Here is a 69,667-nt window from a genome sequence, read left to right as displayed (position 1 = left end):
AGACCAACTCTCAAAAACATCCACCTCATGTGATCAAAAAACACCCGACAAGGACAAACAGACATCAGCAAGTGCTTTAGGACACAGCTGAATGTTCCATGCTGTTGAATCACAAGATGTTCAAGGAGGCCTGGAGTTATTCACTATGCTCTGTGTCAGTGGGGATGCTGGTAAAAAAAAGGGTGAGTGTACAGAATGCATAACAAAACAAGCGATTCTGCTTTCTGGTGGTTTTTTTCTGTACTGTATTGTGAGAAGCTGCCAGTACCATACATTTGTCAGTGTTTCACCAGTGTTTCCATCAGCGTTGGGGGGTGGTGCCAAGATTGATTTTTTAAAATGTTTTTTGTTTGTTGATTATTATTATTTGAATTCACTCACAGTGCCATTTTTAACTCCTCTAGACAAAGTGCTTGTATTTATTGTTCTATCTTAAATCACAATTATATCCTTTTGTCACTATGGTTAGTGATGCTGTCCAGCTACTGTAGCAGAGCGGTGCTTCGCAGTGTGAAGCAGAGGAAGGACTAACTTGTGAGTTTTCACGTCTTTTCATTGTGTTTTAGCTGCACTGATTAGTTAACAACAACTGTGACTTTATGCTTTGTGTCGTGCCTTTGATTGCAACACAAGAGTTGCCGTCTGAGCATCAACTAACCTTTATACAACCCGTCTGTTCCTTCAGTGGTTGCTGGTGTGGTGCTTTATTTTGGTGCTCAACAACCATAATCACCGACACAAACCTCATGTTCAAGAGTGCTCTACGTAGAAATGTAACAGCAGACTTTGATCTCCTTATCATTCTGATTGTAATCAATCATTTCTGTATTGTAGTGAATGTAGGCGACTCAGCAGTAATGTACTACAGCTAGAATCACTTCTGTTCTCTGTCCAGAGTCTGTGCTCCACATGAATGAGTCCTGCTAACTGCAGTGAAGGAATGACGTTCGGTCCTGAGGTCTTAAAGGATTTCTCGACTACAAAATAAGATACCTGCTCTTACAAGGTGAATGTTGGTGCAAGTAAAGTCACTGTCAGACATTTGATGAAGTTGTCTCAGAATATATATTCATAACAATAACATAAACATACGGATTCAGAAACAATGGGCATTCAGCTTTTATTTTGAAAGGGATCAAGTTGTTTTTTAAAAAAAGGCAACGAGTCATCCTTATGAACAGTATTCACTCAGCATGAAAGTATCCAGTGAATGATTTGCCACTACATCCCATCCTTGATTGTATTTTTCCATCATGAGGTAATTTTTTCAACTCTTTTCTACTTAATGTATTTCTAGCTTTGCATTCTTTTTACGTCTGAGACTGCTGAGGAAGGTGCGCTAGCAGTTTGTATGTAAAGGATTTATTTATACTTTTTTCATAGAGAAATCATGAGACTACCACTGACATGCGGAACTTTGTAACGTTTACCACTTTAACGTCTAGCATTTCAGGGCATCACAGGTCAAGGCGCCTTTCTCTGATGTGTGTTTTCTTATGATCCAATGTGCAACTGACAAAAAAAGGGAAAAAAAAACATCTGTAACTTAAATGTTCATGGGAACAGAATCTGATGTTTGTCTTCTCTCAGTTTGTACATAGGATGTGTTCATTGAAATGTATGTACAGTCTTTTTGTAATAAACAGCTCATTGAAATTTAAAAACAGTGTTTTGTCTTTAAGCCAAAACATCAAATAAATATCCTTACAGACTTCTGAATAAATAGCTTCTAATATTTTGCATAATATGCATGAAACACTGTTATTGTGTATTTGTGCATTACGTCATGTAAAGCTAAATAGGCTAGGCTTGCTGAGGTTATCCCTCATGTGCAGAGGGAGGTGGCACTGTGTCTCACATGTGTCCAGGAGGAGGAGAAGGGATGAAGTCAGGTGGTGGCTCATGTGGGTATTCTTCAACATTTGTGGTTTTGGGTGGATTTGGATTTGTTTGTGGACTGACCTGAGTGGTGAGTCCATTGTATTGGTCTACAAAAGATGATCAAATGAGAGTTAGACCCTGAGGTGTAGGTTTAGACAGTATAGGTCTGCCACCTCTGTGTGTAGTATAGACTTACCTGTGTGTAGAGCAGAGTCAACACCTTGCAGAGTGGATGCCCTCTTCACCGCCTCCTGGTAGTTTTTATAAAGGACAGCGCCATACTGAACACAAGCAGAGGACACACAGCTAAAGTCTACAGTGTGTTTGTGATTAAACGGCTTAGTTTCAGTGAGCAGTGTTACAGACTTTGCTGAATCTAACCTTGGCTATTCTGATGGAGTTGACCCAAAGCAGCAGCGTGTGTTCATTGTCACAGCACAGGAACTTGATGTAGTGAGACTCCTTCTGGATGCAGGGATGCTGGGGGACAAAGGAAGACACAAACTGTTCTGTTTCAGAGATTTTATATTACAGCTCATGAAGACCAGGCCTGAAAATGTCCTTGGTTTTAGTCATCCTATACACAACATCCTATGCAAAATGCATTGCTGTGTGTATTTTTGGCAGTCTATAAACTGCCTTTAACACAGACAACATGACTGTGGGGTCACTTTCTTTCTTCTCCCAGTCCATCGCAGGTCAGCATACACAGACAAATAACTAATCACACTCAGACTCACAACTATAGGCAATTTAGAGTAACAAATGAACCTAACAGGATCTTTAGAATGTGGGAGGAAGTCGGAGTACTTGGAGAAAACCCACACAGGCAAAGGGAGACCATGCAAACCCCACACAGAAAGGCCACAGCCAGAATCTAATCAGGAACCTTCACCATGCCGTCCTTCTTTCAGAGCCACTGATGATTTAATCCATTTTTTTGTAGTACATAAAAGTGCCAGCAGAGGGCAGATCAGACCAAGCTGTCACCATGAATCATGACGCTTCAGTAAAACTAGTAAAAATGATAAAACAGAGTCTCTGTTAAACACATATACCTTTTTACACTCTTATTGGTGCATTTTGCCTTTATTTGATGGCAAAGGGACCTGAAGCAAAGGACACAGTACTTGGTTATGTGCTCGCAGGACATCCCATTGGACATTCTTTACGGCACATATACTATATTTGTCACACACACTTTGCACCTACAGGTCAGTATGGAAAAGGTCTTGTTTTTTCTTTACCTGTCTCACAAAAGTGCAAATTCCACCACATAGAGTGTATGTAGCATCATTTAAATAGTTAATGTGTATGTTTTCTGTTCATGTGGTGTCTCAAATACCACACAGTGTTAACCATATGAGCAGTTATAATAGCAGAATGGGTAACATCTTCAGCACTAGTGAGAGCCCCAGAGCCTTTCGAACACCATGACCATCAGTGTGCACTTTGCTACACTTTGTTTTAAGCCTGAGTTAAATGTGCACGGATTGTATGTTGCAATCAGCTTCTATACGTTAAAAAGTCCATGTCAGAACAGAAAACCTCTAAGCTGACTAAAAAAAGCTATCACACGTGTTCTTTAATATCTTCACCACCTCAAATGTGAGCTGACCTTCAGTATGAAGCAGAAGTTGGTGGGAGCTCTGTATTTCTCTTTGTAGTTGCTGGTGGTGTAGATGTTGACTTTTTCAAAATGCACAAAGCAGGCGAGGTCACTGCAAGACTGCAAGAGAGGAAAACGGCATGCTGTCTCACTAACACAGCACAGTTTCACAGCATTATTAAGAACACACAGTGTAAATGACAACAGAATAATAGTGGCCAGTCGTATCTTCTCTCACTGTTGTCTGGTCGGTATTAAAACTCTCCAAAGAACATAACTTAATTTGAGGCCGTTTTTCAAAGAATGTTCAGTGGAGCTTTGTCTTCCTCTTTAAAGCATTCCTTCCATGTTTAATTCTAAGCGGAGACACATCATTCACACATTCAACCACACTGTCAGTGGTGTAGTTGATCAGCAGAAGTCTAACTTCCTAAGTGGTGCTGACCAGCAGACGACGACTCCTTCCTTTTTCTGCTCTTTCTTTTTTTCACATTTACTGATTCTTCTCCGGCTCTGCCTGCGTGGTGACACTCGTCTCCTTTCCTCATATGACACTGGCTTTTGTGCAGCTACTTGTTAAGGCGACTGCAGTAGAACCTCGGTTAATGCTTCCTGTCTGCTTTACCCATGTGTCCTTGGCCCCAGATGATTCCTGCAGCTCTCTTATGTTTGTGATTTGCACATCTGCCTCACACAGTTTCCCTCGCATCTATTTCTCCCTCTCGGATGATTTTATTTTTTGGAGTTGGCCTACAGGGGCGGTGTTTTGCTGCTCTGTCTCAGTGTCAGAACTACATGTTTTATAGCGGCAAGGCCTCAATTCACACTGTCTATCTTCATTTCTGTGCTTTTCTGCCTCTGTTAGGCTTCAGAAAGAAGCTGTCACTGAGAAACTAACATCCCTCAGCTCTTTGAGGACAGATTTGAATAATCTGCATAAACAACAATGCAGACATATAGACGTCTTTATAGCAACAACACAGTGCTCTTACGTCTGTACTTTCAATATAACTGACTCAGCAGCTTATCATATTACACAGCCAATAGACACTACTGTACTTAAAAAAGTGTACAGGCAGCAGGTTGTGGATGTAGATTAAATGAACATCCTACAGCTGTATGATGCAGGGTTTTAATCAAATGATCCCAACAGCAAGAGCTCTACTGTCTGCTTCAGGCTTCTGATAAGATACATCAAGCACTGAAATGCTGCCTGATGTTTCATTTATCCTACCTTTGTTTTTCCTTTGGGTACTGTCGGGGTGAAAATCCCCTTGTTTCCTTCTGATCACCCCCTGAATTAGTTTGTAAGGAAGGAGCGGATAAATTCTGGTCTCAAAATTATAATTTATTAAACAATGAGGCAAATTCTGAGTCGCAGAGCTCTGGGTTGTTGCACACACAGAACCAAACAAGAACAACACAAGAACAGGACAACCAACAAGAACAAACAACCACACAGCAACAACGAACAATGCAACAACAACTGGACATGGAATTCACACATTGATATACCACATGGGCGTTTCTGCCTGCCGGCCCACAGGGGCATCTACCGCCCCCCTGCAGACCCTGGTTCATACAGCAACTAGACCATTAGTGTTTACTGCCAAATAAGGTAAAACTCCAATTCCTTAAATCTCATAGGTTGTGAGTCCGATCTGGGGGTGACCATAAAACTGGGCACTCAGGAGAAAAACACATTCCTTTAGAATCTGGCTTTATCAGGTCAAAGGTGCTGCTGTCCTTAGTCTGAATTTATGACCATCTCGTACCAACCGGAGCTCTCTCCAGAGAGCAGAAAAACAACTGATCTCATCTGCCACAGCCTGAACTGCAGAAAACAACGTTATATGACATACTATGAAATTACTTATTAATACATTCAGTATCCGCAAATTACTTTGATTTTCTATAAAACTTCCTAACACATAAACACTTATGAAAATCACATTATTAAGCGATAAACACATATAAACATGAATACTTATATATCTGAACACACTGCATGTTAACACCATGCAGAATAAATTCTTTCACCCAACAATTCCCTCTTTTGAGCTCTTATAAGAGCTCACAACAAATCTTCCTCGTCGGCACCTGGCACGGGCACCTCTGCTGCCAGCAGAGGCATCTGATATGAAGGAGAATGAAAACCTGAATCGTGCTTTTCAATTGCTGACACAATTAACCTGTAACCTAAACAGTGCACACAGGGAATATAACAACAACAACCACATGTAGTCAAAATACCCAAGAATGCTGCAAAAGAAGTGATTAGTGACATACCATACTACCACCTTCCAGGGTCCCAGCACCCTAATCAGCCAGTCGTCCAGGGGGTTATCTATCCCTGAGTGCTCATGCAACGTACTGGAAAGAGTTCTCAAACCTTCTAAAGCTTTAGTGACCTTACCGTCGGGAGCAGTGTTATTGGGAATGAAAGTACAACACATTTCATCAAACATAGCACATACACCTCCTTTCTCTGCCAATAACATATCCAAAGTCATCTGAAATCAAATCCCCATGCATCGTCTGGATATAATGGGGCAGGTTCAGTGTACAGGTGGGGCCTCGCTGATGCACAGGCAACACAACCTGACATATTTTGCTCCCTCACCTGTTTTACCATCCATCTGAACCAAATATTACCATCCTCATAACCAGTAGATAACGCTAATACATCGAACGGGGTGAGCTTATGGACTACAATGTCGGGTTTGGAGTCCCAACATTGGCCAGGCACTCCGGAAGATTTAACATAAGGGTTGTGGTCCAGGCCAGTAATTGATAACATAATAGGATTCTGCATGCAGCTCCAATCTCTTTGTATATGGAAATACCCACTTAACAAGATCTGCCCACATGAGGTGGTTTTAGCTTTTTTAGGTGCCCAATTTGTGTGCTACCACCGTAATCCACAAACATAGACGCCATACTGTCTCCACGACGCATTATATCCCCCGCAGTTGATTACTGCGCACAAATCAAAGATAAAAGAGAACTCTGAACCCTTATAGTAGTCTAACTCTATACCTCCCCTGTTTCTCACACATACATCTCCTCCTGTCCCTGGTGCTCTCCTCACCCTGCGTGTGCTGGGCCCTGGATTTGACTTACCATTGGATCCTGGAAAACTGACAAAATAAGTACACATGAAATTATGTTACACAGAAAAAGTCAAAGATACACTAACTACAGACATGAAAACACAAGCTCCCAACACCCTCCAGTTACCCCACAGTCCCATCTTGTCAGCTGGAGTCTTCTTGGTAACAGGACCTCAAACCTCTGCTCCTGAAACTTTAGACCTTCCTTTCGACAGCTGACCTTACTGATGACTGTGGTTCGTCTCCTGGTGGGGTGATGCGCTTAACTTCGCCTATCACCCTTAGTTGGAGTGATGCGCTTAACTTCGCCTATCACTCTTAGTCCCACGCTGATCCTGATGATTGCTCATGTATGTGTATTCACCGTCTCATCCTCTTCAACCAAGTAGGGTAGACTACCTACTGGTCACACTCCTGGTTTCAGGGGATTATTCTGCCCCTCATTTTCTCCTCCTCCTGCTCCTTCTAATGTCGCTCAGTCTCCTTTGCCTTTCAGCCACACCGCGTGGGAGGTGCGCTCCACCACCTGGTAAGGACCTGTCCACCGTGGCTCCGACCACTTTCTCTTTATCACCTTCAGGAGGACCCACTCAGCTGTGTGTGGCTCCTTCTGGACTCTCCATCTCTCCTTTCTCCTGTAATACAAATACTAACACCAAAGCTTTAAATTCATTATATTATGGTTTATATTAATACCATAATGCATACTTCTTCAGTCTCGGCCGGCCAGCTGGTCCAGGAAACTGTCGACCTGTAAGAAGCTCATAGGGTGTAGATTATATGGCGTTATTAACAGAACATCAATACAATAGACAATACTTGAACCCATATAAATTTGGTCTGTGCACAGATTTTAGCCAATTTTTGTTTTAGGTTGTAGTTTCATCCTTTCCACTTTTCCCTGTGACTATGATTGATATACTGCACCATACCTATGTTTTAGGCCTAAAGTCTGCTCCACCTTTTCCAAGTCTAAACTCTTAAAATGAGATCCATTCTGGGAATCCATGCTGTGGAATGTAATAGTTAATCAAACAGTTTATCATCCGGTTTAAAACTCAAATACATTAATCCTGTCTCACCCTCTTTTTTCTGAAACAGAACACCATTCACAGCTCCACCTGTTTCAGAAACATCAAGATAAAATGGGACTAAGTGATCTAGGAGAACCAGATCGTTATAGAAGTTGAGACAATGAAAGAGACAAGAGTACAGGAGGCACAAAACCTACATCAGTAAATGATGAAGACCAGATGTTATGTGGTAGTGTGGCTAACATCTCCTGAGCCTTATTATGCCTCTACTGTATGAATGGCAACCTAATAAGCTTTAAAGGATGAAGAATTCTAAACACCTATCCTCTGTGCCTATTCATTAGAAATAGCTTTACATTTCTTAACCATGGAGCTTAATTCTATAATATTATGTGTGGTACAATGACTAAGCAAACAAGTGGCACACTATCATCTGCCATTTTGAGCCATTTAAAACTGTTCTGGTGTTAACTATACGTCAGCAGCTACTCCCTCCTCAGTCACAAACAATTTATCTGCTGTGATGGACCAATGTAGTCCCTCTCATTAGGAGGTAGAACCTCTCCTGATAGAAGAGATCCTCACACCTGTCATAGAAGAGAATAACCTACAGGGATCAGTGGACAGCCTATAGAGTCAGAAAGACATTATCCAGGGTTACCACAGCTGGAATAGACTGAGGAGACCGCCCCCTTAAGGAGACTCAGGTAAAAACGAGTCCAGCAGATATCTTCACAAGACATCTGTATCATAGTGGTTCTCATCAGCCACTGTCCAGTTACTCCAACACTCTGGGAGCATAAAAAGTCTGTCCAGTAAGAAAAGTCACTATTAATCCATCTGGGGAGCACATAATGGAGGTTCCAGTTTTGATCAACAAGTCTCTGCCCATCAAATTCACTGGTGATGAGCTGGAGCAAATGAAACAATGTCTGTGGTGCTGCTAACACAGTTTCACAAGTTCTGTGAATGGCAAAGGTTTCCCAAAAGAAGCCAACCGACGAAATGATTTGAGATGCCGGTGTGATCTTTGACAGCCATTTCCCTGGGGAGGATACCAGGGAGCCCCTTGTGGTCACTGACGGGGCTGCTTGTAGTGACAGTCTCTTTCCCAGTGGCCAGGTTTTCCACAATAGAAGCAGTCACCTCCACTCAAACCGCTGTATCCACCCTTTCCATGCCCCCCTCCCCCACGGCCACCCTCTTTTCCCCTCCAGTTACCTCCTCTATGATATTGACCCCACCCACCTTGATAGTGGGGGCGGGTGACCCAAGATGGGGTTAAATACATATCAAGATTTCCCACAACTGGGGACTGTGGCTGAGGTGGGGGAGCAGGCTGAGGCTGGACCACCCTCTGTGATGCAGGGGTGTATTTCTTCATTTTCCTCTGATATGCTGCTTCCTTTCTAGCTTGAGCTAACTGCAGCTTTAATAATTGTGTCTGCAGCCTTTTCATCTCCATGGTCTCTGTGTCTGTGTGTAGATTCATATGGTGTACAACATGTCTCTCCCAAGCAATAGAGTCACTTCCTGGTAAATCAGGGTCATTTTTCTGGGCCTGCTGAAGCAACAGGGGAAGCCCCTCCTCTGTTGCCTGTCTGTACCAGTGCTGCTGGGCACCAGGTTGACTAGAGTTCACTCCTGTCTGTCTGTCTGTTACTCGCCCCCTCCCATCAGGGACAGTCATGATGGGGTACATCCCAGGAAGTGGGGTCTGAGGCGAAGCAGAAGCTACAGCAGAGGCTGGTGAATAGGGAGGACGGTATCTCCGCCCCCTGAGTTCCCTCGCTCTCTACTTCCTGTTTAATGTCAGTGGTACTACCAGACTCCTCACAATCATCATCTATGCAGCACAGATATGCCTGAATAGAATCTTACGTCTCTCCTCATCAGCCTGCACTGCCTCCTTCAACTCAACTGTCTCTAACACTAATAATCTAATAATCTCCTCCTTTCTCTCTCTCTCTAGTTTAACTCTATTCTCCACTGTTGCAATCACACTTTTTAGTGGCTTTTTATCATCTCCTTTCACTCCCTGCTCTGTCATTGCTGTACACACTGCTGCTTCCATCTTAGCTGCAGCCTTCTGTTGTCCCTCTGGTCCTGCCTGTCCGCAGCAATGGCTCAACATCTTACTCATCTGTTCATCAATTGTCTTCCACGTAGACATGATTACCACTCACCAAATCCTTCTTGCGTACCTGCTGTATGTTAAAAATGTACCTTCTATATGTGCCTTATTCTATCCCTCACTGTGACTCTGGCAACAGAGTCACACACCTTCACTTAAACACACTTTCACACACACAGACACTCATTCAACCTGCAACACACACACTTAGGCCTACACACACACACTCACTTCTCCGACGGCACGGAGTAAACACCTTTCCTCGACGGCGCGAGGTCAAAACAATTAAACACAATTTTCAATACATAAAACACAACTTAAACAATAGGCTATATATTTTCTTCTCTTTTCTCTTTTCTCTTTTCTCGTGATCCTTTTTTTTGTCTTTATTATTTTGTGATCACTGTGACACTTTTCCTCTGTGTGACCCTTTTTTTTTTATTTTTTAAGCTTTAGGCGGTCATCACTGTCGTTTCAGGGGTCATCAAATCCCACGGGCTTTCAACCGAGCTTTATCTATATTTGCGTCCAAATATAGCGGGGGATGCCACTCCCAATGACATAACGCTCATTCACGTTATTGTATTAACCCTTTTTTTATTCTTTTTATTTTTAATTGGTTAATATCTCTCTCAGTGTCACTTTTCCTTTTTCTCTTTTACTTCATCTCATTTTCTCTTTTACTTCATCTCATTTTCTCTTTTACTTCATCTCATTTTCTTTTACTTCACTTATTAAGACTTACAATCTGCCTCTTACAATTTGAACTCTAAAACACCGTACCCATCCCAGTGACTACTTAATTTAGATTGTCCAATGTGCAGAATTTTGATTAAACAGGTATCTGCTTACCTTGTTATTATTGGCCAGCCAGTAGTCACTCCGTCAGGCAAGATGTCATTTGACCCACACTCCTTTCGTGTCCCTGTTCGGGCGCCAAATTGTCGGGGTGAAAATCCCCTTGTTTCCTTCTGATCACCCCCTGAATTAGTTTGTAAGGAAGGAGCGGATAAATTCTGGTCTCAAAATTATAATTTATTAAACAATGAGGCAAATTCTGAGTCGCAGAGCTCTGGGTTGTTGCACACACAGAACCAAACAAGAACAACACAAGAACAGGACAACCAACAAGAACAAACAACCACACAGCAACAACGAACAATGCAACAACAACTGGACATGGAATTCACACATTGATATACCACATGGGCGTTTCTGCCTGCCGGCCCACAGGGGCATCTACCGCCCCCCTGCAGACCCTGGTTCATACAGCAACTAGACCATTAGTGTTTACTGCCAAATAAGGTAAAACTCCAATTCCTTAAATCTCATAGGTTGTGAGTCCGATCTGGGGGTGACCATAAAACTGGGCACTCAGGAGAAAAACACATTCCTTTAGAATCTGGCTTTTATCAGGTCAAAGGTGCTGCTGTCCTTAGTCTGAATTTATGACCATCTCGTACCAACCGGAGCTCTCTCCAGAGAGCAGAAAAACAACTGATCTCATCTGCCACAGCCTGAACTGCAGAAAACAACGTTATATGACATACTATGAAATTACTTATTAATACATTCAGTATCCGCAAATTACTTTGATTTTCTATAAAACTTCCTAACACATAAACACTTATGAAAATCACATTATTAAGCGATAAACACATATAAACATGAATACTTATATATCTGAACACACTGCATGTTAACACCATGCAGAATAAATTCTTTCACCCAACAGTACATAGTAGATTCCAGAGGCCCTGAGAACAAAGTAGCGAGACTTCCAAACCTTCTTCCCGTCTTCTTTTAGGTACAGCGTGCCTTCAAGATCAGGAACTATCAGAGTTGAACCTCCAAAATGTTCCTGCAGCATCAGACAGACACACACACACAAAGTATTAAAAAAGACAGGCATCCTCTCCAGTGTGAGCTTGGAAACATCACTGACCTTGATGAGGAGTTCTTTGGCCTGTTGGTTAACCCCACTCAAAACTGTTTTGCTCTTTTTCCACATGTAAAACAGCTTTAGGAGGAGGAAAACACATTTTAATTGACTCACTGTCTTCCATCATCATGTGATCACAGCTACGCCCTCCTTCTCACCTGAGGGTCTGTGAACATCACATACTTCTGGGGCCTTAACACGAAATAGATTTTGTTTTCACTGTGACGAGTCCAGGCACACAGCAGCTCCACTAAATACTCATGGTCCTCAAAGCCTCTCTCTGAAATGATGAAAAACATTCTGCTTCCTATAGTCAGACTCAATGTGTGTGTGTGTGTGTTACAGTGATCTCACCGTTCTGCAGCTCAGGGTTGGTCTCACACACGCTCCAGTCGATGCTGCTGTCACAGTGTGTCTTCTCAAGCAGCTTGTCCAAAACCTGTCGGACCGTCTGCCTCTCATTCACCATCAGAGTCTTGGAGCTGCCATCACCCATCAGCACCTTCACTATCAACTAGGAGAGACCTCACAATCAGCTACTGCCCAGGGAAGAAGAACACGCAGACGCCTGCTGACCTTACCTTCCTCACTTTGGCTTCTTTCAGCTTCTCCAGAGCCAGTTTGATCTTTTCTGCTTTAGTCTGAGGTTTGCTCTGCACACAAGAAAACTTCCATTAACTTTCGACAACATGTTAACTTTCATAATCCAAGGTCTGAGTAACCGTCTGCATCACCTGGGATGATTCAGCAGTGTTTGATGATGGAGTCATGGCAGGTGGTGGGGGGGTCCGATCATCTGGAAGGCTGCTGCTCTGTGGAGGAGTGGAGAGTTCTGGCTGGGATGACTTGCATCCCAGGTCAGCCACCAGAGCATCCAGGTCATGGTCCTCCAGCTCATTAAGAGACTCTGTGAGGAGGTACGGAGAGTTAGAGGGGCAACAGTGTAAAGGGCATCAGCTCAGATACACTCTGGGCTGCGTCTGGTAGTTATAACATAATGGGTTATATATCCTGTCCAGCTGCATCACTGTGTGGTACGGAGCCTGCACCGTCACCTGCAGGAAGACGCTTCATCGCATAGTGAGAGCAGCTGAGAGGATCACCGGCGTCCCTCTCCCCTCCCTCCAAGACCTCTACGACAGCCGTCTCACCCGAAAGGCCCTCCGCATCACAGGAGACCCCACCCACCCTTCAATTCAATTCAATTCAATTCAGTTTTATTTATATAGCGCATATTACAATCAGACATTGTCTCAAAGCGCTTCACAGGAACCCCCCTAAGAGCACTGTGGCAAGGAAAAACTCCCTTTAAGAGGAAGAAACCTTGGGCAGGACCCGTCAACTTAAGGGGGAACCAGTCCTGCCGCTAGTCAGAGAGGATGAGGGAGAGAGAGAGAGAGGGGATGAAGGAGAGAGAGAGAGGAGAGAGAGGATGAAGGAGAGAGAGAGAGAGAGAGAGAGAGGAGCAAACATGATACAAACATGATACAGTACAGAGCAAACATGACAGCAAGATGAGACAGTGATTATATTGTAATAGATGTATATATATATCGTCAGTCCATAAGTAGGAATAGTAATTTGATAGCAAGGATGAGCAGCAGGGGCTTCACACCGCTTCTTCAGTCTGCTGCCATCAGGAAAGAGACTGCGCAGCCTCCGGGCCAGGACCAGCAGACTGAGGGACAGCTTCATCCACCAGGCTGTCAGGAAGCGGAACTCTCTCCCTGCTGTGCCCCACTTTCTCCCCCTTCCCTGACACCACCCCGCACCCCTAATTTAAAATATTTAAAATATTTGACAGAAGCTACAGTTCATAGTTTAGGATAACTCTTGTAATGGAAGTAAGATGCGTCCTTGATGTGTTCGCAGTGACTGTGCATCCCTGTACTGTATCATGCTCTGTTTTCAAGCTGTAACAGAAAACACATGGTGAGGCACAGATATATAAATCACAGGTCAGTTCATTAAGATAAAGGGATTCACCACAGCATAATGTTGCTGGCTTACAGCTTCTGAATCAAGGTAATGGCTTTGTCCCCATTATAGAATTTGTATGTCATCATGACAAAGAAATACAGTTTAATCATTAACAGTCAGCAGGACCAGTCATATTCCATAAACAAGCTGGGCTGATAGCTGCCGGATTTTAGTTCAAAACTGTGTCTGGGAACATGTCCTCATGCTGGAGCTGCTGCTTAAATGACACCTTCAAGCCCCTTCAGACCGGGATAAAAAACCTTTGTGGCTCTGAGGCAGAGAAGCAGAGAGAATGGACCCAATCAAAGGCGATAAGTGGAATCATTTAAATCCCTTTGCTTCTCAGGCTCTGAGAGGATCAGAGCTTTTAATCAAAAAGCTTTTCCTTAAAACTCTTGTAATAGTCTGTTTGTCACTGTGATGACTTTTCCCAAGAGGATGCATGCCAACATGACATGTATGGTATGTATGATGTAATGCTGAGCAGAGATTGATCCCACTCTTAGAGCTGAACTCATTTACAGCTGACACGCAGGCTGGAAATTGACGATCGCTCTGTACGCCTCAGGCTGCGTGTGCATCAGTTAGATGTGTGTAATGTTTTACTTGGCATGCCGCACATGTATGATGAGCAGCTTATGTATGCTTAAGGGAATCTGCAGTGATCGCCCACAGCCAGCTCCAGCTGCAGTGACTTCACATCACAGTGTCACTTTATGCTTTTTGTGGTACTCGGTTTCAAAACAAGTCAAAGTCAAAGTCAGCTTTATTGTCAAATCAGCTATATGTGCTGGACATACAGAGAATCGAAATTGCGTTACTCTTCACTCCGCAACATATAACATAACTAAAAACCTAAGATAAATATAAAGTGTAAAAAAAGTACCTACAATGAGGCACACACAAAATACAAGGCACAAAATGAAGGCGCAATGCAGTAAGAGTGCAAAAGATGTACAGTGCAAGACAGTGCAGTTGGCATAATGTAAACAGGAATGGTTTAACTTATAACAGCTTATTGAGACTGGTATGAGAGTGCAAAAGATGTAATGGTGCAAGACAGTTGGCATAATGTACAGTCCATGATTGGTTTAAGTTATAGCAGCTTATATGAGACTGGATGACATGACTAAGGTGCAAGTGAATACACAGGGTAAAGTGGCTGGTGCAAAGAGTTCCTTTTTGTTAAAGTGGCTGGTACAAAGAGTTCCTATGTTGGTGGGGGGTCAGGGAAGGGGGGTCAGGGAAGGGGGAGAAAGTGGGGCACAGCAGGGAGAGAGTTCAGCTTCCTGACAGCCTGGTGGATGAAGCTGTCCCTCAGTCTGCTGGTCCTGGCCCGGAGGCTGCGCAGTCTCTTTCCTGATGGCAGCAGACTGAAGAAGCGGTGTGAAGGGTGGGTGGGGTCTCCTGTGATACGGAGGGCCTTTCGGGTGAGACGGCTGTCGTAGAGGTCTTGGAGGGAGGGGAGAGGGACGCCGGTGATCCTCTCAGCTGCTCTCACTATGCGATGAAGCGTCTTCCTGCAGGTGGCGGTGAAGGCTCCGTACCACACAGTGATGCAGCTGGACAGGATGCTCTGAACAGCCCCTCTGTAGAAGGTGCACAGGATGGAGGGAGGGGCTCTGGCTCTTTTGAGCTTGCGGAGGAAGTAGAGGCGCTGCTGTGCCTTCTTGGTCAGGGATGCAGTGTTGTTAGTCCAGGAGAGGTCCTCAGTGATGTGCACACCCAGGAACTTGGTGCTGCTCACCTGCTCCACAGCAGCACCGTCGATGGTCAGAGGGGTGTGCTGACTGTGTGCTCTCCTGTAGTCCACAACCATCTCCTTTGTCTTCTCCACATTCAGGGAGAGGTTGTGGTCTCTGCACCACTCGGCCAGAAGGTGCACCTCATTCCTGTAGTTTGTTTCATCTCCACCGGAGATGAGACCCACCACAGTTGTGTCGTCCGCAAACTTCACAAAGATGTTGTTGTTGTGTGTTGGCGTGCAGTCATGGGTCAGCAGAGTGAAGAGGAGGGGGCTCAGCGCACATCCTTGGGGAGCCCCGGTGTTCATTGTGATGGTGCTGGATGTGTTTCTGCCGACCCGCACTGTCTGAGGTCTCCCGGTGAGGAAGTCCAGCAGCCAGTTGCACAGCAAGGAGTTCAGCCCCAGCTGGTCCAGTTTGTTGATGAGCTGCTGTGGGATGATGGTGTTGAATGCTGAGCTGAAGTCTATGAACAGCATTCGAACATATGAGTCTTTATTTTCCAGGTGGGTGAGGGCTGTGTGGAGTGCTGTGGAAACAGCATCATCGGTTGACCGGTTGGGCCGATATGCAAACTGGAATGGGTCCAGGGAGGGAGGGAGGGCCGTCTTGATGTGTTTCATGACTAACCGTTCAAAGCACTTCATGATGATGGGTGTGAGTGCTACTGGACGGTAGTCATTGAAGCAGGCGGGGGTGGACTTCTTTGGCACAGGGATGATCGTGGTGGCTTTGAAGCAGGTGGGGACAACAGCCTGGCTCAGCGAGATGTTGAAGATGTCTGTAAACACCTCAGCGAGCTCCTCAGCACAGTCTCTGAGCACACGGCCAGGTATGTTGTCAGGACCAGGAGCTTTGCGTGCGTTGATCTGGCTGAGAGATGTCCTCACGCTGGCTCGGGACAGGGAAAATACCTGGTCAGTGGGAGAGGGTGTGATCTTTTGTGCAGGGGTGCTGTTGAGTGCTTCAAAGCGTCCAAAGAAGTCATTCAGCTGGTTCAGCAGAGAGCTGTTGCTGTCACAGGTCCGTGGAGAGGGCTTGTAGTCCGTGATGGTCTGTATCCCCCGCCACAGGCTCCGGGTGTCTCTGCTGTCGCTGAAGTGGTGGGCAACCCTCCTGGAGTACTGCCTCTTCGCCTTCCTGATGCCACGGGACAGGTCAGCTCTGGCTAACCTTAGGCTGGTCTCGTTGCCTCTTCTGAAGGCAGCGTTCCTGGCCCTCAGCAGCCTGTAGACCTCCCCTGTCAGCCATGGTTTCTGACTGGCTCGAATGCTGACTGTCCTGGTTTCAGTTACATCATCAATACATTTGGTGATGTATGCAGTGACAGTCTCTGAGTACTCCTGGAGGTCAGTGCAGTTTTTGTGGGTTGCAGCCTGCTTAAACACATCCCAGTCTGTTGTGCTGAAACAGTCCTGTAAAGCTCCTGTGGCTCCCTCCGGCCACACTCTCACTTCTTTTCGGACTGGTTTGGCAACTTTTACCAGTGGTCTGTATGCTGGCATTAACATAACAGTAATGTGATCAGAGGCTCCGAGGTGGGGGAGGGGGAGGGCTTTGTAAGCGCCTCTCTGGGTGGTGTAAACATTGTCCAGTGTGTTGTTACCACAGGTTGGAAAGTCTATGTGTTTGTGAATTTTTGGAAACACAGTCTTGGGGTCTGCATGGTTGAAATCACCCGCCAGGATGAGAAAAGCATCAGGGTGGGCTGTCTGCTGCTCACTGACCTGCAGGTAGAGCTCATTCAGTGCGTCGCTCCTGTTGTTGTTGCTGGAGCTCGGCGGGATGTACGCAGCTACAAGCAGTATAGCTGTAAACTCCCGTGGCAGGTAAAACGGCCGGCACTTTATAATCATAAGCTCCGCAAGTGGCGAGCAGTGTTTGTCATTGATGTAAACACAGAGCCCGCCGCCGCGGGTCTTACCTCCTTCAACCAGGGCTCTGTCCGCTCTGAAACATGTTAGGCGGTCGAGCTGGATGGCGGAGTCATTTGTAACCAGATAGTGTTCAGATCAGCCAAGAAAGCAGAGTTATTTGTCCTGATTACTTTTTTTTTCTAAAACGTTTCTGCTTCAAAGCACTGATGGTCATGTTTTGAGAGAGATTGTGGCGGTTCTTAGGAGCCTTACGAAACATGTTGTCTGCTGTATTTTTAGCCAGATGCAGGAAGTCAGTCCGAGCTGGGGGTGGAGGCATTAGTGACGTCATATTAAACTGTTCATCCTTCAGACTTGCTTTCTTTCACAGCAATAAACACAAATATATCTTGGCTGAAATAACACAAATATTTTTTTATACTATACAGATTATATACTATATTCTCTCTCCCGTCCTGTCCTCAGCTTCTTCCTTTGCCGTCTTCTCTTGAAGCCTGGAGAGTGTGTGCTTCATCCTTCAGTGTGAACATGCCGCTCCGCTCCCATGTTAAAATGGCCGACTTCACAGCACAAAAGAACATGTTTACAGCCTCCCATCTCCTCTCTGTTTACAAAGATCAGCTAGTAAAGATGAACACAGCATGCTACAGGTTCCTCTTTGTGCTGCTGCCGCTCTTTGTGCTGCTCCCTGAGCTGGAACGTCTGGAGGTGGTGAGAGGAGAGGAGGTCACAGGCAGATTCAAGTCCAGTCCCACCATCTTCACTGTGGGGGGCTGTGGAGCAGAGGCTCCACGGCTGCTGGCTGAGGATGCAGGAGGTCTACAATACAGGCAGAGCACAATAAATACACAGAGGAAGAGTGGTGTACTAAAATATCCACCTCACTCGTTATACTCTGTTTATAGTCGTATTCATCTTGTGCATTTTTATCACCAACACCTTGCTGCTGTGGAGCTGACTGACTGTTAAAGGTGAACTGTTATCAGTGTAGTATTCTAGTGTGACCCATTTCAGGGTAAGTCTGACCTGGAAGTGGTCGAGCTGCGGGCAGAGTTTGTCCTGTAGCTCCGCTGGGAGGAAGGAGTTGAAGGAAGAGGTGGAAGAGACAGATTGTCCTGTGAGGGGTAATAGAGAGGAGCATTAAAGGGTAAGCTGCTGTGGCTGCATTAGTCCTGCTGTTTGAGCTGCAGGTCATGCAGGACAGCACGCCGTCTGCCTTGTTGTACAGCAGATCCCTCATACGCTCCACCTCTAGCTTCATAAACTTGTGCTCCACCATGCTGTCCTGATAGGTAACCCATGTGTTTAAAATCACAGTGCATACAGCCTTTCTGTCAGGTCGATTCTTAGCTTTGAGGAAAAACTACTTCAGTTTGTTTGCATTCATTTAAGTTGCTATAGGATGTATTGACCTTCCACAGTGACACATGATGGTGATCACAGGTACCTGTTTCCTCTGTCGGACGTTCTTCAGGTTCAAGTCCAGTCCCACCATCTTCACTGTGGGGGGCTGTGGAGCAGAGGCTCCACGGCTGCTGGCTGAGGATGCAGGAGGTCTACAATACAGGCAGAGCACAATAAATATACAGAGGAAGAGTGGTGTACTAAAATATCCACCTCACTCGTTATACTCTGTTTATAGTCGTATTCATCTTGTGCATTTTTATCACCAACACCTTGCAGCTGTGGAGCTGACTGACTGTTAAAGGTGAACTGTTATCAGTGTAGTATTCTAGTGTGACCCATTTCAGGGTAAGTCTGACCTGGAAGTGGTTGAGCTGCGGGCAGAGTTTGTCCTGTAGCTCCGCTGGGAGGAAGGAGTTGAAGGAAGAGGTGGAAGAGACAGATTGTCCTGTGAGGGGTAATAGAGAGGAGCATTAAAGGGTAAGCTGCTGTGGCTGCATTAGTCCTGCTGTTTGAGCTGCAGGTCATGCAGGACAGCACGCCGTCTGCCTTGTTGTACAGCAGATCCCTCATACGCTCCACCTCTAGCTTCATAAACTTGTGCTCCACCATGCTGTCCTGATAGGTAACCCATGAGTTTAAAATCACAGTGCATACAGCCTTTCTGTCAGGTCGATTCTCAGCTTTGAGGAAAAACTACCTTAGTTTGTTTGCATTCATTTAAGTTGCTATAGGATGTATTGACCTTCCACAGTGACACATGATGGTGATCACAGGTACCTGTTTCCTCTGTCGGACGTTCTTCAGGTTCAAGTCCAGTCCCACCATCTTCACTGTGGGGGGCTGTGGAGCAGAGGCTCCACGGCTGCTGGCTGAGGATGCAGGAGGTCTACAATACAGGCAGAGCACAATAAATATACAGAGGAAGAGTGGTGTACTAAAATATCCACCTCACTCGTTATACTCTGTTTATAGTCGTATTCATCTTGTGCATTTTTATCACCAACACCTTGCAGCTGTGGAGCTGACTGACTGTTAAAGGTGAACTGTTATCAGTGTAGTATTCTAGTGTGACCCATTTCAGGGTAAGTCTGACCTGGAAGTGGTCGAGCTGCGGGCAGAGTTTGTCCTGAAGCTCCGCTGGGTGGAAGGAGTTGAAGGAGGAGGTGGAAGAGACAGATTGTCCTGTGAGGGGTAATAGAGAGGAGCATTAAAGGGTAAGCTGCTGTGGCTGCATTAGTCCTGCTGTTTGAGCTGTTTGAGCCGTTCTGCACCTGCAGGAAGTATTTCTCCAGCGCCGGTCTGACGTCTGGGTTTTTCTCCATGGCCTCATTCAGCATCTTGTCAATAACCTTGTTAAATTCCTTCATCTCTGTCACTTTAATGTCCTTCTCTTCCAAAGTCTCACTCTTGGTTTTTTTGGCTGAGCGGATCTGTTTGGTCAGCTTGGAGCACTGGAAAACAGCAGGACATTACAGAATTAAACATGACTGAGGCAATAGCCAGGGTTCTGTATACACACACACACACACACACACACACAACACCCCCTGTGTTTACTGCCGCGTCATGAAATGACTTTAGAATAAGCGGTTGATTTTAAACCTGTTTTGTGGCTCTGTCGATTTTCTCCTTCTGAACAGTGATGTCTTTGTTCAGTTTCTCCAGGAGTGTCTGATTTATTCTCATCTTTTCTCCCTCCTCTTGCTCCTCTTGTTGCAGGTTCTGCAGAGTCTTGTTCCTTTCCTGGAAACAGACACACACCCATGAATACACTAAAGCTGAACATGCACATACACAGAGATTCATACAAGATCAATGTCAGGCAGATAGTTTAAACAAGTTTATTTTTGGCTTTCACAGGGGCGCTACATAATACACCCTCTGTATTTCCTGTAGTCTGTAGTATTGTGCAGTGATGGCTGCACAAAAGAGATGCACCTTTAGGCCACATGGTCTGTGGGCGACTTCTACAAAGAAGGGATCTGTGTGCTCCATGGGTGCTGGACTAAGTGTGTAAATGATTGATTCTCTAACTTGGCCCAAAGCATATCCATCACTGTGTTGCAGTGATAATAACTGACTTCCTGGTTACAAACATAATATCTTATCTGATGATTTTGAATGAATTACTATTTACATGACTAAAGTTCTTTTACCTGTCTGTAACAAAATTGTAATTTAACTATTACTGCCTGCTGAATGTTGACCATTATGCTAATGATATATGAGCTAACAAAGTATTTGCATGGTTAAGATCCAGTTAATCCAGAATCAGTCTGAATGTAACCTGAGCCGTCGAAGACTAATTGCTTCGTTCTCAGTGATCTGCTCTACACTGGCTATAAATAACAATAACCTGCATGTCCTGTTGGAGCTCCTGGATCTGTCGTTTGTTATCCTTCAGCTTCACTTCAGCAGCTCTCAGCTGCTCCTCCAGCTTCAACTTCTCCTGATAGTCCGGACCTAAAACGAAAACAAATTACATTGTGGCCAATGACAGCTGCCGCCATCATTTAACAATCAATCAATCAACAAGTATACAGTTGAAGAGGGCTGTCGCTGGTTTACATACTGGATTCTTCAGCTTTGTTGAAAGATTTGCGGTATACAGAGTTAGAGTTGCTGAACAGCTGGTTGGTGTTCTCCAGAGCGCTGTTTTCCAGCTCCAGCTTGTGGATTTTAGCATCCAGCTCATCACCCTTCTGCTTAAGTTCCCCTTTCTCTTGTGCAACCTGGTGAAAAGCACACACAGGTGATGCAAAGGTCTGGAACCATGGTGTGTGCTTCAGTAGACTATGTGTGAAGAGCTCCGACCTTAGTGATGTAGTAAGCCTGTGAGTGCTCCCCCTCCGCCTCAGGACCTGCCTTGGTCAGGGTCACAACCTCAAAACGTTTCTTCAAAGTTTCAATCTTGGACAGTTTCTCATTGAGTTCAGCACTGAGATACAATGATTGACATTAAGTGATGTGACAAACCTTTGAGAACTGAGTGATTTGTTTTTTTTTTTACCTGAGTCTCTGCCTCTCCTGTTCACCGAGCTTCAGCTGCTGGCTGAGCATTTCTTTGTACACTTTGATCTCATCCTCCCTCTCTTTCATAGCTTTCTGCAGGTTCAGCTTCCTCTTCTCCAAAGACAGCACGCCATCTGCCTTGTTGTACAGCAGATCCCTCATACGCTCCACCTCTAGCTTCATAAACTTGTGCTCCACCATGCTGTCCTGATAGGGAACCCATGAGTTTAAAATCACAGTGCATACAGCCTTTCTGTCAGGTCGATTCTCAGCTTTGAGGAAAAACTACTTCAGTTTGTTTGCATTCATTTAAGTTGCTATAGGATGTATTGACCTTCCACAGTGACACATGATGGTGATCACAGGTACCTGTTTCCTCTGTCGGACTTTCTTCAGGTCCTTCTCACAGGTACTACAGAACAAGTTGAGCTCCTCCACTTTGTCGGTCAAATCTTTCTTCTGAGCTGCTGACTTCTCCATCTCCTTCTTCTGGCAGCGAATATGAGTCTGCCAGACACCAAGATTTATCTCAGTATATGTCAGAGGTTTATAGAAAAAAAAAGCCAAGTATATTATCAGACTGACCTCAGACTCTTTGAGCATGTCAGTGAGCATCTTAGCTGTGGTTTTTTTCTCCTCTAGGTGTTTGGTCAGCTCAGCAATCTTCACATCCAGCATTTGTTTTGCATCTGATGGAATGTCATCTCCTCGCAGGCGTTCCAGTTTTTTATTCAGTGCATTGTTCCGACTGTCCTGCACAATGAAGGGGACAAACAAATACTGTCAGCATTTGTGTTGCAGAGTGGAGCATAAGACATAGGGAGGCTGGGTAGTGTTTTGCTAAACGTGCCACTTGTCTCAAGATGGTCTGCTGCCTTGTAATTTCCTCCTCCTGTTTTTTGAGCTGGTTATGCAGGCGCACAATGGTGGATTTACTCCTTGAAACTTGCGCAGCAGAAGCCTCCTTTTTCATCCTGACAGCCTGCAGGTGCTCTCTATGGTGAGACAGCTCTGAGTTGTAGTCACGCAGCTGGATGTCCAACTCCTGGAGTGAAACACAGGCATGGAGTTACAGAGAGGAAATAAGTTTCTGCCACCGTGTGACCAAATGTAGCAAACCATAAAAAACAGATGACCAAAGAGAGGGGCTGCAAAAATACCCAGTGATAAAGAACTGAAAGGGTCCGACAGGCCATCAATGCTCACCTTACTGGCCTGCTCCTCATCTCTGAGGAACTGCTCCATCTGTGCTGCTCTCTCCTCCTCACTGAGGGCAGTCTGAGTCACAACCTTCAGTTTCTCCTCCAGCGCAGCATTGTGGATCTTGGCTTCCTTCAGTCTAAAATACACAGAAACATAAAACAGACATTGTGTAGTACATTACAACAGCTCCAGTCAATACACACAGAGCCCTGCTGTGATACACTGACTTGTCATTGTAGTCCTGGATGTCCTTCTTCATCGTGGATATGTGGGACGTCAGCATCTTCACATCAGAGGTTTTTCTCTCTAGGTTGCCTTTGCAGCTTTTCAGCTGCGGGACACACAAGAGTCAGTTCACTCGCACTTATAATAATATCAATATGAAGGCAGTTTATTATTAGTCCACATTCAGCACCTCATCCTGCAGCCTGCCACTGTCACTCTCCTGCCCCTTCAGCTCCTGCCGCAGTTTTACTGCCTGTTTGTTGGCCACCGCTGACTTCCTCTCGGTTTCTTTCCTGTTGTCCCTCTGGATCTCCATCAGGTGCTTCTTCTCTGCAATGGCGGCCTTCTTTTCCCTCAGCTTCTGGTTGGCTTGGGCAAGTTGCTGTAATAATAATTACAAAGAAAAGACTCTCCTGTGTGAATTCACTCTAGAATGAATGACCAGTAGATGTTTAATGTCCCATGCTTTACCAGTGCACACTGCTGCATCTCAGCATCCTGTTGCTTCATGTACTTGATAGTGTTTTCCCACAGGTGGGTAAGCTGCTGTGTCTCCAGGTGAGCCTGCTGCAGATTCTCTGTCACCTTATCCAATGCAAGCTGGTACGACAGCAGAGGGATTTTAATGGGAAACCACAACTGCCATACTAACATTTGTTTACACATACTGTTAGTAATAACACCATGGATGTGCTGTGTTTTTACACATTACCTGGGCTAATTTTGTCTCAGTCTTCTCTTTATCGAGTGCTTTGAGCTTTTCATTGGCCTCCACAGACTTCTTCTCTATCACCAGAATGAGCGACTGCACCAGGGGAGGTTAGACAGCTGTTAGTTGATGATAACTCAAAGCTGTAAGTGCTGCAGAAGAGAGATGTTTTCATCTCTTTACCTTGATCCTCTGCTCATCTTGCTGAGCGTATTTGTTGATGGCCATCGTGTCCTCATATTTGCCTGCTGACTCCTCCAAAAAGCAATCCATTGTCTGCTGGTCCCAGTTCATCTGCTGCCTGAACTCCTCCAGCTTCTGTTTGGCCTTGAAAATGTTGTTCTGGGGATACAGATACATGTTATTGTGGCATCACAATCCATAGCTACTTCTCTTTTCTATTTTTTTATTCATGAAAGGCTCTGACCTCCAGCGTGTTTTTCCTCTCTCCTAAGGAGCTGAGCTCATTCTCCATCTTAGCTGTGTCCTGAGTCAGGCGGCTGGTTTCTCTCTCCGCGAGGGCTGTCAGGTGTTTCTCTAACTCTATCTCTCTCTCCTTTGCCTCACACAAAGCCTAGACAATACAAATAACACACACTGCATAACACAAAACAAACATATCACAACTCATAGATACAATACTGACCTCAGTGTTTTCCAGCTCTTCTTTAATATTCTTTAGGTAATTGGCCATGTTCTTCTTTTGTTCCTTGTTTTTCTCCAGTTTGTCTTCCAGTTGTGTCCGCTCTCTCTCTTTTCTACAAATCTGTTGACATCATCATGACACAGCACACAGTGAATCAAAATTCAGATACCGAAAAACTGATGTGCAATAACATTAAGAAAACACAATCTAAAGTGTAAAGGGAGGACGTTTTGTCCATACATACATATCTGTCACTTAACAAGAAAAAAAGATTCAAATGTCACATTTTATTTGGAAATTTCAGCTGTGCCCGGAATTTACAGGTGCTCTCAAATATTTAAAATAATGAATTGAACAGTGACCCTGGTGTCACTGCAGGAGGACCGTGTGCACAACCTGCGCTCAGTCAAAACAAACCTCATTACAACATTATTCTTCAGTGAGTAATTTTAAACGACCCACACGATGACACCCAAAAACAAACAGAGAAAAGGAAGCTAAACATGTGCCATTAAACATGTTAATAATAAGTTTCCTCACCTCCTCCAGTAAGGCTTTGTTTTCAGCGTTGAGCTCGGGGACAGCATAACGGCTATCCCACCCCACTTCAGCCAAAACTGGGTCGAGAACTCCAGACATAATTTCCATTTTAACACCGTGCCTGACAAATGCTATGGAAAGCAACAACGCAGTAATTCTCAGCAATATGTCTTGACTCCGGCTTTATACAGCGTCTGTGTGTCGGTTGCTATGGTTCAGGTCTGTTGTCAGTTGCCCCTAGCAACCACACGTTCCGCATGTCGCCACAAGGAGGCAGTGCGAGACCAGAAGTAATGCTTCCGGTCAGCTTGTAAAATACATTTAATGTATACTTCATCTCCAAAATCTTCTACATATTTATCCGTGTCAATCTTTTGCCTGGTGCACGTTTGTTCATATTGTTTTCTAAGTAGTTGTGTATTAATATTTAAATTGCACTTCATATTGGTAGTAATCATGATGGTAAACATATTAACCTTTTATATACACGCGGCCCGAGGACGGGACGGTTCATGTTTTCACTGCAATATCTCCGTCTGGGCGCAGCCATTTTGTGCTCTTTGTTGACAACCTACACCTCGTTGGAAAGCCACTTCCCTACTCTATTGATTGACAGCTCGTTTGACCATACAAAAGGATCGAGGGCCTGTCCCTAGCCAAAAGAATCCAATGAGCGACTATATCGAGCGAAGCACCTCCCCCCACTCTTACGCTTGTATTTTCAGCCCATTATATTTGACGCTGAATCTGATGCAATGGACGTATAGCCAATAAGATTTCCGTCACGGGGATGTCCCACATGAAGGGGTTGTGGAAGGAGGGTGGGCTACAGGCCTAAGCGTAAACATGAACAATGGATGCCGGCTGTCCATGCGTAAATGCGTAATAGTGAGAGTGAGCGTATATCTCCATTCCAGTGGTATTTCCAGTGACCAGAGAGATGGCGAAACGCATGGAAAAGAAGAATTACACTGTTGAAGAAGTTATTGAAGAGTGTACGAGACGGGAAAGCGACTTTTCTGACGAGGATGTGTCGGATGCGCAAAGTTATGTGTCGTCTGTTGACTCGGTGGAGGAGGACATGTTCATTGAAGGAGAAGATATTGTCCATGACAAGTAAGTGTAACTTTTATACATGTTGCAGTTTTATAAATAGAATGTAGACGTTTCAAAGAATTAGTGAATACAGTGTTGTGTCCTTTGTTTTGTTTACCTGTGTGGGGGAGGTGTGCGCTTTTACTATTCCTCCAAAAGTAGTTGTGGAGGACTGATTTGTGAGGTGAACAATGAATACAGCTACAGTTGTTCTGTGAATGAATATCTGATATATACATACAACCATACATACATCTATAGTTATTTTGTTTTATATATATTTTGTGCATTTTTAGGCAAACACTGTGTTCTATTTCATTTACCTGTGTGGGTCCTTTGTTCTGTTTACCTGTGTGGGGGAGGTGTGTGCTTTTACTATTCCTCCAAAAGTAGTTGTGGAGGACTGATTTGTGAGGTGAACAATGAATACAGCTACAGTTGTTCTGTGAATGAATATCTGATATATACATACAACCATACATACATCTATAGTTATTTTGTTTTATATATATTTTTTGCATTTTAGGCAAACACTGTTCTATTTTGTTTACCTGTGTGGTGTGCACTTTTACTATTGATTTGTGAGGTGAACAATGAATGCAGATACAGTTGTTCTGTGAATGAAAACCTTATTTTTTGCATTTTAGGCAAACTGATTCAGATACAGAGTGGGAGCCAAGCACCAGAGCCAGAGCAGCCTCCTACTCCCAGTGTACAACATCACAAGCCAGTCTACATCTCTGGTGACAGTAAGACACCCATCAAGCTTTCTAGCTGTGCTTTGTAGCAGCCCGTGACTGTAACAGTGGCATACTGAGAACAACATGTGGCTGTGAAACCTGTGGAATTGTAAACATGTAAACAGTTTGCTGTAAGTAGTTTGGGTATTTGTTTAGATAAAGGTGTTGTTTTTGACCATATCTCTTGTTCTGAGTCTTTTCTTGTGATGCACAATTTCAGTTTCAGTAGAATAATGAGCATTCAATGTGTTTTTGCTTCACTAACATTATTTCAATCATACTAATAGTGAATCTGAATATGGAATGAGGTTCCTCTAAGTGGCAGCTTTCATTAGAGCTCTCATTGATGTCTGTATGTTGAAGCATTCCAGAGTTATGCACTTTGGTGCCAAAGTGTCCATTTGGAGACTCCAAATGGCACTTTTTGGAGAGCGCCTGGGAATACCTACAGAAAAACCTGTCCCAAATGGTCATTTCTTGTCCAATTACTATCTACTTTTAACTGGGAATAGGTAAGACTTCAGCCTGTGTCACTATATTGTCATCTAATCAACATCACCATGCTCCAGTTGTCAAGCAGCCTTTTTTTACAAAAAAAATTTAGGCGAGCTACAAAATCTTTTTATTTCTCTGTGTTTAGACTTCTCTCACTGTTAACCATTTGCAATTGCAGTAAATCACACAGCTAAAATAAAAATTTCAGAGTGTTACCTTCACAATGAGACCAAGCTTTTGCACATACTCCTAAGGGCTCACAAACAGCTTGTAGTTTAATTTGGGTATGCCTTTGACAGGCGTTTCATCAACTATTGAGGGTGGTGTTAAAGGGTTAATATTATGATGTATAGTATTTAGATAATATTATAATACAATAGTATTTATATCTGCAAAGTTTGGAAGAAGACTACCGGTATAAACCATATATGGTTTCCACGGCAACGGACGTCACGTGTGTCGGGGTGAAAATCCCTGTTTCCTTCTGCTCACCCCCTGAATTAGTTTGTAAGGAAGGAGCGGATAAATTCTGGTCTCAAAATTATAATTTATTAAACAATGAGGCAAATTCTGAGTCGCAGAGCTCTGGGTTGTTGAGATACAAAGAACAAGGCAAGAACAACCATGAACAACAAAGAACAACTCATCAACAACCACTGGACATGGAATTCACACATAAATATACCCATGGGCGTTCCCGCCTGCCGGCCAACAGGGACATCTACTATCCCCCTGCAGACCCTGGGTCATACAGCGAATAGAGTATATATACATTCAGTATCCTCGAATTACTTTGATTTTCTATAAAATTTCCTAACACATAAACACTTATGAAATTCACATTATTAAGTGATAAACACATATAAACATGAATACTTTAAAAATAAATTCTTTCACCCTACACGTGTCGCCTCATCAAGCTGTCATTCATTTGGCAGCTACTTGCCAACTATTTGCTAGGCTATATGCTACATGCTAACGTTAACTGTCACATCAAGACAGCAGATTGACGTCACCGTCAGCTAAATGACGACTATGGCTACAACTATGGCACCTTAAGGTGCCTGGGGCGCCACCTCCTACAAATGTAGCTGCCAGTTTGATCTCCGTCACACCGGGGTTAAGTTCCTGCAAACTTTTAGCCACATTTCCACCTCCACAGACAAAACAACAACTAACAAACAACTTCTTCTCCTTCATCGTCGGGTTTCAACAACTGTAGCTTGAGTTCTTTAACGATTTAAATGCGAAATTATTCAAACTCAATCACAAAGATTTATAACCTTTAATACAATTTTATTTTTTACTTTAACGGGAAGAAAAACGATGTCAAAACACTAATATACCAGAGTATATGCCCTGTTTTTATCATTAAACAGTTACTTATATTTTCTTATACATTTTGCACCCGCACTGTTGGTAGTTTCCGCATTGGGGTAGTTTCAGAGCAGTAGAGTAACACAAAAAGCATAACTGACACAAATAATGGCTGGATATACTTTTGTAGGGTTTATTTTGATATATCTCTTTCCCAGAGAGGTAAACGGCAGCACGCAGTTTGTTTGGAACTATTGAGGCTTACATGAACCACGTGATCACTGTAGCGGTGACATCAAAGCTTGACGCAACTCTCTCTCTGCTTACTTCCGGCGCTGGTGGAGACCGGCTGCTGCTTGCAACGGCTCCTGCTTACTGTCTCTTTTTTTCCTACTTTTTGCTATTCTCCACTTTTATTCTCGCTGTTTTTCTGCTTCTTCAACAACTTCCAGAGCAACAATGCATGAAGCGGCTCGCGTTGTTTACAGTATGGAACAGCTGATTGCGCTGAGTAGCGCTGTAGTGTTCCCCAGGGACAGACACCAAATACCCCCGGAACTGGTTCGGAAGTCCCACCGTGGTTGCAGTGCCGGGAAGAAACGTCGAGATAAGAAGAGATGCTTCAGACCGGCTCTCCCCACCGTCACTATGGGAAATGTGAGATCTCTTCCCAATAAGATGGATGAGCTAGCGGCACTAACTCGCCATCAGCGTGAGTACATGGAGAGCAGCGTCCTTCTGTTCTCCAAGACCTGGCTCACACAGAACATCCCGGATTCTACTCTTCTGCTTGAAAACTTTCATCTGCTGCAGGCGGACAGAATGGCGGACAGCGGTAAGGGAAAAGGAGGGGGGCTGGCTGTGTATGTGAACGTGAGGTGGTGCAAACCGGGACACTGCACTATTAAAGAACAACTGTGCAACAGGGACATCGAACTGTTAGCAGTTAGCATGAGGCCTTTCTATGTACCACGGGAGTTCTCACATGTGATTGTAACGGTGGTGTACGTCCCTCCCTCTGCTAACGCAGACACAGCTTGTGACACCCTGCTCTCAGTCACCAGCAGGCTGCAGACACAGCACCCACAGGCCCTCTTCCTCATCTCTGGAGACTTTAACCACGCGTCTCCCTCATCTGTTCTGCCCACATTCACTCAGTATGTCACCTGCCCCACTAGAGACAATAGAACACTGGACTTGCTTTATGCCAACACCAAGGAGGCATATTCTGCATCCCCCCCTCCCTCCCCTGGGAAGAGCTGACCATAACATAGTCCATCTGCAGACTGTGTACACTCCTGTTGTGCACAGGCAACCGGCGGTCTCACACAGAATGAAGAGATGGACCGAGGAGAGTGAGGCTGCTCTCATGGACTGCTTCAACACCACTGTGTGGACAGAGCTTTATGACCCACATGGGGAGGACATCAACACAATAACAGACTGCTTAACGGACTATATTAACTTCTGCGTTGAGAACACTCTTCCTTCCAAGAAGGTACGGTGTTTCTCCAACAACAAGCCGTGGATTAACCCTGAAATCAAAGCTCTCCTGAAGGAGAAGAAGAGAGCTTTCAGGTCAGGGAATAAGGATGAGCTGAGGGCTGCACAGAGGGAGCTGAGGAGGAAGATCAGAGAGGGAAAAGCCAGCTACAGGAAGAAGATGGAGGAGCAGCTGCAGCAGCAGAACGTCCGCGGGGTGTGGAGAAGCCTGAAAACCATCTCTGGCTACAACACACCCCACTCACAGGCTGAGGGGGATCAGAAGTGGGTCAATGACCTAAACCTACACTTCAATAGGTTTGATGTAGCACCCACTCCTCCCCCCTTGCAGTCGCACCTCTACTCTCTGACTAATGGCCTTTGTTCCTCTCCCACAGCCCCCCACACTCTTAGCTCATCACAACATCAAACCATTTCACACCCACACAGAGACACTCATCCCCCACCCCCACCCCTGTCCTTCACAGCAGCCCAGGTGAGAACAGAACTCAGGAAGACAAAGACAAGGAAGGCAGCTGGACCAGATGCCATTAGCTCCAGGCTCCTTAAGTCCTGTGCAGACCAACTGTGTGGAGTTATGGAGCACGTCTTCAATCTGAGCCTCAAGCTGGGGGTGGTACCACAGCTCTGGAAGACCTCCTGTGTGGTACCAGTGGCTAAAACACTGCACCCCAAAGACCTCAGCAGCTACAGACCAGTGGCTCTGACATCCCACCTCATGAAGACACTGGAGAGACTGGTCCTGAGACACCTCCGCTCCACAGTGGACTTCTCCATGGATCCGCTGCAGTTTGCCTACAAGCCTAATGTTGGAGTGGAGGATGCTGTCACCTTCCTGCTACACCGAGCTCCGTCTCACCTGGAGAAGCCCGGCAGCACTGTGAGAATCACCTTCTTTGATTTTTCCAGTGCTTTCAACACCATCCAGCCGGCGATCCTGAAGGACAAACTGGAGCAGACAGGGGTGGACCACCTGCTGTCAGAGTGGATCAGGGACTACCTCACAAACCGACCACAGTTTGTGAGAGCCCAGAACTGTGTGTCTGACCTGTTTACCTGTAGCACGGGTGCCCCTCAGGGGACTGTCCTGGCCCCCTTCCTTTTCACCCTCTACACGTCGGACTTCAGACACAACACTGACGGCTGTGTGCTGCAGAAGTTCTCTGATGACACTGCGATTGTTGGTCTCATCAGTGATGCGGAGTACAGAGGACTGACGCAGAACTTTGTGGACTGGTGTCAGCGAAACCACCTCCTGATCAATGCAGGGAAAACCAAGGAGATGGTGGTGGACTTTCACAGACGACACTCAGCCCCCCCCCCTCACCGGTGAACATCCAGGGAATGGACATTGAGCAGGTGGACTCTTACAAATACCTGGGTGTTCACCTCAACAACAAACTGGACTGGACTCACAACACAGGCACACTGTACAGGAAGGGCCCGAGCAGGCTCTACCTGCTGAGGAGACTGCGGTCTTTTGGAGTGAAAGGGGCACTCCTGAAGACTTTTTATGACTCTGTGGTGGCATCGGTCATCATGTACGGTGTGGTCTGCTGGAACAGCAGCATCACTGAGAGGGAGAGGAAGAAGCTGGACAGAGTCATCAGGAAGTCCAGCTCTGTCCTGGGCTGCTCTTCACACACCACAGTGTGCTTTTATTTACTGTTATTTATTTAGTTTCTGATGCACTATGTACAGTTTATAAACCACTCCTACCTCCACTCACCTGTGCAACATCTGTTAATATGTAAACTGTTTTTTGATTGAGTCTATTTTATAATGTATATATCTTTTTATTGGTAGTCTATTTTATAATGTATATATCTTTTTCTTAACTTATCCCTTGCTGTCTGTATGCCGTTGCAAAAATGCAATTTCCCCATTGTGGGACTAATAAAGGTTTCTTAATCTTAATCTTAATCTCTCTCTATGGCTCTGGGTATTAAATCGACTGTGACTTTTAACTTTATAGAAGTTGCCAGACAACACTACTGTTGTTAAAATGCAGCCACAACACCAGCCTAAATATTTGTCCACTGGAAAGATGACATATCCGGCTCACCGTGAACAACCTGCAAGGCAGGCTGTTGCAGACCAGATGCAGCTTGCTAAGACGGAAGTGATCATCAACCATTTTAAATGTATCCTGGACAAGCTGACTCCTGACAACTTCAAGGGCAGCATGAAAGACCTGAGAACAAAGCCTGTGGATACAGAAGAGGGTCTGATGGAAATTACCAGCCTTATTTTTGAAAAGGCCATGTCTTCACTCAGCACACCCACAATATATATGGACATGTGCTGGCATGTTATGAACTACAACACCAATTTTGCTTCCAGCCTACGAACAATGCTGATCCAGCACTGCAAGTCTGAATTTAATGAAAACCATGGAAACAACCACATTTATGAAGCGAGAAGGAGGCGCCTGTTGGCTGCTGAGGACGAGGAGAAAGAGCTGAAATGCATCAGGAAGGAGCTGGTTGGCGTCAAAGCCTCCCGTCGCTCCCTCAACAACATCCACTTCATTGCTGAGCTCTTCAAATGCAAGTTAATCGATGACACCATGGTTCATTATTTTCTGACCAGACTCCTGGGTAACGCAGATGAGCAGTCCTTGGAGTGCCTCTGTTCACGCTCATTGGTTTGGAATTAGAACGAGTCACACGAGAGGAAAAAATGGACCACTACTTCCACCAGATGCGTTTATTCGTTCTAGATGGGGCCATTTCTCTCAAGAGTTGCTAGCATCATCACTGCAACCATAAACCTCAGAAACAAAGACTGGGGTCTTTCTAACTGTGACCATTTTAGCCAACCCAGACGCAAGCCCATTGCACATGTGGCTAGCCCTCTACCAGTTCAAGGACCAACTGATGACAAAGGATTAAAAAACCCCACTGTTAACAGTAAGACCCAGACTACATGTAGGGTAAATCTAGTTCTGGAGAGCAAGGGTACAGTCATCAACTCTTTGACCCAGTCTGCTCGCACAGAGAAGGAAAAGGAAAGCTCAGGACAAAGCTCAGAAGAGAGCTGTGAGACAGCCTCATGAAGACAAGTGGATCGAAACGCCGCAGATACTCAGTATGACCCGCCAGCAGCAGCCTGAAGCACCACAGACAGGCCCTGTGGAGTCAGATGGAGTTATCAGCTATGTTAAAACCATGCTGAACAGGGTGTGCCCTGACACATTACAGGGTTGGATGTCAGAAGTGAAGCACCTGCAGCTAAATACAGAGCACAGGTTGAAGACAGTTACCAGCCTGATCTTTGAGAAGGCCATGTCTTCTCCAGATTCACTTGGACTCTGTGCCACTATGTGCGGCTGCATCATGGAGGCCAGCTCTTCAGGTCCTGTCAGCTTCAAAAATCTGATGATCCAACATTGCAGGGCAGAGTTTGAAGAGAACCATGGAAACAGCAGGATTTTCATGGAGTGACAGGCATGGCTCAAGGCTGCTAAGGCACAGAAGGGAGAGTTGGAACGACTCAGGGCAGAGCTGGAAGAGGTCAAAGCTTCCTGTCGCTCTGTTAATAACATCGGGTTCATCTGTGAGCTCTTCAGAGCTAATGTTTTCAGCTCGACGGTCATACACAGCTGTATCAAGCGACTGTTGGACAACAGGGCCGAAGAGTCACTGGAATGCCTCTGTGAACTCTTCACGGTTATTGGCAAGGAGCTTGAAAGGGTCACACCGAAGAATGTCATGGACTCCTATTTTAAGAGGATGGATGGCTTTATGAAGGATGGAAGGACATCTTCCAGGGTGTCCAGCCTACTAAGGAGTACAGTGGTTTTGAGAGACAGGAACTGGTGTGCTGCAAAGACCTACAAACGCTTTGCAGTAAAAGACCATTCAGTCCAACAGCCAGATGCACCTGTGAAATGCTTAGACCAATCTGACTTCCCAGTTCTTCAGAGGGGAGATGCTGCAAAGACAGACCATCACACTGCAGTTTCTCAGGATGAGGATCCAACTCCCAGTCCCACCAGCCCAGACACACAAAAACAGCTGGGTGTTTGTCTGCTGCCATAGAAATCAACAGACTGCTGCCAAACCACGCAGGTCTGCTGGCAAAGGCCATCTTTGTCTCATTCACCCACCTACCATTCTTACTCCATTACTACGTCCTCCTCCCTTTCATCCACTGTTTAACCCATCCTAGGTGTTAACCTAGGCCTTCAACCACCCCCCCTGCCCTATTGTAAAACCTTCAACAAATAAAAAAATGAAAACTTTAATATTCTCTCAGATGTATATTTGTATACATATTTTAATGTTATTCCTTTATGATCTATCTATCTATCTATCTATCTATCTATCTATCTATCTATCTATCTATCTATCTATCTATCTATCTATCTTATCTTATCTATCTATCTACTTAAAGTGTGGCAGAGCTTCATTGCATTCAGCATTCATCATGCACCTCAGTGCAGCAACAGGCATAAAGAGAGTGCTGCTCACCTGTCATTCCTAACAAATATCTGGGTGACTGCAAAGCCACGTGATCTTCCTGCTCTGCACTGCTCAGTGCATGCTGCATAGACTGCAATGGTTATTTCTCCAAATCACACTAATTGTCACGATGTGGATGGTATTCTTCCTGTTTTGTTTCAAGACATGATGGATGTTGGTGGCTCTGTTCAGTGTTAGCCTGTGGTAACTCTTAACTGCTTGTCATATTGTACATAACAAGCGACACATTTATTCGTGGCGTGGCAAACAAATACTGCGTATCCACTGCAAACTTGTGCTTAGTCACTACAGAAAATAGAGAAATGTGATGTGTCACGTCTAAACACATGATGAGAAATGTTGTGCAGTGTCCTTCCTGTGACAAAAACAGCAGTGTGACAGGTTCAACTGTTTCCACGTGAAGAAACACATTTTAAAAATCTATCAAGGACATGTTCATATTGTTAACACTTAATTGATATTTCCAGCAAAGAGGAGATCAAAGATTTCAGGCAGAGTTTAGTGAAACTCAATGTCTGGGTTTTTCCATATGGACGCAGCATCCCGCCAGCTTTACTATTTAAAAAAACATCTTGCATGTGGGTTGTTTTAAAAAGTCGCACAAAGAAAGAGGGTGTCGAAGCGTTGGTAGGTATGTTAGTTTACAACGGGGATGAAAGGGAGGAGATAAGGCCTGTTTTTCTATCTCACTGTCACATCTATTGTGGCACCAACAATCACATTTTGCCTCAGAAATAGTAACATACAATCAGAGGAGAATAAATCTAGTGCAATTAGTGTATGTGCAACCCAAATTAACAGTTTGCTTCCAGTAGATCCATACAGTGAGGTGTTGATACAGAGGCTCCTACCCATTTATTTGCACTGTACACCATCACAACTTAAGTCTCTGGATGTTGTGGGGCTGTCTTGGTTGACATGCCTCTGCAACATCGCGTGGCAATCTGGGGCAGTGCCGCTGGACTGGCAGACCGGGGTGGTGGTCCCTCTTTTTAAAAAGGGGGACCGGAGGGTGTGCTCCAACTACAGGGGGATCACACTCCTCAGCCTCCCTGGGAAAGTCTACGCCAGGGTACTGGAGAGGAGAATTAGGTCTATAGTCGAACCTCGGATTAAGGAGGAGCAATGTGGTTTTCGTCCTGGCCGCGGAACGCTGGACCAGCTCTATACCCTCCGCAGGGTGCTGGAGGGTTCATGGGAGTTCGCCCAACCAGTCCACATGTGTTTTGTGGACTTGGAGAAGGCGTTCGACCGTGTCCCTCGCGGCATCTTGTGGGAGGTGCTCTGGGAGTATGGGGTCCGTGGCCCTCTGCTGAGGGCTGTTAGGTCCCTGTATGGCCGGAGCAGGAGTTTGGTTCGCATTGCCGGCAGTAAGTCAGACCTGTTCCCAGTGCATGTTGGACTCCGGCAGGGCTGCCCTTTGTCACCGGTTCTGTTCATAATTTTTATGGACAGAATTTCTAGGCGCAGTGAGGGACCGGAGGGGATCTGGTTCGGGAACCATAGGACCATTTCATCTCTGCTTTTTGCAGATGATGTTGTCCTGTTGGCTTCATCGAGCCGGGACCTCCAGTGTGCACTGGGTCGGTTTGCAGCCGAGTGTGAAGCGGCTGGGATGAGAATCAGCACCTCCAAGTCTGAGGCCATGGTTCTCGACCGGAAAAAGGTAGTTTGTCCTCTCTGGGTGGGAGGAGAGCTCCTGCCCCAAGTGGAGGAGTTTGTGTATCTCGGGGTCTCGTTCACGAGTGAGGGAAAAATGGAGCGGGAGATTGACAGACGGATCGGTGCAGCTTCCGCAGTAATGCGGTCGCTGTACCGGTCTGTTGTGGTGAAGAAGGAGCTGAGCCGGAAGGCGAAGCTCTCGATTTACCGGTCAATCTACGTTCCTACCCTCACCTATGGTCATGAGCTTTGGTTAGTGACCGAAAGAATGAGATCGCGAATACAGGCGGCCGAAATGAGTTTCCTTCGAAGGGTGGCTGGGCGCTCCCTTAGAGATAGGGTGAGAAGCTCAGTCACCCGAGAGGAGCTTGGAGTAGAGCCGCTGCTCCTCCACATCGAGAGGAGCCAGCTGAGGTGGCTTGGGCATCTGGTTCGGATGCCTCCTGGACGCCTCCCTGGGGAGGTGTTCCGGGCATGTCCCACTGGGAGGAGGTCCCGGGGAAGACCCAGGACGCGGTGGAGAGACTATGTCTCTCGGCTGGCCTGGGAACGCCTCGGGATTCCCCCAGAGGAGCTGGAGGAAGTGTCTGGTGAGAGGGAAGTCTGGGTGTCCCTGCTTAGACTGCTGCCCCCGCGACCCGGCCCCGGATAAGCGGTGGAAGATGGATGGATGGATGGATGTACACCATCAGACCAACTCTCAAAAACATCCACCTCATGTGATCAAAAAACACCCGACAAGGACAAACAGACATCAGCAAGTGCTTTAGGACACAGCTGAATGTTCCATGCTGTTGAATCACAAGATGTTCAAGGAGGCCTGGAGTTATTCACTATGCTCTGTGTCAGTGGGGATGCTGGTAAAAAAAAAGGGTGAGTGTACAGAATGCATAACAAAACAAGCGATTCTGCTTTCTGGTGGTTTTTTTCTGTACTGTATTGTGAGAAGCTGCCAGTACCATACATTTGTCAGTGTTTCACCAGTGTTTCCATCAGCGTTGGGGGGGTGGTGCCAAGATTGATTTTTTAAAATGTTTTTTGTTTGTTGATTATTATTATTTGAATTCACTCACAGTGCCATTTTAACTTCCTCTAGGCAAAGTGCTTGTATTTATTTTTCTATCTTAAATCACAATTATATCCTTTTGTCACTATGGTTAGTGATGCTGTCCAGCTACTGTAGCAGAGCGGTGCTTCGCAGTGTGAAGCAGAGGAAGGACTAACTTGTGAGTTTTCACGTCTTTTCATTGTGTTTTAGCTGCACTGATTAGTTAACAACAACTGTGACTTTATGCTTTGTGTCGTGCCTTTGATTGCAACACAAGAGTTGCCGTCTGAGCATCAACTAACCTTTATACAACCCGTCTGTTCCTTCAGTGGTTGCTGGTGTGGTGCTTTATTTTGGTGCTCAACAACCATAATCACCGACACAAACCTCATGTTCAAGAGTGCTCTACGTAGAAATGTAACAGCAGACTTTGATCTCCTTATCATTCTGATTGTAATCAATCATTTCTGTATTGTAGTGAATGTAGGCGACTCAGCAGTAATGTACTACAGCTAGAATCACTTCTGTTCTCTGTCCAGAGTCTGTGCTCCACATGAATGAGTCCTGCTAACTGCAGTGAAGGAATGACGTTCGGTCCTGAGGTCTTAAAGGATTTCTCGACTACAAAATAAGATACCTGCTCTTACAAGGTGAATGTTGGTGCAAGTAAAGTCACTGTCAGACATTTGATGAAGTTGTCTCAGAATATATATTCATAACAATAACATAAACATACGGATTCAGAAACAATGGGCATTCAGCTTTTATTTTGAAAGGGATCAAGTTGTTTTTAAAAAAAGGCAACGAGTCATCCTTATGAACAGTATTCACTCAGCATGAAAGTATCCAGTGAATGATTTGCCACTACATCCCATCCTTGATTGTATTTTTCCATCATGAGGTAATTTTTTCAACTCTTTTCTACTTAATGTATTTCTAGCTTTGCATTCTTTTTACGTCTGAGACTGCTGAGGAAGGTGCGCTAGCAGTTTGTATGTAAAGGATTTATTTATACTTTTTTCATAGAGAAATCATGAGACTACCACTGACATGCGGAACTTTGTAACGTTTACCACTTTAACGTCTAGCATTTCAGGGCATCACAGGTCAAGGCGCCTTTCTCTGATGTGTGTTTTCTTATGATCCAATGTGCAACTGACAAAAAAAAGGAAAAAAAAAACATCTGTAACTTAAATGTTCATGGGAACAGAATCTGATGTTTGTCTTCTCTCAGTTTGTACATAGGATGTGTTCATTGAAATTTATGTACAGTCTTTTTTGTAATAAACAGCTCATTGAAATTTAAAAACAGTGTTTTGTCTTTAAGCCAAAACATCAAATAAATATCCTTACAGACTTCTGAATAAATAGCTTCTAATATTTTGCATAATATGCATGAAACACTGTTATTGTGTATTTGTGCATTACGTCATGTAAAGCTAAATAGGCTAGGCTTGCTGAGGTTATCCCTCATGTGCAGAGGGAGGTGGCACTGTGTCTCACATGTGTCCAGGAGGAGGAGGAGGGATGAAGTCAGGTGGTGGCTCATGTGGGTATTCTTCAACATTTGTGGTTTTGGGTGGATTTGGATTTGTTTGTGGACTGACCTGAGTGGTGAGTCCATTGTATTGGTCTACAAAAGATGATCAAATGAGAGTTAGACCCTGAGGTGTAGGTTTAGACAGTATAGGTCTGCCACCTCTGTGTGTAGTATAGACTTACCTGTGTGTAGAGCAGAGTCAACACCTTGCAGAGTGGATGCCCTCTTCACCGCCTCCTGGTAGTTTTTATAAAGGACAGCGCCATACTGAACACAAGCAGAGGACACACAGCTAAAGTCTACAGTGTGTTTGTGATTAAACGGCTTAGTTTCAGTGAGCAGTGTTACAGACTTTGCTGAATCTAACCTTGGCTATTCTGATGGAGTTGACCCAAAGCAGCAGCGTGTGTTCATTGTCACAGCACAGGAACTTGATGTAGTGAGACTCCTTCTGGATGCAGGGATGCTGGGGGACAAAGGAAGACACAAACTGTTCTGTTTCAGAGATTTTATATTACAGCTCATGAAGACCAGGCCTGAAAATGTCCTTGGTTTTAGTCATCCTATACACAACATCCTATGCAAAATGCATTGCTGTGTGTATTTTTGGCAGTCTATAAACTGCCTTTAACACAGACAACATGACTGTGGGGTCACTTTCTTTCTTCTCCCAGTCCATCGCAGGTCAGCATACACAGACAAATAACTAATCACACTCAGACTCACAACTATAGGCAATTTAGAGTAACAAATGAACCTAACAAGGATCTTTAGAATGTGGGAGGAAGTCGGAGTACTTGGAGAAAACCCACACAGGCAAAGGGAGACCATGCAAACCCCACACAGAAAGGCCACAGCCAGAATCTAATCAGGAACCTTCACCATGCCGTCCTTCTTTCAGAGCCACTGATGATTTAATCCATTTTTTTTGTAGTACATAAAAGTGCCAGCAGAGGGCAGATCAGACCAAGCTGTCACCATGAATCATGACGCTTCAGTAAAACTAGTAAAAATGATAAAACAGAGTCTCTGTTAAACACATATACCTTTTTACACTCTTATTGGTGCATTTTGCCTTTATTTGATGGCAAAGGGACCTGAAGCAAAGGACACAGTACTTGGTTATGTGCTCGCAGGACATCCCATTGGACATTCTTTACGGCACATATACTATATTTGTCACACACACTTTGCACCTACAGGTCAGTATGGAAAAGGTCTTGTTTTTTCTTTACCTGTCTCACAAAAGTGCAAATTCCACCACATAGAGTGTATGTAGCATCATTTAAATAGTTAATGTGTATGTTTTCTGTTCATGTGGTGTCTCAAATACCACACAGTGTTAACCATATGAGCAGTTATAATAGCAGAATGGGTAACATCTTCAGCACTAGTGAGAGCCCCAGAGCCTTTCGAACACCATGACCATCAGTGTGCACTTTGCTACACTTTGTTTTAAGCCTGAGTTAAATGTGCACGGATTGTATGTTGCAATCAGCTTCTATACGTTAAAAAGTCCATGTCAGAACAGAAAACCTCTAAGCTGACTAAAAAAAGCTATCACACGTGTTCTTTAATATCTTCACCACCTCAAATGTGAGCTGACCTTCAGTATGAAGCAGAAGTTGGTGGGAGCTCTGTATTTCTCTTTGTAGTTGCTGGTGGTGTAGATGTTGACTTTTTCAAAATGCACAAAGCAGGCGAGGTCACTGCAAGACTGCAAGAGAGGAAAACGGCATGCTGTCTCACTAACACAGCACAGTTTCACAGCATTATTAAGAACACACAGTGTAAATGACAACAGAATAATAGTGGCCAGTCGTATCTTCTCTCACTGTTGTCTGGTCGGTATTAAAACTCTCCAAAGAACATAACTTAATTTGAGGCCGTTTTTCAAAGAATGTTCAGTGGAGCTTTGTCTTCCTCTTTAAAGCATTCCTTCCATGTTTAATTCTAAGCGGAGACACATCATTCACACATTCAACCACACTGTCAGTGGTGTAGTTGATCAGCAGAAGTCTAACTTCCTAAGTGGTGCTGACCAGCAGACGACGACTCCTTCCTTTTTCTGCTCTTTCTTTTTTTCACATTTACTGATTCTTCTCCGGCTCTGCCTGCGTGGTGACACTCGTCTCCTTTCCTCATATGACACTGGCTTTTGTGCAGCTACTTGTTAAGGCGACTGCAGTAGAACCTCGGTTAATGCTTCCTGTCTGCTTTACCCATGTGTCCTTGGCCCCAGATGATTCCTGCAGCTCTCTTATGTTTGTGATTTGCACATCTGCCTCACACAGTTTCCCTCGCATCTATTTCTCCCTCTCGGATGATTTTATTTTTTGGAGTTGGCCTACAGGGGCGGTGTTTTGCTGCTCTGTCTCAGTGTCAGAACTACATGTTTCTCTTTAATAGCGGCAAGGCCTCAATTCACACTGTCTATCTTCATTTCTGTGCTTTTCTGCCTCTGTTAGGCTTCAGAAAGAAGCTGTCACTGAGAAACTAACATCCCTCAGCTCTTTGAGGACAGATTTGAATAATCTGCATAAACAACAATGCAGACATATAGACGTCTTTATAGCAACAACACAGTGCTCTTACGTCTGTACTTTCAATATAACTGACTCAGCAGCTTATCATATTACACAGCCAATAGACACTACTGTACTTAAAAAAGTGTACAGGCAGCAGGTTGTGGATGTAGATTAAATGAACATCCTACAGCTGTATGATGCAGGGTTTTAATCAAATGATCCCAACAGCAAGAGCTCTACTGTCTGCTTCAGGCTTCTGATAAGATACATCAAGCACTGAAATGCTGCCTGATGTTTCATTTATCCTACCTTTGTTTTTCCTTTGGGTACATAGTAGATTCCAGAGGCCCTGAGAACAAAGTAGCGAGACTTCCAAACCTTCTTCCCGTCTTCTTTTAGGTACAGCGTGCCTTCAAGATCAGGAACTATCAGAGTTGAACCTCCAAAATGTTCCTGCAGCATCAGACAGACACACACACACAAAGTATTAAAAAAGACAGGCATCCTCTCCAGTGTGAGCTTGGAAACATCACTGACCTTGATGAGGAGTTCTTTGGCCTGTTGGTTAACCCCACTCAAAACTGTTTTGCTCTTTTTCCACATGTAAAACAGCTTTAGGAGGAGGAAAACACATTTTAATTGACTCACTGTCTTCCATCATCATGTGATCACAGCTACGCCCTCCTTCTCACCTGAGGGTCTGTGAACATCACATACTTCTGGGGCCTTAACACGAAATAGATTTTGTTTTCACTGTGACGAGTCCAGGCACACAGCAGCTCCACTAAATACTCATGGTCCTCAAAGCCTCTCTCTGAAATGATGAAAAACATTCTGCTTCCTATAGTCAGACTCAATGTGTGTGTGTGTGTTACAGTGATCTCACCGTTCTGCAGCTCAGGGTTGGTCTCACACACGCTCCAGTCGATGCTGCTGTCACAGTGTGTCTTCTCAAGCAGCTTGTCCAAAACCTGTCGGACCGTCTGCCTCTCATTCACCATCAGAGTCTTGGAGCTGCCATCACCCATCAGCACCTTCACTATCAACTAGGAGAGACCTCACAATCAGCTACTGCCCAGGGAAGAAGAACACGCAGACGCCTGCTGACCTTACCTTCCTCACTTTGGCTTCTTTCAGCTTCTCCAGAGCCAGTTTGATCTTTTCTGCTTTAGTCTGAGGTTTGCTCTGCACACAAGAAAACTTCCATTAACTTTCGACAACATGTTAACTTTCATAATCCAAGGTCTGAGTAACCGTCTGCATCACCTGGGATGATTCAGCAGTGTTTGATGATGGAGTCATGGCAGGTGGTGGGGGGGTCCGATCATCTGGAAGGCTGCTGCTCTGTGGAGGAGTGGAGAGTTCTGGCTGGGATGACTTGCATCCCAGGTCAGCCACCAGAGCATCCAGGTCATGGTCCTCCAGCTCATTAAGAGACTCTGTGAGGAGGTACGGAGAGTTAGAGGGGCAACAGTGTAAAGGGCATCAGCTCAGATACACTCTGGGCTGCGTCTGGTAGTTATAACATAATGGGTTATATATCCTGTCCAGCTGCATCACTGTGTGGTACGGAGCCTGCACCGTCACCTGCAGGAAGACGCTTCATCGCATAGTGAGAGCAGCTGAGAGGATCACCGGCGTCCCTCTCCCCTCCCTCCAAGACCTCTACGACAGCCGTCTCACCCGAAAGGCCCTCCGCATCACAGGAGACCCCACCCACCCTTCAATTCAATTCAATTCAATTCAGTTTTATTTATATAGCGCATATTACAATCAGACATTGTCTCAAAGCGCTTCACAGGAACCCCCCTAAGAGCACTGTGGCAAGGAAAAACTCCCTTTAAGAGGAAGAAACCTTGGGCAGGACCCGTCAACTTAAGGGGGAACCAGTCCTGCCGCTAGTCAGAGAGGATGAGGGAGAGAGAGAGAGAGGGGATGAAGGAGAGAGAGAGAGGAGAGAGAGGATGAAGGAGAGAGAGAGAGAGAGAGAGGAGCAAACATGATACAAACATGATACAGTACAGAGCAAACATGACAGCAAGATGAGACAGTGATTATATTGTAATAGATGTATATATATATCGTCAGTCCATAAGTAGGAATAGTAATTTGATAGCAAGGATGAGCAGCAGGGGCTTCACACCGCTTCTTCAGTCTGCTGCCATCAGGAAAGAGACTGCGCAGCCTCCGGGCCAGGACCAGCAGACTGAGGGACAGCTTCATCCACCAGGCTGTCAGGAAGCTGAACTCTCTCCCTGCTGTGCCCCACTTTCTCCCCCTTCCCTGACACCACCCCGCACCCCTAATTTAAAATATTTAAAATATTTGACAGAAGCTACAGTTCATAGTTTAGGATAACTCTTGTAATGGAAGTAAGATGCGTCCTTGATGTGTTCGCAGTGACTGTGCATCCCTGTACTGTATCATGCTCTGTTTTCAAGCTGTAACAGAAAACACATGGTGAGGCACAGATATATAAATCACAGGTCAGTTCATTAAGATAAAGGGATTCACCACAGCATAATGTTGCTGGCTTACAGCTTCTGAATCAAGGTAATGGCTTTGTCCCCATTATAGAATTTGTATGTCATCATGACAAAGAAATACAGTTTAATCATTAACAGTCAGCAGGACCAGTCATATTCCATAAACAAGCTGGGCTGATAGCTGCCGGATTTTAGTTCAAAACTGTGTCTGGGAACATGTCCTCATGCTGGAGCTGCTGCTTAAATGACACCTTCAAGCCCCTTCAGACCGGGATAAAAAACCTTTGTGGCTCTGAGGCAGAGAAGCAGAGAGAATGGACCCAATCAAAGGCGATAAGTGGAATCATTTAAATCCCTTTGCTTCTCAGGCTCTGAGAGGATCAGAGCTTTTAATCAAAAAGCTTTTCCTTAAAACTCTTGTAATAGTCTGTTTGTCACTGTGATGACTTTTCCCAAGAGGATGCATGCCAACATGACATGTATGGTATGTATGATGTAATGCTGAGCAGAGATTGATCCCACTCTTAGAGCTGAACTCATTTACAGCTGACACGCAGGCTGGAAATTGACGATCGCTCTGTACGCCTCAGGCTGCGTGTGCATCAGTTAGATGTGTGTAATGTTTTACATGTATGATGAGCAGCTTATGTATGCTTAAGGGAATCTGCAGTGATCGCCCACAGCCAGCTCCAGCTGCAGTGACTTCACATCACAGTGTCACTTTATGCTTTTTGTGGTACTCTGTTTCAAAACAAGTCAAAGTCAAAGTCAAAGTCAGCTTTATTGTCAAATCAGCTATATGTGCTGGACATACAGAGAATCGAAATTGCGTTACTCTTCACTCCGCAACATATAACATAACTAAAAACCTAAGATAAATATAAAGTGTAAAAAAAGTACCTACAATGAGGCACACACAAAATACAAGGCACAAAATGAAGGCGCAATGCAGTAAGAGTGCAAAAGATGTACAGTGCAAGACGGTGCAGTTGGCATAATGTAAACAGGAATGGTTTAACTTATAACAGCTTATTGAGACTGGTATGAGAGTGCAAAAGATGTAATGGTGCAAGACAGTTGGCATAATGTACAGTCCATGATTGGTTTAAGTTATAGCAGCTTATATGAGACTGGATGACATGACTAAGGTGCAAGCGAATACACAGGGTAAAGTGGCTGGTGCAAAGAGTTCCTTTTTGTTAAAGTGGCTGGTACAAAGAGTTCCTATGTTGGTGGGGGGTCAGGGAAGGGGGGTCAGGGAAGGGGGAGAAAGTGGGGCACAGCAGGGAGAGAGTTCAGCTTCCTGACAGCCTGGTGGATGAAGCTGTCCCTCAGTCTGCTGGTCCTGGCCCGGAGGCTGCGCAGTCTCTTTCCTGATGGCAGCAGACTGAAGAAGCGGTGTGAAGGGTGGGTGGGGTCTCCTGTGATACGGAGGGCCTTTCGGGTGAGACGGCTGTCGTAGAGGTCTTGGAGGGAGGGGAGAGGGACGCCGGTGATCCTCTCAGCTGCTCTCACTATGCGATGAAGCGTCTTCCTGCAGGTGGCGGTGAAGGCTCCGTACCACACAGTGATGCAGCTGGACAGGATGCTCTGAACAGCCCCTCTGTAGAAGGTGCACAGGATGGAGGGAGGGGCTCTGGCTCTTTTGAGCTTGCGGAGGAAGTAGAGGCGCTGCTGTGCCTTCTTGGTCAGGGATGCAGTGTTGTTAGTCCAGGAGAGGTCCTCAGTGATGTGCACACCCAGGAACTTGGTGCTGCTCACCTGCTCCACAGCAGCACCGTCGATGGTCAGAGGGGTGTGCTGACTGTGTGCTCTCCTGTAGTCCACAACCATCTCCTTTGTCTTCTCCACATTCAGGGAGAGGTTGTGGTCTCTGCACCACTCGGCCAGAAGGTGCACCTCATTCCTGTAGTTTGTTTCATCTCCACCGGAGATGAGACCCACCACAGTTGTGTCGTCCGCAAACTTCACAAAGATGTTGTTGTTGTGTGTTGGCGTGCAGTCATGGGTCAGCAGAGTGAAGAGGAGGGGGCTCAGCACACATCCTTGGGGAGCCCCGGTGTTCATTGTGATGGTGCTGGATGTGTTTCTGCCGACCCGCACTGTCTGAGGTCTCCCGGTGAGGAAGTCCAGCAGCCAGTTGCACAGCAAGGAGTTCAGCCCCAGCTGGTCCAGTTTGTTGATGAGCTGCTGTGGGATGATGGTGTTGAATGCTGAGCTGAAGTCTATGAACAGCATTCGAACATATGAGTCTTTATTTTCCAGGTGGGTGAGGGCTGTGTGGAGTGCTGTGGAAACAGCATCATCGGTTGACCGGTTGGGCCGATATGCAAACTGGAATGGGTCCAGGGAGGGAGGGAGGGCCGTCTTGATGTGTTTCATGACTAACCGTTCAAAGCACTTCATGATGATGGGTGTGAGTGCTACTGGACGGTAGTCATTGAAGCAGGCGGGGGTGGACTTCTTTGGCACAGGGATGATCGTGGTGGCTTTGAAGCAGGTGGGGACAACAGCCTGGCTCAGTGAGATGTTGAAGATGTCTGTAAACACCTCAGCGAGCTCCTCAGCACAGTCTCTGAGCACACGGCCAGGTATGTTGTCAGGACCAGGAGCTTTGCGTGCGTTGATCTGGCTGAGAGATGTCCTCACGCTGGCTCGGGACAGGGAAAATACCTGGTCAGTGGGAGAGGGTGTGATCTTTTGTGCAGGGGTGCTGTTGAGTGCTTCAAAGCGTCCAAAGAAGTCATTCAGCTGGTTCAGCAGAGAGCTGTTGCTGTCACAGGTCCGTGGAGAGGGCTTGTAGTCCGTGATGGTCTGTATCCCCCGCCACAGGCTCCGGGTGTCTCTGCTGTCGCTGAAGTGGTGGGCAACCCTCCTGGAGTACTGCCTCTTCGCCTTCCTGATGCCACGGGACAGGTCAGCTCTGGCTAACCTTAGGCTGGTCTCGTTGCCTCTTCTGAAGGCAGCGTTCCTGGCCCTCAGCAGCCTGTAGACCTCCCCTGTCAGCCATGGTTTCTGACTGGCTCGAATGCTGACTGTCCTGGTTTCAGTTACATCATCAATACATTTGGTGATGTATGCAGTGACAGTCTCTGAGTACTCCTGGAGGTCAGTGCAGTTTTTGTGGGTTGCAGCCTGCTTAAACACATCCCAGTCTGTTGTGCTGAAACAGTCCTGTAAAGCTCCTGTGGCTCCCTCCGGCCACACTCTCACTTCTTTTCTGACTGGTTTGGCAACTTTTACCAGTGGTCTGTATGCTGGCATTAACATAACAGTAATGTGATCAGAGGCTCCGAGGTGGGGGAGGGGGAGGGCTTTGTAAGCGCCTCTCTGGGTGGTGTAAACATTGTCCAGTGTGTTGTTACCACGGGTTGGAAAGTCTATGTGTTTGTGAATTTTTGGAAACACAGTCTTGGGGTCTGCATGGTTGAAATCACCCGCCAGGATGAGAAAAGCATCAGGGTGGGCTGTCTGCTGCTCACTGACCTGCAGGTAGAGCTCATTCAGTGCGTCGCTCCTGTTGTTGTTGCTGGAGCTCGGCGGGATGTACGCAGCTACAAGCAGTATAGCTGTAAACTCCCGTGGCAGGTAAAACGGCCGGCACTTTATAATCATAAGCTCCGCAAGTGGCGAGCAGTGTTTGTCATTGATGTAAACACAGAGCCCGCCGCCGTGGGTCTTACCTCCTTCAACCAGGGCTCTGTCCGCTCTGAAACATGTTAGGCGGTCGAGCTGGATGGCGGAGTCATTTGTAACCAGATAGTGTTCAGATCAGCCAAGAAAGCAGAGTTATTTGTCCTGATTACTTTTTTTTCTAACCCGTTTCTGCTTCAAAGCACTGATGGTCATGTTTTGAGAGAGATTGTGGCGGTTCTTAGGAGCCTTACGAAACATGTTGTCTGCTGTATTTTTAGCCAGATGCAGGAAGTCAGTCCGAGCTGGGGGTGGAGGCATTAGTGACGTCATATTAAACTGTTCATCCTTCAGACTTGCTTTCTTTCACAGCAATAAACACAAATATCTCTTGGCTGAAATAACACAAATATTTTTTTATACTATACAGATTATATACTATATTCTCTCTCCCGTCCTGTCCTCAGCTTCTTCCTTTGCCGTCTTCTCTTGAAGCCTGGAGAGTGTGTGCTTCATCCTTCAGTGTGAACATGCCGCTCCGCTCCCATGTTAAAATGGCCGACTTCACAGCACAAAAGAACATGTTTACAGCCTCCCATCTCCTCTCTGTTTACAAAGATCAGCTAGTAAAGATGAACACAGCATGCTACAGGTTCCTCTTTGTGCTGCTGCCGCTCTTTGTGCTGCTCCCTGAGCTGGAACGTCTGGAGGTGGTGAGAGGAGAGGAGGTCACAGGCAGATTCAAGTCCAGTCCCACCATCTTCACTGTGGGGGGCTGTGGAGCAGAGGCTCCACGGCTGCTGGCTGAGGATGCAGGAGGTCTACAATACAGGCAGAGCACAATAAATACACAGAGGAAGAGTGGTGTACTAAAATATCCACCTCACTCGTTATACTCTGTTTATAGTCGTATTCATCTTGTGCATTTTTATCACCAACACCTTGCAGCTGTGGAGCTGACTGACTGTTAAAGGTGAACTGTTATCAGTGTAGTATTCTAGTGTGACCCATTTCAGGGTAAGTCTGACCTGGAAGTGGTCGAGCTGCGGGCAGAGTTTGTCCTGTAGCTCCGCTGGGAGGAAGGAGTTGAAGGAAGAGGTGGAAGAGACAGATTGTCCTGTGAGGGGTAATAGAGAGGAGCATTAAAGGGTAAGCTGCTGTGGCTGCATTAGTCCTGCTGTTTGAGCTGCAGGTCATGCAGGACAGCACGCCGTCTGCCTTGTTGTACAGCAGATCCCTCATACGCTCCACCTCTAGCTTCATAAACTTGTGCTCCACCATGCTGTCCTGATAGGTAACCCATGAGTTTAAAATCACAGTGCATACAGCCTTTCTGTCAGGTCGATTCTCAGCTTTGAGGAAAAACTACTTCAGTTTGTTTGCATTCATTTAAGTTGCTATAGGATGTATTGACCTTCCACAGTGACACATGATGGTGATCACAGGTACCTGTTTCCTCTGTCGGACGTTCTTCAGGTTCAAGTCCAGTCCCACCATCTTCACTGTGGGGGGCTGTGGAGCAGAGGCTCCACGGCTGCTGGCTGAGGATGCAGGAGGTCTACAATACAGGCAGAGCACAATAAATATACAGAGGAAGAGTGGTGTACTAAAATATCCACCTCACTCCTTATACTCTGTTTATAGTCGTATTCATCTTGTGCATTTTTATCACCAACACCTTGCAGCTGTGGAGCTGACTGACTGTTAAAGGTGAACTGTTATCAGTGTAGTATTCTAGTGTGACCCATTTCAGGGTAAGTCTGACCTGGAAGTGGTCGAGCTGCGGGCAGAGTTTGTCCTGTAGCTCCGCTGGGTGGAAGGAGTTGAAGGAGGAGGTGGAAGAGACAGATTGTCCTGTGAGGGGTAATAGAGAGGAGCATTAAAGGGTAAGCTGCTGTGGCTGCATTAGTCCTGCTGTTTGAGCTGTTTGAGCCGTTCTGCACCTGCAGGAAGTATTTCTCCAGCGCCGGTCTGACGTCTGGGTTTTTCTCCATGGCCTCATTCAGCATCTTGTCAATAACCTTGTTAAATTCCTTCATCTCTGTCACTTTAATGTCCTTCTCTTCCAAAGTCTCACTCTTGGTTTTTTTGGCTGAGCGGATCTGTTTGGTCAGATTGGAGCACTGGAAAACAGCAGGACATTACAGAATTAAACATGACTGAGGCAATAGCCAGGGTTCTGTATACACACACACACACACACACACACACAACACCCCCTGTGTTTACTGCCGCGTCATGAAATGACTTTAGAATAAGCGGTTGATTTTAAACCTGTTTTGTGGCTCTGTCGATTTTCTCCTTCTGAACAGTGATGTCTTTGTTCAGTTTCTCCAGGAGTGTCTGATTTATTCTCATCTTTTCTCCCTCCTCTTGCTCCTCTTGTTGCAGGTTCTGCAGAGTCTTGTTCCTTTCCTGGAAACAGACACACACCCATGAATACACTAAAGCTGAACATGCACATACACAGAGATTCATACAAGATCAATGTCAGGCAGATAGTTTAAACAAGTTTATTTTTGGCTTTCACAGGGGCGCTACATAATACACCCTCTGTATTTCCTGTAGTCTGTAGTATTGTGCAGTGATGGCTGCACAAAAGAGATGCACCTTTAGGCCACATGGTCTGTGGGCGACTTCTACAAAGAAGGGATCTGTGTGCTCCATGGGTGCTGGACTAAGTGTGTAAATGATTGATTCTCTAACTTGGCCCAAAGCATATCCATCACTGTGTTGCAGTGATAATACACTGACTTCCTGGTTACAAACATAATATCGTATCTGATGATTTTGAATGAATTACTATTTACATGACTAAAGTTCTTTTACCTGTCTGTAACAAAATTGTAATTTAACTATTACTGCCTGCTGAATGTTGACCATTATGCTAATGATATATGAGCTAACAAAGTATTTGCATGGTTAAGATCCAGTTAATCCAGAATCAGTCTGAATGTAACCTGAGCCGTCGAAGACTAATTGCTTCGTTCTCAGTGATCTGCTCTACACTGGCTATAAATAACAATAACCTGCATGTCCTGTTGGAGCTCCTGGATCTGTCGTTTGTTATCCTTCAGCTTCACTTCAGCAGCTCTCAGCTGCTCCTCCAGCTTCAACTTCTCCTGATAGTCCGGACCTAAAACGAAAACAAATTACATTGTGGCCAATGACAGCTGCCGCCATCATTTAACAATCAATCAATCAACAAGTATACAGTTGAAGAGGGCTGTCGCTGGTTTACATACTGGATTCTTCAGCTTTGTTGAAAGATTTGCGGTATACAGAGTTAGAGTTGCTGAACAGCTGGTTGGTGTTCTCCAGAGCGCTGTTTTCCTGCTCCAGCTTGTGGATTTTAGCATCCAGCTCATCACCCTTCTGCTTAAGTTCCCCTTTCTCTTGTGCAACCTGGTGAAAAGCACACACAGGTGATGCAAAGGTCTGGAACCATGGTGTGTGCTTCAGTAGACTATGTGTGAAGAGCTCCGACCTTAGTGATGTAGTAAGCCTGTGAGTGCTCCCCCTCCGCCTCAGGACCTGCCTTGGTCAGGGTCACAACCTCAAAACGTTTCTTCATGGTTTCAATCTTGGACAGTTTCTCATTGAGTTCAGCACTGAGATACAATGATTGACATTAAGTGATGTGACAAACCTTTGAGAACTGAGTGATTTGTTTTTTTTTTTACCTGAGTCTCTGCCTCTCCTGTTCACCGAGCTTCAGCTGCTGGCTGAGCATTTCTTTGTACACTTTGATCTCATCCTCCCTCTCTTTCATAGCTTTCTGCAGGTTCAGCTTCCTCTTCTCCAAAGACAGCACGCGGTCTGCCTTGTTGTACAGCAGATCCCTCATACGCTCCACCTCTAGCTTCATGAACTTGTGCTCCACCATGCTGTCCTGATAGGGAACCCATGAGTTTAAAATCACAGTGCATACAGCCTTTCTGTCAGGTCGATTCTCAGCTTTGAGGAAAAACTACTTCAGTTTGTTTGCATTCATTTAAGTTGCTATAGGATGTATTGACCTTCCACAGTGACACATGATGGTGATCACAGGTACCTGTTTCCTCTGTCGGACTTTCTTCAGGTCCTTCTCACAGGTACTACAGAACAAGTTGAGCTCCTCCACTTTGTCGGTCAAATCTTTCTTCTGAGCTCCTGACTTCTCCATCTCCTTCTTCTGGCAGCGAATATGAGTCTGCCAGACACCAAGATTTATCTCAGTATATGTCAGAGGTTTATAGAAAAAAAAGCCAAGTATATTATCAGACTGACCTCAGACTCTTTGAGCATGTCAGTGAGCATCTTAGCTGTGGTTTTTTTCTCCTCTAGGTGTTTGGTCAGCTCAGCAATCTTCACATCCAGCATTTGTTTTTCATCTGATGGAATGTCATCTCCTCGCAGGCGTTCCAGTTTTTTATTCAGTGCATTGTTCCGACTGTCCTGCACAATGAAGGGGACAAACAAATACTGTCAGCATTTGTGTTGCAGAGTGGAGCACAAGACATAGGAAGGCTGGGTAGTGTTTTGCTAAACGTGCCACTTTTCTCAAGATGGTCTGCTGCCTTGTAACTTCCTCCTCCTGTTTTTTGAGCTGGTTATGCAGGCGCACAATGGTGGATTTACTCCTTGAAACTTGCGCAGCAGAATCCTCCTTTTTCATCCTGACAGCCTGCAGGTGCTCTTTATGGTGAGACAGCTCTGAGTTGTAGTCACGCAGCTGGATGTCCAACTCCTGGAGTGAAACACAGGCATGGAGTTACAGAGAGGAAATAAGTTTCTGCCACCGTGTGACCAAATGTAGCAAACCATAAAAAAACAGATGATCAAAGAGAGGGGCTGCAAAAATACCCAGTGATAAAGAACTGAAAGGGTCTGACAGGCCATCAATGCTCACCTTACTGGCCTGCTCCTCATCTCTGAGGAACTGCTCCATCTGTGCTGCTCTCTCCTCCTCACTGAGGGCAGTCTGAGTCACAACCTTCAGTTTCTCCTCCAGCGCAGCATTGTGGATCTTGGCTTCCTTCAGTCTAAAATACACAGAAACATAAAACAGACATTGTGTAGTACATTACCACAGCTCCAGTCAATATGCACACAGAGCCCTGCTGTGATACACTGACTTGTCGTTGTAGTCCTGGATGTCCTTCTTCATCATGGATATGTGGGACGTCAGCATCTTCACATCAGAGGTTGTTCTCTCTAGGTTACCTTTGCAGCCTTTTAGCTGCAGGACACATGAGAGTCAGCTCACTCGCACTTATAATAATATCAATATGAAGGCAGTTTATTATTAGTCCACATTCAGCACCTCATCCTGCAGCCTGCCAAAGTCACTCTCCTGCCCCTTCAGCTCCTGCCGCAGTTTTACTGCCTGTTTGTTGGCCACCGCTGACTTCCTCTCGGCTTCTTTCCTGTTGTTCCTCTGGATCTCCATCAGGTGCTTCTTCTCTGCAATGGCGGCCTTCTTTTCCCTCAGCTTCTGGTTGGCTTGGGCAAGTTGCTGCAATAATAATTTAAAAGAAAACACTCTCCTGTGTGAATTCACTCTAGAATGAATGACCAGTAGATGTTTAATGTCCCATGCTTTACCAGTGCACACTGCTGCATCTCAGCATCCTGTTGCTTCATGTACTTGATAGTGTTTTCCCACAGGTGGGTAAGCTGCTGTGTCTCCAGGTGAGCCTGCTGCAGATTCTCTGTCACCTTATCCAATGCAAGCTGGTACGACAGCAGAGGGATTTTAATGGGAAACCACAACTGCCATACTAACATTTACACATACTGTTAGTAATAACACCATGGATGTGCTGTGTTTTTACACATTACCTGGGCTAATTTTGTCTCAGTCTTCTCTTTATCGAGTGCTTTGAGCTTTTCATTGGCCTCCACAGACTTCTTGTCTATCGCCAGAATGAGCGACTGCAGCAGGGGAGGTTAGACAGCTGTTAGCCGATGATAACTCAAAGCTGTAAGTGCTGCAGAAGAGAGATGTTTTCATCTCTTTACCTTGATCCTCTGCTCATCTTGCTGAGCGTATTTGTTGATGGCCATCGTGTCCTCATATTTGCCTGCTGACTCCTCCAAAAAGCAATCCATTGTCTGCTGGTCCCAGTTCATCTGCTGCCTGAACTCCTCCAGCTTCTGTTTGGCCTTGAAAAGGTTGTTCTGGGGATACAGACACATGTTGTTGTGGCATCACAATCTATAGCTACTTCTCTTTTCTATTGTTTTTTTATTTATGAAAGGCTCTGACCTCCAGCGTGTTTCTCCTCTCTCCTAAGGAGCTGAGCTCATTCTCCATCTTAGCTGTGTCCTGAATCAGACGGCTAGTCTCTCTCTCCGCGAGGGCTGTCAGGTGTTTCTCTAACTCTATCTCTCTCTCCTTTGCCTCACACAGAGCCTAGACAATACAAATAACACACACTGCATAACCCACCACAAAACAAACACATCACAACTCATAGATACAATACTGACCTCAGTGTTTTCCAGCTCTTCTTTAATATTCTTTAGGTAATTGGCCATGTTCTTCTTTTGTTCCTTGTTTTTCTCCAGTTTGTCTTCCAGTTGTGCCCGCTCTATCTCTTTTCTACAAATCTGTTGACATCATCGTGAAACAGCACACACAGTGAATCAAAATTCAGATACCGAAAACTGATGTGCAATACCATTAAGAAAACGCAATCTAAAGTGTAAATACATACATATCTGTCACTTAACAAGACAAAAAGATTCAAATGTCACATTTTATTTGGAAATTTCAGCTGTGCCTGGATTTTACAGGTGCTCTTAAATATTTAAAATAATGAATTGAACAGTGACCCTGGTGTCACTGCAGGAGGACAGTGTGCACAACCTGCGCTCAGTCAAATCGTTAAGGCTGTTCCATACTCTACGAGAACAGAGAACTCGCTCAAAGTTCGTTTCGGCACGGAGGTACCATACTCCGCCAGACGTGTGTGCATACGGGCCTCCTACGCAGCGCACGTCACACACAAAAGTTGACAATGCAGTTGTATTGCAAATTGTGAGCACAGTCGTGGTTACCTGGCCTAACGAGCTGATAATGTTCAGGGAAGAGTACAACATGACAATAGATAGAAGATCAGTGTAGCTGACTGTAGCAGACCTCTGGTCTGTGTGAGTTTAACTCTGTCAACGTGTGGATGACTGTCTGCAATACTGGGATTAGTTTTTATCGCCACCTTTTGGACAGACACTCTCTCTGTGCGCCGTGTTTCTCCTTCCAGGAGCTGTTTGACAGCTGCTCATCTAAACTGTCCATCGTAGTTGTACTTCCTCCTTCTGTCTGTGCGTTCTGCACCTGAAGAAGCTCTTGCGCTTCTCCACATTCATCACGCCCACAATACATTCCGACCAATCACAGCATGGTTGACGCACAGCCTTGAGAGAAAAAGTTCTGCCCGGGCCATGCGTCCGAGAGCGCTGCACAACGGGCGGTCCGAGAGAAAAATGACGTCATTTTGTGGGTTTGGGGGTTCTGTGTTCTCGAGGAGTATGTACAAACCTCATCAACGGTTTGTGTTTCAACATTATTCTTCAGGGGGTAATTTTAAACACCCAAAAACAAACAGAGAAAAGGAAGCTAAACAGTCCGTGTCATTAAACATGTTAATAAGTTTCCTTACCTCCTCCAGTAAGGCTTTGTTTTCAGCGTTGAGCTCGGGGAGAGCATAACGGCTATCCCACCCCACTTCAGCCAAAACTGGGCCGAGGACTTCAGACATATTAGTTTCCATTTTAACACCGCGCCTGACAAGTGCTATGGAAAGCAATAACGCGGTCATTCTTAGCAATATCTCTTCACTCCTTCTATACGGCGTCTCTGTGCTGGTTGCTAGGGCTCAGGTCTGTTGTCAGTCGCCCCTAGCAACCACACATTCGGCATGTCGCCACAAGGAGGCAGCGCGAGACCAGAAGTAATGCTTCCGGTCAGCTTGTAAAATACATTTAAAGTTAATAATAAAGCCAATCAGGTTTTTAGATGTGACTCAATGGGAAACCCAGCGAGTCTATTAGAAGTAGAATGATCTCACAAAGTCATCAATAAGGACGGGCCACGCTCCTGTTAAAGAAACAGACTCTTGTATTATTGGTTCACAATATTATCATGGATAATAAATGATCGCAGTAAAAGCTCTTTTGACGTAAGCCACCCACACACCTTCCTCATCATAATTTGACATGTCATCTGTGATCATTGTGCTGAAGTCTAGTAAGAGATTCCAGGTGTCCTTAGGAATCGATCTTTTGTGGTGCTCCTGAAAGAGACATAAAGCAAAGCTTATAAATCATAAGGATTAGTCCCATGATTACATCACCTCAAGTTTGTTTAACTCACAACTAAAAACTTGTTCCACAACTCCAAGAACTTGAATCTTCCAGCCAATACTAAATTCCAATATGCAATTGCCATCTCTAAATCTGTAATTAAAAAAAACACACACACACAAATGAATAAAGAAATAAATGGAATTAAGAAAAGAATAGCTGTGAATGAGCAATAAGCAATAACATGAGTACTGAAAGATTCTTACCCAAACCTTTCTGGCCAGGATTTTTGGCAAAATTAAATGTAAACTGGTAAAAGTCCTTAAATCTTCCTTGGTCCTTTAACTCCTGCTCCATCTTTGGCAGCTGAGCTTTTAACTTCTCTATGCTGTCACACCTGTGGAAGCATTACATCACACAATTTTGTACATACACAGTACCACTGACTTATGTGACATCTTCCAAAAACATCCTGTAACTTCTACTAGGGAACTTTTAGCAGCAAACTTATAATACACATGATTTCATATTGTTAACAAGATAGAATAGATCTATATGTATAGGTAAACAAATGTATATAAAGATAGAAGCTAGCGTTACGGTACATAAGCAATGCTTTTTTTTTTTAACCATGTTACTCTGAGTGTGTGTTGTGAATGTTGTGAATGTTGTGCTGCTTGTAAAGAAACAAGCCGAATTTGTGGCTGAGGTGGCAAAATGTCACTGAGTTTACAGAGATGCACCAGAAAAAGGATTTGTTAAGAGTCATCTGACCTTGGGGTGAGTGCTGACTGCACCTTTTTTTCCACTAGTTCTCTACACACCCAGTTCACCATTCTGTGTGACAGGTATGGTATTGGAACAGTGGGATATTTTGTTACACTTCTGAGCCAGCAGTGGAGGCAGTCACAGTAAAGAATGGCTGTGACAAAAAAACCTACACAAGCCAACTGACACACCAGCACACCCCTGATTACATGATCCAAGAATGCCTGTAAAAGCACACTCATACTTGTTTTGTTTGTGAAAGAGTGAAGATAGGCATACACAGCATGAGCAGGTGGCCTTCATAGCAGCATTAAAGTGCAAAATCTGTGAAAGAGGTTATTTACCTCAAGCCCACTGTAAACAGATCTTAGTGGGTTTTTTTGTCCAGGCACTTAAGTAACCAACAAGCCTGCATTAATGCCATTATTAATATAACTGAAAGTATTGTAATCCATCTCACTCGCTCTTTATACATATTTACATCAACTTCCAACAATTTGAATTATGGTTGTCCTCTTAATTGTGAGTATATAACGTTTGAATGGTTGAATTTGGTGAAGAATGGAAGAACAGTTTGTTTCCCCCCTTCATCGTTACCCCTGTTCTGCCATGCCATCCATGAACTCCTGTTTTGAGAACTCGCATTGGGTTGCTGCCCTGAACTTCCAGGCTATAAGGAGGACACTTATACTGGTCGGGTCCAAACCCAGGTCATCACAGAACTGCTGGATCCCATCGATGCCTATCTTGTTGTCATCATGAGGATCTGCATATAAGAGCACAAAGAGTCATTTGATTGACAAGTGATTCAGGGACAACTTTTACATTTGTAAAATGTAACTTGTACATTTAAAAGTGTATTACAAAATGAACATTTGCACACAGTATTGTAGTGATGCATTTCCTACCTCTGAATTGTTGTGACCTAATCTGGTCACCCCGGATTCCCAGACTCCGTCCCCGATGCACAGAACATTGAATGAAAACCAGTACTGATCAGTTTCAGTTTCGCCTTTATAAAGGGAGAATGCACAGCTCAATACAGACCCCTCGATCTGCTCCTGCAGCTGACCATTTGCATTCTGTCTGTCCCATGCGTTAGGCTCGTTTTATTAATCTTACAACAAGGTGTGGTTACATTTGCATAGAAAGGCATAAAAGGTAATGTTTTTCAGTGAAACATGCATATTCAATAATCACAAGGTGGAGGGCGTATACGAAACTAAAAGACATTGAAGCTCTCCAGTCACATCAAAGATGTGAGTGTGTGTGTGTATTCTCACAGGTCCTCCTGTTACGGCCTTGAGTATATCTTGTCTCTTTGGCAAGCTTGTGTTTTCATCTTTGGGTCAACTAAGGGGTTTGCAGTTCGAATTTCTAAACTAACCATTAAACATCAGAATGCTTTATGACCTCAGTCAGAGGTCTCGATCTATGAGCAACCATACACTTTTACCATATGTGCAAACAAACATATATTTTGACCAAGTTTGACCATATATTTCCACAATTCCCCCTTTTGGACTCTACTAAGAGTCCAACACAAAATAAGGAAAAAGAAACAACAAACGGTCACATCAGCAAATAGGAAAACACTGTGTGTAATCAAACAAAACTATGGGTAAAAGTGACATCTATATGTAACAACACTGTGAGTAAATGTCCAAACACCTGGTGTGTGTGTATGCGTGTCAAAACCATAAAGGAAGGTGCAAAAAAAGAAAAACTCTGTGAAAAATGTAGTGTATTAAAAAACATATCATGTGAGTGCATAAAACGAAACATGTTATACATCATAGTATGTGGGGCTATTTTAATCGGTCGGTCTTTCACCGTTCCCGCCCCCAGATACTCCTAACAACTCAAATATAATGACAATCATCCTACAGTAAGAATGTTCAAAATTGTGTTTATCAGTTCATGTATGTGTTCCTGTCCGTCTGCCTCGTCCATCCAGCGCCCCGCCTGGTTCTCTGGTCCTCTCGTCCTCAGGATGTGTCTTCTTTCTTCGGATACCTGGGGTTAGACTACCCGGGATCCTTGATCTCTGTCAGGGGATTATTCTGCCCCTTTTGTGACAGGATCTGTATCTGAATCAGCCGATTCAGACTTCTGCGCCCTCAGATCAGCGTGGACGTCCTGTAGAGATCATTGAGGCTCCTCTGCAGCTGTGCACTGGCTCCAGTGGAACCAGGTGTCCCCCTTTCCTCTCAGCCGAACCGCGTGAGAGGTGCGTTCCGTCACCTGATAGGGACCTGTCCACCTTGGTTCCGACCACTTCCTCTTATCACCTTCAGGAGGACCCACTCGGCTGTGTGTGGCTCCTTCTGGACTCACCATCTCTCCTTTCTCCTGTAATACAAATTCTAACACCAAAGCTTCAAATTCATTATATTATGGTTTATATTAATACCATACTGCATGCTTCTTCAGTCTCAGCCAGCCAGCTGGTCCAGGAAACTGTCGACCTGTAAGAAGCTCATAGGGTGTGGATTATATGGCGTTATTACCAGAACATCAATACAATAGATAATACTTGAACCCATATAAATTTGGTCTGTGCACAGATTTTAGCCAATTTTTGTTTTAGGTTTGATTCATTCTTTCCACCTTTCCTTGAGACTGTGGATGATAAACAGTACCAAAGGCATGTTTAAGTCCCAACATAGCCTCCACCTGCTGGAGGTATTTATTTTTGAAATGTGTTCCATTGTCAGATCTGATTTTTTTTCAGGAAAACCATGTCTAGGGATGTAGGTGTTAATCAGAAATTTAATGACAGTTTATCACGACACCCCACATGGCCTACCCCATGCGCTTCCTCCATGGCAGTCTGTCTCAGTCCAGGTGGCAGTATGGGGCGTCCGTCAGGCCCTCTCCATACTCCTCCTGTGTCAGTCGCCCCTCTAGCTTTCCACAGTGTTTTTTTCCTGTGGAGAAGCTTTGTTTTGCAATTGCATCAAATCAGTCCAATCAACAGGGGGAGGCAAGTCTGTTTCTGAACACATAAAAATCATTCGCTCCACATAGCCTGCTGCCTGTTTTGCTGCCTGATCTGCTGCATTGTTTCCTCTTGTGACCCTGTCAGTTCCTGCTCCATGACCTTTGCACTTAATCACAGCCACTTTGCTAGGCAACAACAGAGCTTCAGCAAGCTCTCTCATTTCAGCCTCATGCCGTATAGGTTTGTTAGTTGCAGTGAGAAAACCTGCTCTCAGCCATTGCCCTAATTCCACATGCACTGCTCCTGCCGCATATGCTGAGTCAGTAAAAACATTGATGTCCTGTCCTTGACCTATCTTTAGTGCCTCAATCACTGCCCTCACCTCGGCTCTCTGCGCTGACTGCTGTCCCTCTAATCTTTCTGCTTTCAGTGTTCTCATTTCTTCCCCTGTGTCTTCAACAACTGCGTATGCTGCTCTGAGTCCTTCTGTGTCATGTCTAAAACAGCACCCATCTGTGAACAGATTTTCTGGCCTGTGAAAGAGGTGTGGCTTGTAAATCGACTCTGACCTTTTCTTCCCTAATCACCCTCTCTGTGCATGTGTGTGGCTCTCCTGTTCCTATCTGGTCTGCCATGTTGATGCCCTCATGTGTGAAGGTGATGTTTGGTGCTTCTAAAATCTTGCTCAACCTCCTCTGTCTCAATGAGGTGAGTGTGAATGTCTCTGAGTTCACGTATGCCACTACACTATGTGTTGTCAGTACATACAGCTGGTGTCCCATGACCATGTGTGCGGTTTTTTGAATTAGCTTAGCTATTCCTGCTGCGTGTTGTGTGCACTGAGGGTGTCTTTTCTCCATGTTGTCCAGGGGGGCACCGATGTACATCAGTATTACTCTTTCTCCCCCTTTTCTCTGGAACAGGATGCCATTGATGCAGGCATCCGTTCCAGAGACATCCAAATAGAAAGGTAAAGTGTAGTCAGGTGTGGCTAGTTCTGCTGCAGTGGCCAAAGATTGTTTAAGAGCAATGAATGCTTGTTCCGCGGCCTGCGTCCAATTTAGGCGAGCTGACACATTACGCATGCCATGTTCTTTGACAAGGTCTCTGAGAGGTTGTGTGAGGCCAGTGTAGTTAGCAACAAAGTTTCTACTGTAGCCAGTCAGACCGAGAAATGAGAGCATGTCCTTCACTTTGTCAGGACGCGGATGATGCAAAATGGTAGATTTGTGTGAAGGCGATATGCTGACTCCCTTTTGTGAAACAATGCGTCCTAAGAAGCAACTTGTTTCCTGACTAATTGGAGTTTAGATTTGCTGACCTTAAAACCAGCCGTGGCCAGATGTTGCAAAACAGCCTGCATGGCATCCAGGCAGATTGCTGCCGTTGGAGCTGCGATAAGAAGGTCATCAACGTACTGAATGAGTGTAGTGTTTTCTGGGAGGGTGCAGTGACTGAGTATCTGTTTCAAAACCTGATTAAAAATACCGGGGGAGAGCGCAAAACTTGAGGTAGCCTGGTGTAGCGATACTGCGTTCCCTGATATGTGAATGAGAAAATGTCTCTGCATTCAGGTGCCAGAGGGAGACAAAAGAAAGCATTAGCTAAATCTATGCAGGTGAACCAGCTCTGTGAAGGATCCAGTTGGGCCAATGCCACGTATGGATTCGGAACTGGTACCGTGGGGGTTGACAGTGCAGCGTTAATGTCCCTCAGATCATGTGCCATGCGATATTTACCTGTCCCTTTCTTTTCTACAGGTAGGATGGGAGTATTCCAATCTGAGTGAGAGAGTTCCAGCACGCCATTTTCAAAGAGTCCATGAATAGTATCTGCAATGCCAGCTCCAGCTGCTGGCTTGTGGGGATACTGTGGTATCCATAAAGGGCCTGGTGTGTTAATCTGAAACGTCACAGGTTCACAGTCCACCAGACCCACATCAGTGGGTCCGTCTGCCCATAAATGTGGTGGCAAGCTGTCAATCACAGCCTGTGCCAGAGGATGATCAGTTTTCTCTCTACCATGATGTCTAGCAAGCAGTTCATGTGCCAGAGTGACAGTGTGTCATAGTTGAAACAGTTATTTTGTATGCTTTAGCAGATGGAGAATACATGATTTGAGGTAAAGGTGTGGGTTGCCAGTCTGATTGCCCCATGGCACGTTTAACCATGCCACCTAGTTCTTTGGCCTGGTGGTTTGGATGTACAGCTAATGAGACGTGGGGATGCCCTTCGTCACTTCATCATGTACCAAGACATTTGTTCTGGAGTGAGGTCCACACCGGCTGCCACGCCCTCAGGTGCCACAAAAATGTCTCGGACTGTAATAGACCAGTCCTGTCCCTCTAGGGAGTGCGCAAACTTCTCATGGTACCAATCAGTTTGCTGCCTGTCATAAAATAGAGTCACATGAGGGGGGTCAGGGGGAGAAACATATGGTTCGACCTGGGCTATCCAGGGCTTCCACTGCAGGTAGGCAGAAAGGATTCCTGGGTTCTGGGGAGTTTCAGGATGTAACATGCCCCAGTAGATGTCAGCACATGGGTCAGTCACAGGTCTCATCAGATATTGTCCGCCTGTGTCTGCAACATTACAGTGGAACATGGTGCCGTCCGGCAGTGTCACTGTCAGCCCGTCTGGGCCGCACAAAATAGATGCTCCAAACTTAATCAGCAAGTCTCTCCCCAGTATATTCAGAGGCAGAAGAGGTGAGTGTACAAAACAGTGTGAAACAGTCTGATGTCCCAACTGAGCAGTCATGGGAGTGGTTATAGGCAGAGTCTGTTTATCCCCAGAGAAGCCCATCACAGTGATAGAGTTGCTGGACAATTCCATAGAAGATGATTGAAACAATGTAGAACAGGTGGCGCCAGTATCCACCAGAAAAGGCAGTGTCTCATCCTCTACTTGCATAGATAACATCGGATCTGCCGTGCCGATGTAATCTGAGCTGCTCTGTGGGTGGTGTCATTGTTGTGAGAAGTCACAATCCCACTGTTCCCAGCCGGAAACAGTAAACTGTCCAGTGAATGTAGGTCCTGGGGGGCGGGCGGAAGCCCTCCGTGGACCAGACGCTGCACGTCCTCGGGCATACTGTCCCTGTCTGTGTGGACAGTCTTTGGCCCAGTGTCCCAACTCCTCACAGTAATAGCAGCGGTCACGACCTGGGTCTCCCCTCGGCTGTCCCCTAAGTGTTCCACCCCTTCCGCGCCTGCCTCTCCATCTGCCCCTCCCTGATCCGTACCCCCTGTAGGACCCCGTAGGCTGCTGATAATCAGGAGAATAAGGTGGTGGAGGCACCCAAGGTGTGACAGGAGGTGCGTCAGAGCTTTCAGTGACAACCATGACTTTATTATTTTTATCTTTCTTTTGTCATTGGCCTTCTGTCTGGCCTCAGTCAATTGCAGTTTCAATAATTGTGTCTGCAAATCCTGGACATCCTTACTGTCAGCTTGTGCTGCGTCTTGGGCACGTGCCAAATGATGCACTAGATGTCTCTCCCACACACTGGAATCACACCCTGCCATGTCTGGGTTATTATCCATGGCAGTTTTTACGGTCTCAGGAACCCCGTTTAGGACGGCGGTCCTGTACCACACCCTCTGAATGCCTGGGTTACCAGGGTGGCACCCGGTGTGTTTGATCCATGTGTCTTTGCTTTGATTAAGATATTCTCTTGGACTCTGTTTGGGGTCCCATTTCAAAGTGGGAACGGCGGCTCCAGCAGGCAGAGGATATTTATTTCTTAGTGCTCTGCCTATTTCAGTGCTGACCTGAGTGAAAGGTGTGTCATCTCTCTGTCTAATAGTGGCGGCGTCCTCCTCTATGTCCCTCACTTCTGAAGCTGTAAGACACCTAGAAATAACGGCCCGAAAGTCACCTAGAGCGAGTCTGTGGCCTGCTGTCAGACTGTCAAGTTGACTCAGCCACATTGCTCCACCTTCGGCCACTGGAGGTAATTTATCCACTAGTGCCTGTACATCACCTAGTGGGAATGGACGATATTTGATCTGGTGTTCAGTTTGAATCAGTGGTAACTGATGGTTGAGTGTCTGTGTATTATCATGTCCTTGAGATCTAGTTGTCATGTGGTGTGTTTTGCTTCTGTGTGCTAAGTGTTCAGCTTCATGTGTGTGTCAACCACTCCTCAGTAGCCTTGGCCTGTCTCTGTAATAAATCAAACATGTCTCCCTGCTCCGCGGACCAAACACCCTCGACCTGCATCTGAACTCCAGCTGTCCTCCCTTCCTGTGATCCGTCTTTCCACACGCCTCCCACCTGAAGTGTAGCGTCTCCAAATTGGGGGTTAGCGTGTGCATATGTGTGTGGTGTTAAGTCCTGAGCTATAGCAGCCCGCAACTCCTTTAATTCTTCCTGCAACTGTTGCACCTTGTCTATTTCTCCCTGCTTTGTGTTCACAATGTCTGGTGTCTGTATTCTGTGTGACAGCGGGGCTTCAGCTGCAACACATAGTGCTCTGTCGCAGCTCGGTTCTCTGTCCTTTCGCAGCTGGAAAGGTGAAAGGTCAGGGGCCTCTGGAGGCCCTTCACGGGTGCTAACTCCCGAGGGTAAAGCAGACACACTACTCACTTGGGACGTGTGAGAGCTGTCATCAGACCACGCCTCAGGGGAATCAGGCATGTCTGTTATGGCCAGTGTGCCTTGAGTTATTTGTAAAACTGGATATAATCCAGCAGATGAATGAGAGGATGGTGGTGCAGTAGGAGGGGGTGGTGTATACGGTGGGGGATCCTTATGTTTTTCTGCTTTGTCATCCTGTGTTTTGGGCTTCTCAGTCATGAGGTGAGTTACACCCTGACCTATCAAAGCCCATCGCGCCCACTGAGCTCTCTTTTCCTCTGCTTTTTCCTGCTCCCTCTTAAATCTCCCTTTCTTAGACCAGCCACACTGCTCTGCACTCTTCCTGGCCTTCTCCCTCTCTGCCTTCGCTTCACCCTCCTTTCTCCAAAACTCCTTCTGTAAACAACCTCTATCTTTCATGCCACGGCCTATTTCTCCCAACAAATTAATGACTGCCTCCCTCATCTGAGTCATCTCTTCTGATGCGGTTTTAGAGTCAAAAGCCTGATGCAGCGCTTTCTCTAAAATAATCAGTTGAGCTTCTATTGTTTTTAGTGGGCTGTTCGGACCCCACCCATCATCAACAGTGTCTCTGTTAAAATCCTCCGTCCATGTCGTCAGTCATCAAAGTCTCAGTCATGTGATTACGTGAAAATTAAAAACTAAAGCTTAATACGTTTGTGTTATTTGCAAAACTGTGCTCAGAAGAATTAACAAAAACTATGTTGTCAGAAAAGTTCACAAAACTATGTTCACATCAGAAATATATACAAAAGTATGTGCACAACAAAAACACTAATCCAGTTCGTGAGTGAACCTACTTCAACAGGCCACTGCCTTACGTTTACACCAATTAAGGTTTCCAGCAGTGCTGCTGCTTCAGTTCACCTCGTCTCTGGCATTCATACACATTCCACACTCATGCTTTACCCATTTATACTGCGAGCTCTGTGTGTGTGTCAGTACTGTATCTTCACTTCTCTTTGTTTCTCTTTAGGGGTGCTTCATGAACTCACAGGACTTATTCTCTGGTCTTGCCGTCCAGTGTAAGAACGGCTCACAGTTATTTTCATTATTTATTCTCTACTCTCTGGTCTTGTCGGTCTTTATCTCAGACGACTCACAGTTATGAGTCTCAGAGTTCCTTTCTTTTCTAGATTCTGGCCGACTGAGAAATATGGCACGCTGTGTCCCTGGTACTCAGTCCAATGGATTCGAGACTAGCCTCTGTCCGTGACACCAGAATCTTATATATCTGTAATTTGGAAGCCTGTAGACTTACTTCAACTCCCGCCTAACTAGTGCGGTCATTGTTTCAGTTTCCAGTCAGTCCAACAGTCATACCATGTGTTTTCTGCCTGGTCTTGTTCCTTTTTCTCTCTTTTTGTAGTGATTTAGGGTTCCTCAAGCCCCGGGCCTCAAACCCAGCTTTTCCGGCCTCTCGTCAGAGCACCGGTGGAGTTGCCACACATCAGGACTTTTCTGCTACCCCTTTTTCTCTTAAAATCTCTTATTCCTCTGCAGGCATCATTACTTATCTCTTAAACACTGTAGTCATTACTCATTCACCGTAGTCATAATTCATCATTACGGTTTATTTCACTGTAGTCATATTCATTCACTTACAGTTAAATCATTCAGTCAATGTTCTTTTTACTTTTACAGACAGATTACTACTAAGACTCGGGACACGTTACATTTTAGAGTAGTCAATGCAGATATAAAAGGTCTGCTTACCTTATTGGTTGGCGCCACGTGTCCTCTGTCTGTTCGTAATCGGCCCCTGTGTTCAATTGACGGATCTGAGGATGATTTTTGCCCTTTGATCCCGGACGAGCCCCCAAATTGTTGTGACCTAATCTGGTCACCCCGGATTCCCAGACTCCGTCCCCGATGCACAGAACATTGAATGAAAACCAGTACTGATCAGTTTCAGTTTCGCCTTTATAAAGGGAGAAGATGCACAGCTCAATACAGACCCCTCGACTCTGCTCCCTGCAGCTGACCATTTGCATTCTGTCTGTCCCATGCGTTAGGCTCGTTTTATTAATCTTACAACAAGGTGTGGTTACATTTGCATAGAAAGGCATAAAAGGTAATGTTTTTCAGTGAAACATGCATATTCAATAATCACAAGGTGGAGGGCGTATACGAAACTAAAAGACATTGAAGCTCTCCAGTCACATCAAAGATGTGAGTGTGTGTGTGTATTCTCCAGGTCCTCCTGTTACGGCCTTGAGTATATCTTATCTCTTTGGCAAGCTTGTGTTTTCATCTTTGGGTCAACTAAGGGGTTTGCAGTTCGAAACCATTAACCATTTGCAGTTCGAAACCATTAAACATCAGGAATGCTTTATGACCTCAGTCAGAGGTCTCGATCTATGAGCAACCATACACTTTTACCATATGTGCAAACAACATATATTTTGACCAAGTTTGACCATATATTTCCACAGTATCTGTTGTAGAGTGTTCAAGCCTCTTCTTGTCTAAAGCTCCCTTTAAATTTGAAACGTAGAGCTCTGGGTTTTGGAAAAACTTATCTGTGGCAACATCTAGTTTCCAGTCATTCTGCGACAGGCAAGTCCACCGCAATCTTCTCATTGGATTGTTGTGAAAATCATAAACTGACGAACTTTATCCTTCTGTGAGGACTTCAGCTTGACAGTGCAGTTGGCATAATGTAACAGGAATGGTTTAACTTATAACCGCTTATTGAGACTGGTTATGAGAGTGCAAAAGATGTAATGGTGCAAGACAGTTGGCATAATGTACAGTCCATGATTGGTTTATGTTCAGCAGCTTATATGAGACTGGATGACATGATTAAGGTGCAAGCGAATACACAGGGTAAAGTGACTGGTGCAAAGAGTTCCTTTTGTTAAAGGGGCTGGTACAAAGAGTTTCCTATGTTGGTGGGGGGGGGTCAGGGAAGGGGGGTCAGGGAAGGGGGAGAAAGTGGGGCACAGCAGGGAGAGAGTTCAGCTTCCTGACAGCCTGGTGGATGAAGCTGTCCCTCAGTCTGCTGGTCCTGGCCCGGAGGCTGCGTAGTCTCTTTCGTGATGGCAGCAGACTAAAGAAGCGGTGTGAAGGGTGGGTGGGGTCTCCTGTGATGCGGAGGGCCTTTCGGGTGAGACGGTGTCGTAGAGGTCTTGGAGGGAGGGGGAGGGACGCCCGGTGATCCTCTCAGCTGCTCTCACTATGCGATGAAGCGTCTTCCTGCAGGTGGCGGTGCAGGCTCAGTACCACACAGTGGTGCAGCTGGACAGGATCTCTGAACAGCCCCTCTGTAGAAGGTGCACAGGATGGAGGAGGGCTCTGGGCTCTTTTGAGCTTGCAGGGGAAGTAGAGGCGATGCTGTGCCTTCTTGGTCAGGGATGCAGTGTTGTTAGTCCAGGAGGTCCTCAGTGATGTGCCACACCCAGGAACTTGGTGCTGCTCACCTGCTCCACAGCAGCACCGTCGATGGTCAGAGGGGTGTGCTCACTGTGTGCTCTCCTGTAGTCCCACAACCATCTACTTGTCTTCTCCACATTCAGGGAGAGGTTGTGGTCTCTGCACCACTCGGCCAGAAGGTGCACCTCATTCCTGTAGTTTGTTTCATCTCCACCGGAGATGAGACCCACCACAGTTGTGTCGTCCGCAAACTTCACAAAGATGTTGTTGTTGTGTGTTGGCGATGCAGTCATGGGTCAGCAGAGTGAAGAGGAGGGGGCTCAGCCACATCCTTGGGGAGCCCCGGGTTCATTGTGATGGTGCTGGATGTGTTTCTGCCGACCGCACTGTCTGAGGTCTCCCGCGTGAGGAAGTCCAGCAGCCAGTTGCACAGTCAAGGAGTTCAGCCCCAGCTGGTCCAGTTTGTTGATGAGCTGCTGTGGGATGATGGTGTTGAATGCTGAGCTGAAGTCTATGAACAGCATTCGAACATATGAGTCTTTATTTTCCAGGTGGGTGAGGGCTGGTGTGGAGTGCTGTGGAAACAGCATCATCGGTTGACCGGTTGGGCCGATATGCAAACTGGAATGGGTCCAGGGAGGGAGGGAGGGTCGTCTTGATGTGTTTCATGACTAACCGTTCAAAGCACTTCATGATGATGGGTGTGAGTGCTACTGGACGGTAGTCATTGAAGCAGGCGGGGGTGGACTTCTTTGGCACAGGGATGATCGTGGTGGCTTTGAAGCAGGTGGGGACAACAGCCTGGCTCAGTGAGATGTTGAAGATGTCTGTAAACACCTCAGCGAGCTCCTCAGCACAGTCTCTGAGCACACGGCCAGGTATGTTGTCAGGACCAGGAGCTTTGCGTGCGTTTGATCTGGCTGAGAGATGTCCTCACGCTGGCTCGGGACAGGGAAAATACCTGGTCAGTGGGAGAGGGTGTGATCTTTTGTGCAGGGGTGCTGTTGAGTGCTTCAAAGCGTCCAAAGAAGTCATTCAGCTGGTTCAGCAGAGAGCTGTTGCTGTCACAGGTCCGTGGAGGGGGCTTGTAGTCCGTGATGGTCTGTATCCCCCGCCACAGGCTCAGGGTGTCTCTGCTGTCGCTGAAGTGGTGGGCAACCCTCCTGGAGTACTGCCTCTTCGCCTTCCTGATGCCACGGGACAGGTCAGCTCTGGCTAACCTTAGGCTGGTCTCGTTGCCTCTTCTGAAGGCAGCGTTCCTGGCCCTCAGCAGCCTGTAGACCTCCCCTGTCAGCCATGGTTTCTGACTGGCTCGAATGCTGACTGTCCTGGTTTCAGTTACATCATCAATACATTTGGTGATGTATGCAGTGACAGTCTCTGAGTACTCCTGGAGGTCAGTGCAGTTGTTGTGGGTTGCAGCCTGCTTAAACACATCCCAGTCTGTTGTGCTGAAACAGTCCTGTAAAGCTCCTGTGGCTCCCTCCGGCCACACTCTCACTTCTTTTCGGACTGGTTTGGCAACTTTTACCAGTGGTCTGTATGCTGGCATTAACATAACAGTAATGTGATCAGAGGCTCCGGGGGGGGGAGGGGGAGGGCTTTGTAAGCGCCTCTCTGGGTGGTGTAAACATTGTCCAGTGTGTTGTTACCACGGGTTGGAAAGTCTATGTGTTTGTGAATTTTTGGAAACACAGTCTTGGGGTCTGCATGGTTGAAATCACCCGCCAGGATGAGAAAAGCATCAGGGTGGGCTGTCTGCTGCTCACTGACCTGCAGGTAGAGCTCATTCAGTGCGTCGCTCCTGTTGTTGCTGGAGCTCGGGGGGATGTACGCAGCTACAAGCAGTATAGCTGTAAACTCCCGTGGCAGGTAAAACGGCCGGCACTTTATAATCATAAGCTCCGCAAGTGGCGAGCAGTGTTTGGAGACCACAGCAGCGTCCCGACACCAAGAGTCATTGATGTAAACACAGAGCCCGCCGCCGCGGGTCTTACCTCCTTCAACCAGGGCTCTGTCCGCTCTGAAACATGTTAGGCGGTCGAGCTGGATGGCGGAGTCATTTGTAACCAGATAGTGTCAGATCAGCCAAGAAAGCA

General features: G+C 45.7%; 4 protein-coding genes and 1 pseudogene across 4 annotated transcripts; all 5 read right to left on the bottom strand.

Annotated features, from left to right (window-relative positions):
* Window positions 1-1,650: 1,650 nt before the first annotated feature.
* LOC114429498 (amyloid beta A4 precursor protein-binding family B member 1-interacting protein-like) lies at window positions 1,651-12,824 on the bottom strand. The gene is made up of 11 exons (XM_028398302.1): window positions 12,448-12,824; window positions 12,295-12,366; window positions 12,068-12,227; window positions 11,872-11,993; window positions 11,717-11,791; window positions 11,500-11,632; window positions 4,725-4,744; window positions 3,500-3,610; window positions 2,263-2,361; window positions 2,078-2,162; window positions 1,651-1,988 (listed from the first exon to the last, which is right to left on the bottom strand). Exons 1-11 carry the CDS (start codon window positions 12,481-12,483, stop codon window positions 1,855-1,857), a joined length of 1,047 nt encoding a protein of 348 aa, XP_028254103.1. The 5' UTR covers window positions 12,484-12,824; the 3' UTR covers window positions 1,651-1,854.
* Window positions 12,825-17,282: 4,458 nt separating this feature from the next.
* On the bottom strand, window positions 17,283-25,255 carry LOC114429496 (coiled-coil domain-containing protein 39-like). Its single transcript, XM_028398299.1, has 20 exons — window positions 25,058-25,255; window positions 24,518-24,637; window positions 24,299-24,445; window positions 24,055-24,213; window positions 23,875-23,967; window positions 23,634-23,762; window positions 23,353-23,544; window positions 23,165-23,268; window positions 22,941-23,073; window positions 22,585-22,779; window positions 22,320-22,487; window positions 22,104-22,241; window positions 21,733-21,941; window positions 21,537-21,660; window positions 21,295-21,454; window positions 21,079-21,185; window positions 20,325-20,465; window positions 19,994-20,173; window positions 19,816-19,904; window positions 17,283-18,134 (listed from the first exon to the last, which is right to left on the bottom strand). Exons 1-20 carry the CDS (start codon window positions 25,163-25,165, stop codon window positions 17,960-17,962), a joined length of 2,871 nt encoding a protein of 956 aa, XP_028254100.1. The 5' UTR covers window positions 25,166-25,255; the 3' UTR covers window positions 17,283-17,959.
* A 12,911-nt stretch (window positions 25,256-38,166) lies between these two features.
* Window positions 38,167-43,111, bottom strand: LOC114429497 (amyloid beta A4 precursor protein-binding family B member 1-interacting protein-like). Its single transcript, XM_028398300.1, has 11 exons — window positions 42,739-43,111; window positions 42,586-42,657; window positions 42,359-42,518; window positions 42,165-42,286; window positions 42,010-42,084; window positions 41,782-41,925; window positions 40,551-40,661; window positions 39,312-39,410; window positions 39,127-39,211; window positions 38,908-39,037; window positions 38,167-38,559 (listed from the first exon to the last, which is right to left on the bottom strand). Exons 1-11 carry the CDS (start codon window positions 42,772-42,774, stop codon window positions 38,505-38,507), a joined length of 1,089 nt encoding a protein of 362 aa, XP_028254101.1. The 5' UTR covers window positions 42,775-43,111; the 3' UTR covers window positions 38,167-38,504.
* A 4,436-nt stretch (window positions 43,112-47,547) lies between these two features.
* Window positions 47,548-55,444, bottom strand: LOC114429495 (coiled-coil domain-containing protein 39-like). Its single transcript, XM_028398298.1, has 20 exons — window positions 55,238-55,444; window positions 54,066-54,185; window positions 53,842-53,988; window positions 53,595-53,753; window positions 53,415-53,507; window positions 53,178-53,306; window positions 52,897-53,088; window positions 52,709-52,812; window positions 52,483-52,615; window positions 52,126-52,320; window positions 51,861-52,028; window positions 51,646-51,783; window positions 51,275-51,483; window positions 51,079-51,202; window positions 50,837-50,996; window positions 50,621-50,727; window positions 49,866-50,006; window positions 49,535-49,714; window positions 49,357-49,445; window positions 47,548-48,412 (listed from the first exon to the last, which is right to left on the bottom strand). The coding sequence occupies exons 1-20, from the start codon at window positions 55,394-55,396 to the stop codon at window positions 48,238-48,240; spliced, it is 2,922 nt and encodes a 973-aa protein (XP_028254099.1). The 5' UTR covers window positions 55,397-55,444; the 3' UTR covers window positions 47,548-48,237.
* Window positions 55,445-55,624: 180 nt separating this feature from the next.
* Window positions 55,625-66,832, bottom strand: LOC114429499 (DCN1-like protein 1; annotated as a pseudogene).
* Between the last annotated feature and the right edge of the window lie 2,835 nt (window positions 66,833-69,667).

The sequence above is a fragment of the Parambassis ranga genome, unplaced genomic scaffold (assembly GCF_900634625.1).
Source record: "Parambassis ranga unplaced genomic scaffold, fParRan2.1 scaffold_143_arrow_ctg1, whole genome shotgun sequence".
Lineage (NCBI taxonomy): Eukaryota > Metazoa > Chordata > Actinopteri > Ambassidae > Parambassis > Parambassis ranga.
This window is presented reverse-complemented; position numbering and strand designations above follow the sequence as displayed.

Coding starts and splice junctions, on each gene's coding strand:
- LOC114429498 (XM_028398302.1), bottom strand. CDS start 12,483: ATGACTCCATCATCAAACACTGCTGAATCATCCCAG. Junction 12,228..12,294: donor AAGAAGCCAAAGTGAGGAAG/GTAAGGTCAGCA, acceptor GGTCTCTCCTAG/TTGATAGTGAAGGTGCTGAT. Junction 2,163..2,262: donor ACTCCATCAGAATAGCCAAG/GTTAGATTCAGC, acceptor GCTTGTGTTCAG/TATGGCGCTGTCCTTTATAA.
- LOC114429496 (XM_028398299.1), bottom strand. CDS start 25,165: ATGGAAATTATGTCTGGAGTTCTCGACCCAGTTTTGGCTGAAGTGGGG. Junction 24,214..24,298: donor AGAGGAAAAACACGCTGGAG/GTCAGAGCCTTT, acceptor CTGTATCCCCAG/AACAACATTTTCAAGGCCAA. Junction 20,174..20,324: donor TCGACAGAGCCACAAAACAG/GTTTAAAATCAA, acceptor GCTGTTTTCCAG/TGCTCCAAGCTGACCAAACA.
- LOC114429497 (XM_028398300.1), bottom strand. CDS start 42,774: ATGACTCCATCATCAAACACTGCTGAATCATCCCAG. Junction 41,926..42,009: donor CCAAAGAACTCCTCATCAAG/GTCAGTGATGTT, acceptor CTGATGCTGCAG/GAACATTTTGGAGGTTCAAC. Junction 39,038..39,126: donor TGACTCTGCTCTACACACAG/GTAAGTCTATAC, acceptor CATCTTTTGTAG/ACCAATACAATGGACTCACC.
- LOC114429495 (XM_028398298.1), bottom strand. CDS start 55,396: ATGACCGCGTTATTGCTTTCCATAGCACTTGTCAGGCGCGGTGTTAAA. Junction 50,728..50,836: donor CAACAAAGCTGAAGAATCCA/GTATGTAAACCA, acceptor TTTTCGTTTTAG/GTCCGGACTATCAGGAGAAG. Junction 48,413..49,356: donor CGCAGCTCGACCACTTCCAG/GTCAGACTTACC, acceptor CCTGTATTGTAG/ACCTCCTGCATCCTCAGCCA.